The 72,089-nt window shown below is 45.6% G+C and overlaps 1 protein-coding gene across 2 annotated transcripts; it reads right to left on the bottom strand.

Moving 5' to 3' along the window:
- Window positions 1-12,907: 12,907 nt before the first annotated feature.
- On the bottom strand, window positions 12,908-62,363 carry PAQR5 (progestin and adipoQ receptor family member 5). 2 transcript variants are annotated; one of them, XM_068107960.2, is made up of 8 exons: window positions 62,226-62,357; window positions 42,664-42,791; window positions 31,847-31,974; window positions 19,751-19,956; window positions 19,358-19,484; window positions 16,020-16,116; window positions 15,550-15,694; window positions 12,908-13,588 (listed from the first exon to the last, which is right to left on the bottom strand). In XM_068107960.2, exons 2-8 carry the CDS (start codon window positions 42,712-42,714, stop codon window positions 13,323-13,325), a joined length of 1,020 nt encoding a protein of 339 aa, XP_067964061.2. In that variant the 5' UTR covers window positions 42,715-42,791; window positions 62,226-62,357; the 3' UTR covers window positions 12,908-13,322. The 2 variants fall into 2 exon arrangements, with proteins under 2 accessions (XP_067964061.2, XP_067964062.2); XM_068107961.2 differs by having other exon boundaries at window positions 12,916-13,588; window positions 62,264-62,363.
- Between the last annotated feature and the right edge of the window lie 9,726 nt (window positions 62,364-72,089).

The following is a 72,089-nucleotide window of genomic DNA, read 5'->3' as shown; positions in this document are numbered from 1 at the left end:
TAAGTGAAGAATGAAGATTTTCCCATGAGCCTGAATGAAATTTTTTTAATGTCACTGAATTTTGTGTAACAACATAAAAGTCGGTGAAAATGAGGCTCATTCCAAAAAACAATTGTACAAAATAGTTTTTGTAACAAAAAATCCTTGTGGGCCTTCGAGGCCCAATCACTGCATCCAAGGGTTAAATATCATATATATAATTTAATATATTTCCAATCAACTGAACTTACCTTAAATCAAGCACCATCCAACTATGACCAATGTTCATTGGTTTAGAATCCAAAGAGTATTCTTCGTATAATCCATATGCAGAGTCTCCAAAATAGGAAGATTCTCCAAGATAGACTCCACAGGCAGAGTCTTCAAAATAAAACCAACTTTCCAAGTCTCCAAGGTATCTTACTATAATTCACCAAATGTCCGTCTGTCCGTTCGAAGGTACCGCAAAAACGGCTCAACCGATCGAAACGATATTTTGGGTGGGTATTCCTGGGACCACTGGGAGTAAAATAGGCTATATTATTTTTCCTATTTTTCCAAGTTTTCCAATTTTCCCAAACACAATGGAATAATATTTACCGACAGTGGTGTGGCTTTTATTGAAATTCTACAAATACTGTTTAGATTTTGATGAGAATTACGAACCTGCCACAAATGCGGAAGTGGACAGATGACGGCAATGCGCGGGTTTGATAATATCCAAATACAACTGTCATTCAATTGTAATGTTAAATCGTTAAACGTTAATCGTGTTAATCGTTTTGTTAAGGTATCAATTGATGATTGGAATTGAGTGAATACAATTAAGATTTTGAATTCGTAATTGTATTCACCTATTCGTACGGAACTTCCCATCAGGATTTAAATATTTGTTTATGTCACGAATGTTGTTAAAAGTTTATTTTTAGCTGCGTCGCAGACTCGCAGACATAGACATAGAGTGCCCTCTGCTGTTGTTGTTGTTGTTGTTGTTCTTCTTCTTATTCTTCTTCTTCTTGTTCTTGCAGAGAAGACAAAACCTCAAAGCTCCACCCATTCTGGGAGAGGCTTCATATAAACAAATATCCACCATTTTATTAACTCGCATAGCTTTGAGGCCTGTTTTGTAGGCCCGTGGTGTCTTCCTCTCTCACACAGTTTTATTTCAAATCAAATTCGATATATCATTTCATTTTTCACAGTTGCTAACATAGTTTTAGACTCGGTTGAAAAAAAACGGGAAGAAAATCCGATGAAAGTTGCCCTTTATAGAACGAAATGAATTCTCAAAGGCCTGTAACTTCAAGTCCATTGAGATATATATTTTTTAAATCGCGGCATGGTCAGTCATACACCGCCCGAAATAAGAGACGGGAAAATGCCGAGATATATATATTTTGTTTAAATCGCGGCATGGTCAGTCATACACCGCCCGAAATAACAGACGGGAAAATGCCGAGATATATTAAAAATTCGTCCATTTGATGACAATCGTCACGATGAAATATTTAATTTATACGTCGTCACAATAATGTGGAGAGAGGAGCATAGCTTCGTTCACGTGTCGCTACACACGAGAAATTGCCGAGATATATTTTTTTACAATCACGGCATGGTCAGTCATACACCGCCTGAAATAACAGACGGGAAAATGCCGAGATATATTAAAAATTCGTCCATTTGATGACAATCGTCACGATGAAATATTTAATTTATACGTCGTCACAATAATGTGGAGAGAGGAGCATAGCTTCTTTCACGTGTCGCCACACACGGGAAATTGCCGAGATATATATTTTTAAAATCGCGGCATGGTCAGTCATACACCGCCTGAAATAACAGATGGAAAAATGCCGAGATATATTAAAAATTCGTCGCCACACACGGGAAATTGCCGAGATATATTTTCACTTTGCACAAAAATAACATCAAGTAATCGAATCAATAGGAATGTCCTGTGCCTATAACATCGACGTTATAGGCACAGCTGCATCTAGGCATTGTGTAACATCGACGCGGCTTTTGTTTTAATTAAAACTTTTTGTACTTGTTTTTATATTAATGTTATTTCATTTGTGATTGGAGTTATGCTGTTTGGAGTGAAAAAAGAGATATTGAGTTCAAGTGAATGATGGAATGCCGTGACGGTTTCTACTTTCTAAACGTGAATTCGCGGATCGCCATATGCAGATTCGCCATGGACTGGGTATGGAACAAAAGTACCCGTTTGTTTGCCAACGGGTACATTTTTCATGGAAGTCCTTCACGAACTTGCTGTCCATGTCTGATGTGTGACTGAAGGTGCTACAGGAATGTGGATTTTTATTGGTTTCATGCTTTAGCATTCACCGTTTCTGCATTGTCTGTTTGCTTCTGGCCTCCCACCCGTGCATAGCACAGGTACCTCACTAGTAACCACAATCCTGTTGAGTCTCCAAGATAGGTATCACATTGTGAGTTATCAAGATACAACCCACATTTCAAGTCCCCAAAATGAAACCAGTTTTCAAAGTCTCCAAGGTAAAACTCTTTTCCTGATTTTATGAAAATTTGTGAGTCTCCAAGGTAGGCTACACATTTATAACCATCGAGGTAGAACTCATAATATGTTTTCCCCAAATTTAGTGAGTCTCCAATGTCGGCTCTACATTTAGAACCATCGAGGCAGAACTCATGATATGTTTTCCCCAAATTTAGTGAGTCTCCAAGGTAGGTATTGAAACCATCTAGACAGAACTCTTTTTCCCCCCAAAAAATTTAGCGAGTCTCCAAGGTAGCTATTGAAACCATCTAGGCAGAACTCATAATATGTTTTCCCAAAATTTAGTGAGTCACCAAGGTAGGTTTGAAACCATCTAGGCAGAACTCATAATATGTTTTCCCAAAATTTAGTGAGTCACCAAGGTAGGTTTGAAACCATCTAGGGATTCTAGGCAGAACTCATAATATGTTTTCCCAAAAGTTAGTGAGTCTCCAAGATAAAACTTATCTGCTGGATCATCAAGGTAAAACTTGTTCTGTGGGTCTTCAAGATAGGTCTCACAGTGAGAACCATCAAGTAGAACTCTTTTTCAGGATTTTGTGGGTCTCAAAGGTATAACTCTCTGGCTGGGTCTTCAGGGTAGAACTCATTCTGTGGGTCTTGCTTGTTAAAAAGGTCTTCAAACAAATCAACAATTTCACCCCAAGTTTTGGTAAAAGCAGTATTTTCATTTTCTCTCTCAGATACAATTTCCTGTGAGAGAAAATAACAATGTATTCATTTAATACAATAAAATATTATATGTAATAAGTCAAACTCTCCAAATATGAATTGAAAATCTTACCTCCATATACAAGATGTTTGAATCCAGTTCATCAATTTGAAGGTTTAAATCCGCACAGGTAGTAGGTTTCCAAAGAACTCCAAAGTCATCCCAATCGAGATCAGCACAGCAATCCATTCTCAATAAAAGTAAAAAATATGTTTAAATTCAGTCTGTGTTCCAATCCTTTTATATAAGAATGGTGGGTGTGGTTTCCTTTGGAAATTCCCTGGGAAAATCCCCTGCATAATCCTGGGCAAGGCTTAACTGGAAATGATGTAATAGTGGGTGGGGCTTAGGAAAAAGTGGGCGGGGATTAGAAAAAAGTGGGTAGGCTTAGAAAAAAGTGGGCGGGGCTTAGGAAAAAAAGATATGTGGCTCAGGAGGTGCTCAAAGAAAATATGGGTGTTTGTGTTTTAGAATCAGCAAAGGGTTTGGGGGTCTATTGGGGATTTAACCTTTGTTAATGGCTTAGTTGATCAAATCGTTTTCAATTAGAAATTGAGATAAAGGAAAAAATAGAACCTGGGTAAGCTCTCTAGAACCTGGGTAAACCTGGGTAAAATATAACCTAAAAAAATAGAACCTGGGTGTAAGGGGTCTATTGAGGAATTTACCTTTGTTAATGACTTAGATGGGGAGGGAGAATTTCCCAGATGTTTTGGGGTTTTTGGGTGGGTGGTCCATAAGTTCCAACACACTTTCCCCATTCACTTACATGTAAAATTAGGTGTGTCTTAGAACCAACATTTTCCTATTATTGCCATTTCAATACGTTAGAGTTCAGACTCACACTTCAACAAAATGAAATTTCCAAAAATGTCTCAAGGCATGCACAGCAATAAAAAACCACCTTTAGAGGCCATTTTTCCCCACAAGCGGGGGTTGGCCTTTTTCGGGGACCGTGGTTGTTGTTTTTTTTGGTCCCCTTTTTGAAGCAATGTTTTACGGCCGGATGCCCTTCCTGCCGCCAACCCTTTTTGTCGCCTTTTTACGACAAACAGGGAATTACCAGTGAACTGGTACTCAATTTGCCGACCTCGGAGGGATGAACCAGGCTGAGTCAACCCCCCTGGTGTTAATTCAGCGATCGACCGGGATTCGAACCCAGGATCCTAGGATCCTAAGCTGGCACCCTAGCCGCTAGCCCAACACCATGCACAGCAATACCCAACAGCAATACCCACCACACAATACCCAACCTGTATTGCACAGGAAACCCCAGGTATTTACGGATGTGACGTCACTGGTTCGGCTACGGCATGCTCTGCTAATCAGAAAGAGAAAGACATTGGCGGACAATACGAAGCAGAACCGATGTAGTGTGAAAGGCAAAAGATGGTTTGAATGTGTGCTTAAACTACCACTTGAGGCATGGGAGCGGTATGTCAAAAACTCAAGTATCGAGTAACGAGAGAGCTCCTGTAGCTTACATGACACATATTACGTATTTATAAAATGGATGGCTTGATGATCCGTAATTGTGACCCGATATTAGCTTACATATATTGATTTTATCTTAATGATAGGATGCACAGCAGACATTAAAAGTGGAAGTTATTCAGTGTTTTTTTTTTCTTGGCACCTGTCAGTTGGCCATGCTTTGCTGTCATACAGCAATATTCCAAGACTACAGGCCTTGCACATCAGCTTGTTAGTCCTAATGGTCAGCTTGTTCTTTTTCCAAGCCATTTTGTTAGTTGGCCAAAAGTATCCGCCTTTCCAATGTGCATATTGAGTTCCTCATCAAGAGACAAGTTGCCTGTCACCATGGATCCAAGACAGCAGAATTTGCTTACTGTTTCCAGTGGAGTGTTGGGAAGTCTAATCATGGGAGGAGACGGGACATCTTGTTCCATAACAAGTTTTCTCATCATTTATAGTGAGAGAGAAAATGGTGCAAACATGGGATAGACGATCCAAGAGCCGCTGAAGCTGATCCTCTGTCTGGCCAGCTAGTGCAGCATCGTCGGCATAGAGGAATCCTCTGATCAGGGAAGGCATATGTCGCATGTTCGTCTTCGCTTTCAATCTGGATAGATTAAAGAGCTTTCCGTCTGACTGTGTATGGAGGTACACCCCTTCGATGTCTGCAGGGAAGACATACGTCAACAACACAGAGCAAAACTCAGAGTAGAGGGTAATACACAACCCTGTTTCACACTGTTATTTATCTCAAAACTGTCAAAAGTAGAGCTGTCAAACTGTATAATACCATGCATGTTATCATGCAAGGAATGAATGAGACCGAGTGATGTTATCATGGAAGGAATGAATGAGACAGAGTGATGTTATCATGGAAGGAACGAATGAGACCGAGTGGCTTTGGGGGACAGTAGATTTTCTGTAATATCTGATAGGGACCTGTCTTGCTCATGATGTCAAATGCTTTTGTGAGATCCACAACACACAAGATGGAGTGGTGTTTGCTGCTCCCTGCACTTCTCTTGTCTTATCATGACTACTGTGGATCTACCTGCTCTAAAGCCTTATCTCCCAATTATCAGCAAAGTCATGGAATCCATCATTGCTTCGGATATCAAATCCTTCCTCTTCTCCAATGGCTTGATCTCCGATCATCAATTTGGATTCAGACCAGGTCATTCTACTCTGGACATGTTGCTTCTGCTGTCTCAACAAAGGATGGAGGTCCTCAATGCCAAACAGGAAATCAGAGCTGTCTCCCTTGACATATCACGTGCCTTCGATACGGTCTGGCACCCAGCTCTGCTCACCAAACTCTCCTCCTACGGTATCCATGGAAATCTCCACGCTTGGCTTGCGGACTTCCTCTCTGGTCGTAGTCAATGTGTGGCGCTGAATGGATTTCTCTCATCTCCCCTTCCTGTTCTGGCTGGAGTTCCCCAAGGTAGTGTTCTGGACCCTGTGCTTTTTCTGGTCTTCATCAATGATCTCTCCAACTCTCTGGAAAATCCTCCATATCTATTTGCTGATGACTCCACTCTCTGCTGCTCCATTCCTCATCCATCAGATCGGCAGTCTGCAGCCTCCTCACTCTCTGCAGACCTGGACAAAATCACAGACTGGTCAAACAATTGGAACATGTCTTTGAATCCTGACCAATCTCACACTCTTACGATGTCTCTCTGAAAAGACCGACTGGAAAACCCTCCCATCTACTTTCTCAAAAATCCTCTCCAAGAAGTTCTGTCGCTCAAGATTTTTGGTCTCACTATCTGCCATGATCTTTCTTGGGAAAACCACATTTCCAAGCTGGCCTCCAAAGCCAGTCGCCGACTGGGCATCCTCCATCGTGCGAAGTCCTTCCTTGGCACACCTGAGCTCCTCACCACATACAAGGCTTTCATCCACAGCTCAATGGAATACTGTTCCCCCCTCTGGGCTGGTGCTCCTGCCTCACACCTAGCTCGGCTTCACGCTGTTGAAACCAAAGCTTTCATAATCATTGGAATCTCCTGCGATGAAGTTAACTCCGAGGGCCTTTCACTCACTAACTGCAGGCAGGTTGGTGGTCTTTCTGTCTTCTACCGACTCCTCTCCGGCCTTGCTCCCCCAGCTCTCTCTGTGCTCTGTCCCCCAAATATTCCTGCAGGTCGCACAAGGTCTGCCAGCAACCCTCCTATGGTTAAACTGCCAAAATCTAGGCTCTCTGCTCACCTTCACTCTTTCATTCCCCTTTTCTCCCGCCTCTGGAACAAACACCCCCACTCCCTTCAATCCCACTCCTCCCTCCAATTCTTTAAAACAGCTGTTCACCACCATCTCTTATCTTCCCCCATCCAAAACCTTGATCTTTTCTACCCCCGTTAATTCACCCCAGATCCACTTTTTTGAAATTCCAACTTCTTTCCTGGAAGTCCTTGCAGTGTCCATATGTTTTATACCTCTCCCATCTCCCCCCAATCCCTCTCCCTCCCACAGTTCTCTCGATGTCCCTCCTCTCAAATATTGTGTTTGAGTCCTTCCCCCTCTCTCCGCATCTTGTCTACCCCTCCCCTTATTTTGTGTTTTATGTGTCGGTTTGTGTCGGTTTGAGTTTTTGTGTGATTAATGTTAGCTCTTTCACGAGCCTCGATCTTGTATACAAAAAAAAAAAAAAAAGCCACAGTGTGCCTCCAAGTATACTCTGTCACCGAGTTAATGGAACCTCTTTAGGATAACTCTAGCAAAGGTCTTCCCAGAGATGCTAAGGATTGAGATGCTTTCGTAGTTGTTGCAATCTCTGATCACCTTTGTTACCTCCGCCACCAAAGGTAAATGGAGGTTATGTTTTCACCCCTGTCCGTTTGTGAACAAAATATCTCAAAAAGTTGCAAACGGATTCGGACGAAACTTGGTGGACCGGTTGGGTGTCTGACAAGTACTATTGAAATTCGATTTTGGTGAATATCTGAATATGGATTCGGATATGAGAATTATTTAATTTTTAAGTGATTCTTCACCATTAGGAGATAGGGCCAAAAATGATACATAGTAGGATATCTCAAAAAGCTGTCGACGGATTTGGTTGAAACTTGTTGGAAAGGTTGTGTGTGTGACAAGGAAGAATCGATTCGATTTTGGGGAAGATACGGATCCGGATCCAGCTGGTAGAATTTTTTAAGTGATTCTTCACCTTTGAGTGATATGGCCAACCAGGCGGAGGTTTGTTCTCTACTGAGTGCCGTTCTAGTTTTTGTGTAGTGTGATGATATTTGCAGCATGCATATCCTGTGGGACAGAGCCCTCTCTCTAGCAGCAGAGGAGAATGTCATAGAGGTATGATAGCAGGTAGAGTTTTCCATACTTGAGAAGTTCAGTTGAAATGCCATCCATGCTAGGTATCTTCCTACCCACAAGAGTCAATGGCCGTTCCAAGTTCAAATAATGAGGGTTCTGCATCAAGCTTATCCATGATGGGTAACTGCGGAAGAGCATCAAGGACGGCCTGAGAAATATCATCTCATGCAAATACGGCTCAGAATAGTTCTCTACCCAGTGGACCATTTGCTTGTTCCTGTAAGGGAGTACTTTGCCATCTTTGGATTTCAGAAGAACGACTTTGGTAATAGTAGGACAAAGAGCTCTCTTGATGCCATCATACTATTTTCCATGTTCATTCATTTCACTTCATTTTACATCCTCGGTGAGATTCACAAAAGGACGTGCAATATGTTTGTGAAGTGCAACATGCTGTTTTTTTGATTAAATTCGTCAGCGGAGCGACGGGTAGGCATGGATAGTTTTACATAAAACATATCGGCATAATTTAAATCCACATGCAATTCGGATGAAATAATGTTGCGCCCCTAAGCTATGGCGAACTATTTCCCTGTCAGATAATAAAAGGTGCGATATTGCAGGCAAAGCTTGACAAATGATTCTGAAGAAGCTGAGCTGCCGAGCGTTCTTCAACGAGTGTACTGGCAGCAAGTAGCATTCCAAATATGTGCATGGCCACTGCTCCTATTTTATATATTAGCAAATAACTCATCCTTATGAAAGGGTCAACTCTCCCGCTTTTATGATGCAGGCTTTCACCAGGTGACACCAAACTAAACATATTTACATACATACACACACACACTTTAAAAACACACATGGGCTATCAATTGTTTTATCAAGGAAAAGTATTTTATTTAGAATAAAAAAATATATATATATATACATATACAGTATATTATATACAGTCACGTGAAAAAGTAAGTACACCCCATGTCAAGTTTTGACTTTTTCAACATATTTCAACATACAGCTATTTGATCTTCATTTCAACAATATTGATAGATAAAGGTGATGTAATATAACAAATATCATGAAACATTTACATTTTGTAGTCCATTGTATAATTTAAATAAACATAAATGCAAATTTCGCATGTGGAAAAAGTAAGTACACCCCTACATTTCTCACTACTTCAAATACCTAAAATAAGAATCAGGTGCACCAGCTCAGGTGCAAATGATTAGAACATCGTTAGAGAGGATCTTTGAGGAACAAACATTGCAAATGATTAGAACATCGTTAGAGAGGATCTTGGAGGAACCTGTCTTATTTAAACCTCAGACATTTAGTTTGGTTTGCTCTTTGTTGTTGAAGTGTGCGGCGTCACCATGCCTAGATCAAAAGAGCTCTCTGAAACCTTCAGAAAGAAGGTTATAGAAGCCTACCAGTCTGGGAAGGGATTTAAAGAGATCTCCAAACAATTTGAAATCAATTATTCGACTGTCCGGAAGATCATCTACAAGTGGAGAAGATTCAAAACAGCTGCCAAATTGTTCAGGCCAGGCCACCCCCAGCAAGTTCAGCCCGAGAGCAGACCGCAAGATGCTGAAAGAAGTCTCTAAGAACCCCCAGAATGTCACCACGGGGCCTACAGGTAGCTCTTGCCACTGTTGATGTCAAAGTGCACGAGTCTACCATTAGAAAGAGGCTGTACAAATTTGATCTACATGGGAGGTGTGCCAGGAGGAAACCTTTGCTGTCCAGAAAGAACATCAGGGCAAGACTAAAGTTCGCCAATCAACACCTAGGCAAAGACCAGCACTTCTGGAACAATGTGCTCTGGACAGATGAGTCAAAGGTAGAGCTATTTGGCCACAGTACCAGAAGACATGTTTGGCGAAAACCAAAGACAGCATTTGACCACAAGAACCTGATACCAACTGTAAAGCATGGTGGTGGAAATATTATGGTTTGGGGCAGCTTTGCTGCATCAGGGCCTGGGCAGCTCACCATCATCGAATCCACTATGAATTCTTCATTGTACCAGAGGGTGCTTGAGGATAATGTGAGGCCATCTGTCGGAAAGTTGAAGCTCAACCGAAGGTGGACCTTGCAACTTGACAATGACCCTAAACGTACCAGTAAATCCACCAAGGAATGGCTGAAAAGAAAGAAATGGAGGGTTCTGGAATGGCCAACTCAAAGTCCAGATCTAAATCCCATCGAGATGTTGTGGGGGGATTTGAAACGAGCTGTGCATGCAAGAAACCCCGCAAACATCGCACAGCTGAAAGAATTCTGCATGGAGGAGTGGGCAAAAATTTCTCCCAGTCGATGTCAGAGACTGGTAGACAGTTATAAGAAACGCCTACTTGAGGTTGTTTCTGCCAAAGGGGGCAAAACCACCTATTAGAGCCATGGGTGTACTTACTTTTTCCACATGCAAAATTTGCATTTATGTTTATTTAAATTATACAATGGACTACAAAATGTAAATGTTTCATGATATTTGTTATATTATATCACCTTTATCTTTCAATATTGTTGAAATGAAGATCAAATATCTGTATGTTGAAATATGTTGAAAAAGTCAAAACTTTACATGTCATGTACTTACTTTTTCACGTGACTGTATATACATATATATACATGTATGTATATATATATATATATATATATATATATATATATATATATATATATATATATATATATATATATATATATATATATATATATTGTTACAGACGCGGTTTTAGATGTTATTTTACCGAGCGGTTTGGTATTACCGCGTCCGAACAGTTACTCCCCGATTAGAACCCGATTCCACCCGACGTTGACCAGATCGCACCGCAGATATTCAATCGGGAAACCTCTAAAGCGACCGAAAGAGAAGGAAAAGAGAAAAAGACAGAGTAGGGAGGAAGAACAGATTTATTATACACACACAAGCAAAAAGGAAGAGCGACCAAAATTATTTACAAGCAATGGATGGAAAAAGCAGTCACACAGTGCATCGTTAGCTTATTCTACTCAATTTACTTAATCCCAAGACAACGAGTAGGACAGGACGTTCACACTTACACAGTGGATATTGCAGGCAGGTAGGGCTTGAGGTGGATTGCTTGAGAGGGAGGCAAGGTCGGAGGCAGCAGCTCTCAATTCCTCACGGTTTTTGGTGGGGAAACCCTCCGTCGCGTATCCGCTGCTGTAGACGTCACGCGCTGGTTCGGCACACCTGCTCCTCTTCTTCTGGTGGAGCCGTCTCCCTCCTTTCAGCGCATCTCTCCAAAGCTGGTTTCCTTGCCGAGTACCTCTCCTCTTTGGCTTGGAGCGTTTCGCATCTCACCGCTCCTCTTGGTGCCGCCTCTTCGCTCATCTCCCAGGTCATCTCGTAAAGCAGTCCCTTACAGTCGCTTTTATAACTCGGGGCAGAATCAAGCCGCCGGCTGCGAGGGCACGCCTACCGGGTCGCTCACCGCGGTGCTGATTGGCCATGCGACCCTCTGGCTCACTCCTCCCCTCTATGACGAGGTGGAGACACGCCTTTCTTCTCCGAGATTAGCACATGGGCAATGGTGGCTTGCGGGATTGAACACAACTCGCACCCTTTTTAAAGGAACTTTGGAGAGCGGAGATGTTTGGGGAAATTGCAAGGGCCTATGCTTATTTTGTTTGATACAATGCAAAGTCAATCTAGTGGGAAACACATATTTAGCCTACATAGAATAAGGAAATACACTATTTAAAAAGATATATCGTGACCTGCGTGTAAGTTTCATGGAATTAACTAGGAGGACGGCTGCGACCATTATTTACATTAACAGGGTGTTACACATAACAAAACCATACTTTTTACATTCGTTACACTTCCTCCAAAATTGTTACACTTCTCAAAAAAAACCGTTACACTTCTCAAAACCGTTACAATATATATATATATATATATATATATATATGTATATATATATATATGATATATATATATATCATATATATATATATATATGTGTATTGTGTATGTATGTATATATATATATATATATATATATATATATATATATATATATATATATATATATATATATATATATATATATATATACAGTATATACATACTGGTATGCTGTTGCGTCCTTAGCGGGTTATGACAACCTACAGGTTGTGATCGGATGACAACACCTCAAGCCACTGAGTCAGTACTGGCCCAAATTCTAAACGCTTAGAGTTGCCGGGCCATTAATCAAGTAGTAGGGAAACATAACTCTTGGCACAATGGTGATAATAGAAAACTAACTTACAATTTACATTATTTAACCAAATTACCTTAAATCTACACATTACCAAACAAATACATAGAAGAGTCCCCTAAATTGTGTCAGCACAATGTCTGATTTGTGACAGCAGCGGGCAATGCATGTGAGCACATTGAAATGTTATATGGAGCATATGATGATCGACTTGATGTTTGAGTGAATAGTAAAGGCAGTTGCAACTTCAACTTCCAGTGAAGCAGTGTATGGTCAACTTGACGGTATAGTGTGATGTAAAGGACAACGCAGAAGTAAAAGTATATTTCATAATGTCATTTCATGAAGCCAGAGGATCGCACCCTTTGCTGTGGATAATTGCAGTATGATGAATGGCCTGACAGAGGTCACAAGCCTTGCAGAACAGCATGAGCCTAACAAAGGATGCCCAGGACAGCCGAGTCAATCCCACTCAGACTAGAAACCCAATGAACGCTAAGCCTCTGTGAAGTTCCTTGTTTTGAAAGGGGAAATCTTCCCAAGCGGAACGGTGAAGCGATCACACCAAAGTCTCTCTCCATGATCTGCTCCATCTCTGTCCATGTCATCTGTCCTTTCTTGCTTCACATTTCTCCGCTCTTTACTTAACATTGCAAATATGTCGGTTTGTGTTTGTCTTTTTTGTGTTTGTGTTTGTCGGTGTCGGTTTGTCTTTTTGTGTGATTAATGTTTGCTCTTTCACGAGCCTCGATCTTGTATACAAAAAAAAAAAAAAAAAAAAATATGGAAGGATTCTATGACAAAGAAACAATACTCGTGCATGTTGTAAATTCTAAGGCCCATAACAACAATAATTAGCCTACATCATCCACTCATTCAAAGCAGATCGTGCATGACAAAGAAATACAGAGACCAGACTGTTGGTCAACCCCTTCTCATTCTGAGATCATTTTGAACGTTCCTCGTTGTTCTGAAATTGCTTCTCTAACAATATTCGAGGACATGATAAAAGTTGGTTGTTTTAGTAATTTTGTAAATGTAATTGAATAAGACAATATATTCAAACTGACCTTGAAGGAACTTACGTTAGTTGTACTGACTTTTAACCTTGTTTAACTCTGTTTTTATAGCGATTAATCCCGCATGGGGACTGCAGAAATGTCAACAGGTGGAGTGAAAAGGCGGTAATAGCAATGAGGTTGAGAACAATTCCCATAACCAGTGCCCCCCAGGAGCTTGCCACGGAAGGAGAGATCCTGCCCAGTGTGGCTTTGTGACCTCGGCGCAACTGCATGTCCATCAGTATGGCTTCCAGCTGAGTGATGGTGGCCAACACAGAGCTCAAGTGGAAGAGCTGGTGGCTGTGGCCTGCAAAAAATCACAAGGTGGCCACCATAGAGGGATGATCAGTAATTGGGAAAGTGGGAAAAGGCAAGGAGAAAATGTTGATTTTGAGGTCAGGGTGTATGACAATAGTTTTGCAGAGTAAGTCTGGCTTTATGTTCTGCAAATACACAACGTATATGCATCGTTTTAAAGTTAATTAATGGTAACAAGCATTCTGAGTATTGCGCTGCAATACATGTCCCCTACCGGCAGTCTGTCATGCGGAAAACTGTTGGGGAAATTACCAAAGTTCAAAGTGCCATAACTTTGTCAAAAATGATCGAAACGTCGTGAAGTTCGAACTTGATCTGTAACTTATGAGGAAACCATGTACCAAGTTTGCAATAATTAGCATTAAGAGTTTTTTTTTAAAGTCCGGAAAACTGTTCTTTGCGTGACTGACATACAGACGGACAGACTGACAGACGGAGGGATGGAGTGCAAACCTATAGTCCCCTCCGGTGTACACCGGTAGGGGACGAATAAGTACCTGCAACTTAACAAAACCAAATAAATAAACAAACTTGGTGGAGGGTTTATGTTTTCACCCCTGTTTGTCTATCTATTTGTCTGTCTGTGAGCAGGATGTCCCAAAAAGTTATGGATGGATTCGGATGACACTTGATGGACAGGTTGAGTGTGTGCAAAGGACGATTTTAATATATTCTGGTGTACATATGGATGTGGATCCAGCACAACTATAATTTTTAAATTACTAAGTAATTCTTCACCATTGAGAGATTGGGCCAAAAAAGCTATACAGGTATATCATGATATTTCAAAACGTTATGGACGGATTTGGATGAAACCTGGTGGGCATATCGAGTGTGTGATAAGGAGGAATTCATTTGATTTTTGTAAAGATCTGGATCCGGATTCGAGATTTTTTAAAAAGTGATTCTTCACCATTGAGAGATCAGGCCAAAAACTATATGTAGCACAATATCTCAAAAATATATTGCCGGATTACGCCAAAACTTAGTGGATGAGTTGAGTAGGTGACAAGAACAAGCCGATTAGATTTTGGTTATGGTTCAGATACAGATCCGGTCTATCAGTGGACACAGAATGTAAACTGTTCAGCCTGGCGGAGGTATGCGCTCTACCGAGTGCTGTTTTCGTTTAATATGAATGTGTGTGTAATGTATCCGCTCTGATCAATACCCAAAATATCATTGACTCTTTCCAATCAAACTCTCTCATTCTTCCTTTGCCCCTCTTTGCTCATCCGATAATGTTCGTATCAAAACCCATATTTGTCTTGCTATTGCGAAGGAACGACCGCAACGCCACAAAATATGGCTGTTCGCACAGGTTTACAATTTATTATCTCACAAAAGGATTGAGCTGCCATCTCCCTGGCATCTGATATGGATTCCATCTGGGTATGCTTTCTCATAAACTGTCTCTGTCTCTCTCTCATCCCATCTCATATGCAGCTATCCTACACCTCCTCTGAGCCTTGGCACACTGAATTCCTTGACATGGCTGTCGCAGTCAAGCAACTTCCTTTCTTGGTATGCAAGAAGGCAGACCCAAATGATGGCAACTAAAGGTTCATCTGTAAGGCTTGCAACGAGTTTGTATCCATCCTTAGGAAAGCGAGAAAACATCTTATTACAAAACTTAAGGCTGAATTTTCTACCAAGACTCCTTGCTCAAATTAATGGTGGTGCGTGGGCAATCTATCTCTGGTGTTGGCTCTTTCTCCATCCCCTCACCTCAAATGGCAACTCCGCAAACTCTGCTTAAGATTCAAACTCTGCTTGAGATAAGGCATAACATTTTCTTTATTAAAATGATGTTAGAAACTTTCACTACAAGGAGGCTTATATTTTTTAAGTTCACAACTAAATACATAATGTATTTATCGCAACACTCCTCAGTGTACATTTATTAGAATAGCTCTAGAGGCATAGACCTTACGATGTGCGAAAACCCACCAACATAATCAAAGCGGCCCGGCGCGAGGCGCTCTGGTAGGCGCAAAGTGAAAAGAGTGACGGTGACAGCAGCCAGAAGCAGGTGCACACAGTGACTTGGAACTGTCTGGTTGTACGTGCAGCCTTTTCCTGAGCAGAGGAACATCTACCGAGTGCACACACAATAAACAAGCAAACAAAGTAAGTGCACTGTACAGTAAGTACACAAAGTAAGTAAATACACTGCAGTTTGGCGTACTACTCACTATGCTTGCAAAATGCAGGCCGGTGAATTTGAGCAGCCATCGCAATTGACTTACGTCCAAAACATTCAGTCGAAAGTGTAAACCAAGCTCCTTATATTTAACAATATAGACAATAATTCTGAATATTTGTGGCGAAAACACTTATTAAGGCATGTGAACACAGTTCAACATTAACCATTAACACATCCTCGTTGGACTGCAAATCAAGGTGTGCAGAATGTTTACCCGGTAGAGGAGAGGAATGCTGTCATAAAGATAGGGGTAGGTAAAAGCCAAAATCCGAACGGCTTTGCTGAGTTTGGGACTGCCTGGCTCGGTTAGCCTGAAGGAACACAAAATATATAGATAAGAAATAGCATTAAACAATGTAAAGTGTTGGTGGGATATATTCATCACAGTAGATCTGAGAACCAACACAGACTCACTCACAGACTCACAGAGCACGCTATAACTTCCCGTGTACCTTTCGTGGGATGCGAGGCTACCAACTCACCTAATACATTCCCACATCAATATACATCATGAAAACACATAATAGTTAACCTGTCCAATCACTGTCATAATTCATTCACAGGTGAACGAGCAGGATACCCTGTCACAAAGAGAAACCTCCTATACAAGGAGTAGAGATAAGACAATTATGGCCCATGTTGGACAGCAACATGCAGATGCACAAACAGACACAGGGAAAAGACGCTGAACGAATTACAGACACAGAATTATTTGTCTCAAACTTGGACATAATACACATTAAAGGTAAAAAAAATTATGGTTAAATTTGATTTTAAAATGTTAACCGTACCTAACTCTTTCAAACCGTGCCTAAGGCCCATTGGACGTGCTAGTAGAGCCTCAATACGAGAGGCGGATCAAGATCTTCCGGGGCTCTGGGCACAAATAATATTGGGGGTGCCCACATCCAATTAAAATATGAATATGTCGAAATTCATTAATAAATAGATCCTATTGATATTTTGATTTCGTTTTACTCATATCCAGGAAGCTCCTCATTCACCATCGAATCATCATACCTTTAAATGATCATTTTATTCCAAGATGCATGTTCGGAAATGTTGACTGACGGACTTTTTGCCTTAAATTTTGCAGCAATTTGGCTACAGATTTGTCGAGCTCATCCTACATAAATCATTTGAACTGTACGAGTTCATCAGGAAAAAAATCTGTTCCAAGACATTGGGATAAAGTGCCGTAAGTTCAGCCGCATGCTTGAGATTGTGAACGATGTCCATACTCCAAAGAGGTCGTTCAGCATGCTCTAAGCATCCGGTCGATGATTAAGACTTGCTGATACGTCATCCATTACAACATGAAACGTCTCGATGCGAAACTTTTCTCTTTCAGGAAAAACTCGGATAATTTGACACTTTTGAGAAACAGTCTTGCATGGATTTTTTAGCAGCATTTTCAACATTCTGGAATTGATCTTGCAGAAAAGCCACAAATGATTGAATTGATCTCAGTAACTGAACTGCTGTATTCAGATCAATGTCACTTTTCTATAACTTGAAGCTCGTCATTTCAAATCGTTGAAGAATGGTGTCCCAAAATTGTACCTTAAAATTCGTCTCCGAATGTTCCATCATGCTCTGAAGTGAAGTCGCTTTCAGTCGGGGGTTACGCGAATGGTTCATATCATTTGACAGGTTTTCCATGCCTTGCCGAATCGTATCGTAGTTCTGACAGCTTTTGTAGAATGTGCTCGACTGCTTCATCTTGTGACTGGCAGACTTTTCAGTGTAAAGAACGACTGGCTGCCATCATTATACAAAACCGGTGTTTCCAGCGACACGTGGATGCTGAGCAAAAAGCATATAGCGACTGGGGAAACCAGAAACAAAATGAACAGCTGTTGTTAACACCGTTAACTCTTACTAAATTTAACGAATGGACAGCACAAGGAACTAAGTGGGTTTCATCGATTTAGATGTGCCTGCAGACCATTGTATCATTCTGACATTTTGCTGGCATCGTCATTTGATCATCCACAGCAATTACAGATATCTAAACCCAAGGTGTTTGTCATTGCAAGTACCGGTAGACAGTCAACAAGGATTGCTCCTGTGCGATTCTCTCGTGGAACAAATCCAATAAATGATTCCATAATTTGCCCCTCTGAATTAACAAATCTGAATACTAAAGTCAGCTGATCAATGCGATAAATCTGGGTGTCGAGTCCAAAATCACCGAAATTATTTGGCATGATGCATTTCTGCAGCTATTGTGTTTCTAATTTTCTGCACAATTAAATCAATGAGTTATTCACAAATATTTGATGACAGATAGGAGGGATTACCTTTACCCTTTTGTCCCAATTTTGCCCAATGGTCTGCCAAAAGTGGAACAAACTAAGCAATCAGCTGCAAAGTCCCCAAATAGTTACCGCTATGTGGTGGCCCTAACAGCTCTTAATGGCAACAGAATGCCAGTCCTCACTCACTCACAAACTTGATGACAACTACAACACGCTTAAGGACATCTTTCCAACACTGACACTTTGAAACTGCTGAGCTAGATCTGCATCAACCTCGGCTGTTACCTCGGCATGCCATATCCATGCCAGGATGCAGTTTCGATGCTCCAGGCTTTTCTCATGTTCATACACATGACAGATTCACCGTTATGCAGCTGAGAAGACAGATCTTCAGACAGCATACGCGTCTTTTGTCCAATCACCCGAGTAGAAGAGGAACTTTTTAGGTTTTTGTTTTGACAAGCAGCTGAGCCAATAGCAATCCAAAAACTGAAACTCTCATCAATGCTATTTCAGAACGCAGGATTAGTGCTGAATTGATTGGCTTTGATCGTTTGTCTAGCTGACAATCGCTCTTCCCCAGCTCAGCCATATCCAGCAGTTCATGGTCTGCCCAAACATCATCGTTGTAGTAGTCTTTTTTGTGAATATCGTTTGTAAATAAAATTTGTAAATTAGTAAAAAAAAAATTTGCTACTTTGTAAATTTGTAAATTTGTAAATATTTGTAAATTTGTTTGTAATTTGTAAAGTTTGTAAATTTCCGAATTTGTCCGAATCCGAATTCCGAAGAATTTGTAAATAAATAAAAAATGTGTAATTTTGTAAATAAATAATTTTTTTGTAAAGTAAATAAATTGTACAAAATAAATTTGTTTGAATTTGTAAATTGTACAATTTTGTACGTTTTGTAACAAAATTTTGTCCAAAATTGTACGTTTGTAAATAAATTTGTAAATAAAATCGTCGTAAATATCGTCTCCATCAGTAACCATTTCTCATTTTTCTCTCCTTGAAGTACTGATTAATTGTTAGTATCTATCGTAGTGGTTTGTTTTTAATTATATGGTATTGTATATTAAAGTTGGACTGCTTGCGGCCCCACACACACACACACACACACACACACACACACACACACACACACACACACACACACACACACACACACACACACACACACACACACACACTTCAGTAATGGGCGAGGCTAATATAGAGCCAAGCTTGTATAACTTTTCTAACTTAGACACACAAGCACAATGTCCTTCCACCATGTTAAATGTGCCCACCTGGACCAGCAGGCCAGAGTGACTGAGATGAGGGAGTTGCAAACGCTGAAGGGTACGTAGACATGGTGCAGTGAAGAACTCACCCACTTATCTGGGAAAATGTATGCCGAATATGCAATTCCAGAACCTAGGGGAATGCGCAGTGAAATAATTAACCTACAAGCATTACATGTCCTGTGATTACAAAAGATGTTCAATAAACTGTTAAAGTGCATGGAACATTATATCTTAATACGAGTATGCTGTATTACTTGTTACAATGTTCATTCACAGACATAATCGTGACTACATAGACCATGGACTTCCACATCATTCCTTGCTGAATGAGCAAATTGAATGACTGACTCTACTTAACGCATCATCAGTGTCATATCAGAGGTAACATTCACTTACCAAGGCTGTAGAGGCTCAGCGCAGCATAGTCGATGAAGAAGCAGATGTGCCGTGTGAAAACGGACATTGTGCTGAAAGTGTGGGCAAAACTGGAGGCAAGAGGGTAACCACAGCAGGTTACCATGTAAGCCATGGCTGGCCAGGTATACGAGTCTCTCCAAACGTCATTAGTTTGTGTGAAGACAAACAACCGCCATAGGAAATACCTGTTGACATAGAAAAGTAATAAAGTAATAGATGAGCAACAATTATTTCACAACTGGCATGTGATTGAATTTCATCTATAAATTACCCTTAACCTCTGCCCTGAATGCTTCCCAACATCCACTACCCCAGCAGTCAATGATCATGTGCTTTGTTACCAATTTATTCCTTTTCCAAATGGATGAAGTTGGAAAACATTTCTAGTTGGGGGAAAAAAATCCATTTCGTTGTTACTTTGAAATTTTGTCGTATAATCTGATTGGACACTGATATTTGCTTATATGCACAATCGTTTTCTCACTGCAATTTGAGGATAATAAAAAATAAAATTCTGAGTGAACGCAACTATTTAAACAAGCATTCTGAGTATTGCGCTGAAATACATGTCCCCTACCGGCAGTCTGTCTTCCAGAAAACTGTTGGGGAAATTACCAAGGGTTATTTACCCACAGGTTCTGAATCGTTCCCAATCGCTAATTACCTCAGGACTGGCTCACCTGTGATTCGCACTCAGGACTTCGATTTATACACCTTGCAGACAGGTCAGCAGAAGCATTAGAAAATAAGTTGTTGATAAAGAACCTTTCGAGTCGCTAAATATCAGTAACTTATTATATTTTCCGGTTCACGATCAATGATCGATGTGTATATATATGTTGCTCGCCTGGGCTCCGCTCCTCACGAAAGCGCACGCTGTGTCGCGCTTTTGACGTTCGCGAGACGAGGCTGAGGGCACGCGGTGCGGCTTGAGGAGAACTCTAGAATAAACAAGCATTCTGAGTATTGCGCTGCAATACATGCCCCCTACCGGCAGTCTGTCGTCCGGAAAACTGTTGGGGAAATTACCAAGGGTTATTCACCCACAGGTTCTGAATCGTTCCCAATCGCTAATTACCTCAGGATGGGCTCACCTGTGATTCACACTCGGGACTTCGATTTATACACCTTGCAGCCAGGTCAGCAGAAGCACGAGAACATAAGTTGTTGATAAAGAACCTTTCGAGTCGCTAAATATCAGTAATTTATTACATTTTCCGGTTCACGATCAATGATCAATGTGTATATATATATATATGTTGCTCGCCTTGGCTCCGCCCCTCCGGAAAGCGCGCGCTGTGTCGCGCTTTTGACGTTCGCGAGACGAGGCTGAGGGCGCGCGGTGCGGCTTGAGGAGAACTCTGGAATAAACAAGAGATATCCATTTATTTTATTTTTTTCGTTTAATTAACGGTATCTGCCAAACCACGCGCCCTATCACAAATTCCGAAAGGACATTTTAATAGATTGACATGCTGAACAGATCTGTGAAGTTTCCCCTTGATTGGATCAAAAATGAGGGTGGAGCTCGGTTTTAAAGGTTCATGCTTAAAAACGTTATAACTCTGAAACCATGTGACGCATGATGTCGTGCTCCCTGAATTTTTTTGTTTGTCATGGGTATGCGATTCTGCCTGCAAAGTTTGGCCTCGATCTGTTCAGCCGTTGCAGAGAAAAAGGGGTTTTCGTGTTTTCACGAAAAACAATATGGCGGCCGAACCACGTGACCTGTGACGTCATAATTACCATTACAATATTCTACAGACTGAGTCCCTCATATGGTGAAAATTTGATCTCAATCGGTCCAATTATTGCAGAGAAAATCTTTTTTAAAGGAAATTAAAACTTAAAATGGCACTGAGTTAAGGATCATCAGAATGATCAGAATTCCCAAAGTTCAAAGTGCCATAACTTTGTCAAAAATGATCGAAACGTCGTGAAGTTCGAACTTGACCTGTAACTTATCATGAGGAAACCATGTACCAAGTTTGAAATCATTAGCATTAAGAGTTTAGAAAAAAAAAGTCTGGAAAACTGTTCTTTGCGTGACGGACTGACGGACTGATGGACTGACATACTGACGGATGGAGGGACGGCGTGCAAACCTATAGTCCCCTCCGGTGTACACCGGAAGGGGACTAACAAGAGATATCCATTTTAAAAATATTTTCGTTTAATTAAGGATACCTGCCAAACCACGTGCCCTATCGCAAATTCCAAAACGACATTTTAGTAGACTGACATGCTGAACAGATCTGTGAAGTTTCCCCTCGATTGCATCAAAAATGACGGAGGAGCTCGGTTTTAAAGGTTCATGCTTAAAAATGTCATAACTCTGAAACCATGTGACGCCTGACGTCATGCTCGCTGACTTTTTTGTTCGTCATGGGTATGCGATTCTGCCTGCAAAGTTTGGCCTCGATCTGTTCAGCCGTTGCAGAGAAAAAGTGGTTTTCGTGTTTTCATGAAAAATAATATGGCGGCTGAACCACGTGACCTGTGACGTCATAATTACCATTACAATATTCTACAGACCGAGTCCCTCCTATGGTGAAAATTTGATCTCAATCGATCCAAGTATTGCAGAGAAAATCTTTTTTAAAGGAAATTAAAACTTTAAATGGCACTGAGTTAAGGATAATCAAAATTATCAGAATTACCAAAGTTCAAAGTGCCATAACTTTGTCAAAAATGATCGAAACGTCGTGAAGTTCGAACTCAATCTGTACCTTATCATGAGGAAACCATGTGCCAAGTTTGAAATCATTAGCGTTAAGAGTTTAGAAAAAAAGTCTGGAAAACTGTTCTTTGCGTGACGGACTGACGGACAGACAGACGGACAGACTGACAGACTGACGGACGGAGTGACGGCGTGCAAACCTATAGTCCCCTCCGGTGTACACCGGTAGGGGACTAATAACACAATGATGCGATTGAACATAAGTGTGAAAAATGCGAACAGAAAATATCTGTCTTGTGGTATTAAATGGAACCCAACAAAGAAATGAGCACATACCTCCACCAGGCTGAACTATTTATGTTTTGTATCCCACTAATAGGCCGGATCTGAATCTGAGCTTGAACCAAAATCGAATTGGCTTGTCATTGTTGTCCAACTGAGTCATACACTAAGTTTTGTCCGAATCCGTCCACAATTTTTGAAATATCATGCGGTGTTAGTGCATCGTTTTTTGTCCCATCTCTCAATGATGAAAAAATCACTTAATTTTTTTTTTAATTATCATATCCGGATCAGGATCTGGTCTTGCACCAAAATCGAATTGATTCTTCCTTATCCTTATCACACACCCAACCTGTCCACCAAGTTTCATCCAAATCCGTTCATAACCTTTTGAGATATCCTTCTCACAGATAGACAGACAAACATGGGTGAAAACATAATCCCGTCCACCTTCGGTGGTGAGGTAAAAACGGGAAAAAATTGTTTTTTTCTACAAAACAATGTGGTAAATTATTGTCAGCAGCGAAAGACTCAGCAGTTGAAAAAGTGCAGAAAACACCACGTTTGTATATATGGCTGATGAATGCACCGATGCAAATAGGCATCAGGTATCAAGTCATCACGTAAGCTATTTTGATGTCTGTGGTAGGCCATGAGATGCATTTCTACACGTCCACATTATAGAAGACACATTTGCTGCTTCTGTGACAACCCACATCTTGGAAGAATCAAATGCTTCTAAATTAGATCCTAAACATTTGAAGAAGCTGAAAATTTCTCTGGAAGACACGATGGAGTACAAGTTTTGCTCAGATAAAAGTGCAATACTGTTGTGTCGTATACACTGCAGACGCCATCCACTCCAACTATCACTAATGTGAGCTGCGGAGTCTTCAAAGATCATTAAAGGAACGACACATTTAACGTCTTCATTATATTCTTTCTACAAAAATAGTCCAAAACGACAACTTCTTGGGAGAAAAATATAGAAGATGCTCTTGGACTGAAGTTAAAATTAGCCTAACCAGATAAAAACCCTGCTGGCTTTCTCATGAGTGATCTCTGACTGTAGTCTTTGTCTATTGTCCTGTAGTGTCCGGTTAATCAATAAAATGCCTGTTTTAGAAGCCATCAACATTTAAAAGCTAGAGGAAGAAGCAAGATTTGGAGCTTAATGCCACGGTTCAGGATTTGGAACTTAACGCAGCAGTTCTGACAGTTCCATTTTTATTATTCTACGACAGCCGGAACTCTTTAGAAAGAAATGTGACGGACACGGAAGGAGCACACAAAATTAAACATAGTAATACTCCCCGAAGCAATATAAAATATAAATAATTGTACATGGACAGAGTGCACAAAAAACACCAACTACTACAGCAATAACAACAACAACAACATCAACAAGAAGTTATAAAATGTCCTTTTCGTATGTTCCACTTCATTTTACATCTTCATTGAGACTCACAGATAGGCATGCATTATGTTTGTGAAATGCAGTGTGCCATGTTTTGATTAAACCCGTCAGCGAAGCGACAGGTAAGAACAGCTAGTTCTTCCTCATCTACAACGGATACTTCTGGATTCTACTCAACCTCTATGTAGTTTTTACAGATGCCTGTCTTAGTGCCTCACTCCAGTCAACTGTGGTGTTCTATCAGTAATGCAGCTGCACCATGTGATCAGGACAGAATAGACAATTTGAAAACAGGGTGGAATGTCATACAACGAACGACTGTAGATTTGACATGAATTTATATTTTATCACTCGTGTTTCGACCCGATATTCTTTGTGCTGTTTCCTGGAAGGACAGAAGTAGGATTCCAGCTCTTGCTAGTAGAGCATTCTTTTTCTTCATTGCATATAACTGTGTGGTGTTAAAGAAGTTACCATTCTCCCTGATCATGTAAATGAACTAATGAGCATGTCAAATTGAAGGACTGGAAGTACTGGATAAACAGAAAGACACAAAAGATGATCCGCACTGTATTTGACAGGTTCATAAACAAAGTCGTGCAAAATTACAAGACCAAGGAGGCTGTAGATGTAGCATTTCATCAAAGGCTTGATTAGCCAACATTAATTATCTTTGCCACCAAAGGTGAATGCAGGTTATGTTTTCACACCTGTCTGTTTGGTTGTCTGTCTCTGAACAAGATATCTCAAAAAGTTGTGGACGGACTCGGACGAAATTTGTGGATAGGTTGGCTATGTGACAAGGATGAAATGATTAGATTTTGTTGAAGATCCGGATGCTGATCTGGATCTGAATTTTTCTTAAAGTGATTCTTCACCATTGAGAGATGGGAGCAAAAACCGATATACATATTGTAATGAAATTGTATCTAAGTTGAACCCAGGGTGTTATGCTCTCTCCAACCACTGAGAGGCGTCTATAAGAACTCGGACGGCCATCGCTCCGAATCATTCCTGTGACATTTAATCATAGACACGTAGACTCGAATGGTGCGTATATGTAGATGATCTAGGCTTGCTTGCACTGATTGATAATTGCTGAACTTCTCCTTGATTATATAATCCTGATGTATTGCTTGATCGTATTTTACAGGATGTTGCCAGATATCGAATTGTCATTAAACCTACTATTAGGACAATGTTGTGGATTTGACTTTCATTACAATTAATGACAATTCGTCTCTTTGTCTGAACGAGAACAAGAGGCGAACGAGAGCGACATGAGGAGTCACAAAATGATCCAGGTGCCGATCTTCGCAGCAGACCCTCAAGCGGCGGACGCGGCTGCCGAATTGACACACTGGCTGAAAATCTTGGACAACCAATTCAAGGCTCAGGAAGCCGTCACCGATGAAAGAAAACTAGACGTACTGCAAACAAAGGTACACCACAACGTGTACCAGGCAATCGAACAATGTGTAACGTTCGATGCAGCCGTGGCAGAGCTGAAGCGTATTTACATTAAAAAAAACGAAGCGCGGTCTATTCCCGGCATTTGCTCGCAATACGATGACAACAGCCCACGGAGACTTTAGATCACTTTGCTCAAGACCTCCGACGTCTACTGAACGAGAGTGCCCCGGAGGTACGTACTCATGAACAAGTCTGTGATGATCTTGTTCGCGATTCTTTCATCGCCGGACTTAGGTCCCCAGTTGTCAGACAGAGACTTCTTGAAGAAGCCGATTTGACACTCGCCGAAGCACTACGGCTATCTCACGTTTATACCCAAGCACTGGAACAATCCGACGCGTATGAACATCCATACGTCACTGCGGGGACATCTCGACAAACCCGACCAGAGAGAGCTACCACCGAGGTCGTGGATGCAGCCTCGGCACCTCCACCGGAATCGGAGACCCCGGCCACTCCCGAGGATCCCGATCCGGGCTTGACGGCAGCCACAGCAGCTGGACCCAAGCCCGGAAGTAACGCTACGTGCTATTTCTGCGGGAATCGGAATCATCTCAGGTCTGTTTGCCCAGCTAAAAATGTGACATGTCATTTGTGCTCAAAGCCGGGTCATTTTGCAAAAGTTTGCCGATCGTCGCGCGGCAAACGAGCCCGCTCGATGATGAATGTGCTTATCGCCGAGCCAGCGGACCGAGCGGTGCGTGGGGTGCCTCGCCCGACTTTGATGGGGATCGCCCCTTCCCGTGGACCCCTAGCTGAGAGCTCAACCTTGGTGAGACTCGTCACGCCAACTAAACAAGTGGCGCAAACACGACAATATGCGGTGCGACCGTCCTTGGCCGGCATTCCTCCGACACCCTGCCAACTTCCTGGATCGGCCACCCGAACGGCTAATGTTGGCTTTGAAACTCAGCGCGTGACACGAGCGCCATCCGGAGGCTGCACGTATGATCTACAAGCTACTGCAACGGCACGAAAGCTGGGAACTTCACGCGTGGCACGTGCGCCCTCTGGAGGCGGCACGACTGGCCTACAAACGATTTCAATGGCACGAAAGACTTTAGCTGGCGTTGGATCCACACGCGAGGCACGAGCGCCTCGCCTTGACGACTCGATAACTACAGGTCCACCTGGCCTGGCTCATGCTATAATCCCACTTATGATCGAGGGAATTTTTGCTAATGCTTTGATCGACACAGGTTCCACGGATAGTTATGTTGATTTTCGACTTGTGCAAAAACATGGATGGCCAATTCTTGGGACAAGACGCCGAATCTTTATGGCCTCTCAGGGGGCTGTGGGCAAAGTCTCCGTGGGCTGCTCAGCACAAAAGGGGAATGTCGACTGAAGCTTGTGATTAAGGGATGGATGTTTCCAGATGTGCATCTCATGGTCTTACCAGCATTATGTGCAGAAGTTTTGCTAGGACATGATTTTCTCAGGCGACATGGACGCTTGGAAATGGAGTTTGGTGGCACTGATACTCTTGCTGTGTGTGCACTTGCAGGGATGGAAATTGAGCCGCTGTCGCTGTTCCCCAATATGACCACGGACTGTACACCTGTAGCGGTTAAATCGCGACGCTACTCACGAGCTGACGCGCAATTCATTGCAGAAGAAACGGCCCAGCTATTAAAGGAAGGTATCATAGAACCTAGTCGGTCGCCATGGCAGGCCCAAGTTCTGGTGGTACGAAGTGAAGCGCATCGCAAACGCATGGTAATCGACTATTCGCAGATGATTAATCGGTTTACACAGCTGGATGCCTACCCCATTCCGGGAATGGACTCCCTGGTTCGACAGGTGGCACAGTATTCGGTCTATAGCACTCTCGATCTACGTAGTGATAATCATCAAATCCCCATCTCCGAGGCTGATCGCATCTATACAGCATTTGAATCGTGTCATAGGTTATACCAGTTCACCCGGCTACCTTTTGGGGTCACGAACGGGGTCACTTGTTTTCAGAGGGCTATGGACGACCTCATCGCTAAGGAGAACTTGACCGATGTCTTTGTATATCTGGACAATCTCACGGTTTGCGGGTATGACCAGGAACATCATGATGCTAATCTGAAGCGCTTCCTCGAGGTCGCGCAGAGGTATCGCTTAACTATAAATGAGGCTAAATGTCGTTACTCTGCTTGCACGATAGATATTTTGGGGTACACCGTGACCCATGGCTCTGTCGCTCTGGATAAGGAGCGTCTGCGACCCTTGCTCGACATGGCCCCGCCCTGCGATCGTGTTTCGTTGAAGTGTGGTCTTGGGCTGTTCGCTCATTATTCTAAGTGGGTTCAAAATTTCTCCACGAAGCTCCGCCCACTTGTGGACTGTGAAGCATTCACCATGAGCCTTGCCGCCAAGGCCGCTTTCCATTGCCTTAAGTCCGACACCCCTGGCGCCACTGTGGCGACGATTGACGAAAATAAATCTTTTGTATTGGAAAGTGATGCATCGGATCATGCAATAGCTGCAACTCTCTCCCAAGGGGGGCGCCCTGTGGCCTTCTTTTCGTGAACTCTCTCCTCCGCTGAGCGGAGACATTCGTCTGTCGAAAAGGAGGTGTATGCCATCGTCGAGTCGATTCGGCGTTGGCGTCCCTATTTGCTCGGACGATGCTTCCAAATTATCACAGACCAACAGATCGTTGCATTTATGTATGACACCCAGCATGCTCAACGCATTAAGAATGAGAAAATCACTCGCTGGTGGATCGAACTCGCCAATTTCTGCTACACAATCACATATCGCCCTGGGAGGGATAACCTGGTTGCCGACGCCTTATCGCGTCCGGCTACGTGTGCGGGCCTCATCTCTTTGGAGGACCTGCGCGCTTTGCACAACACTTTGTGCCATCCCGGGGTGACAAGTTTCACTCATTTTGTGCGCAGTCGTAACTTGCCCTACTCGGTTGAAGATATTCATCAGATCTGTCGTGCTTGTTCTGTATGTGCTGAACTCAAACCGCGTTTTTACAACCCTCCTATGGGAACACTGGTCCGAGCCACTAGGCCGTGGGAGAGATTGGCGATGGACTTCAAAGAGCCACTGCCGGCATCACCGGCATCGAGTAACTCTCGTTACCTGCTCACTATTGTTGATGAGTTCTCGAGATTCCCTTTTGCTTTCACGTGCATAGATATGACAGCCGCCACGGTTATCCGGTGCCTGCAGAACTTGTTTTCTATGTTTGGGAATCCGGCCTACGTGCATACCGATCGGGGTGCGGTGTTCCTGTCCCAGGAGGTGAGGAACTTCTTACTCCAGCATAATGTCGCTTCTAGCTATACCACTCCATACCTACCGTAGGCAAATGGACAGGTCGAATGCTTCAATGGTATTATATGGAGAGCCGTTACGCTAAGCCTTAAGTCCCTCGGCCGAGGCCTAGATAAATGGGCTTGGTCATACCTGCGGCACTGAACTCGATCAGGACTTTACTGGGTACGGCTACCAACCAAACTCCCCATGAATGGATGTTTCATCACCCGAGGAGTTCGGGTAGTATCCGATCTTTACCTGGTTGGCTTGCAGAGCCGGGACCGGCTTATCTCAAACGTGCAGATCGCATGAGTAAGTATGACCCACTGGTGGATAAGGTGCAAGTACTCCAAACTAATCCCGAGCATGCTCGTGTGTTGATGTCTGACGGACGCAAGTCAACTGTCTCCGTTCGCCACCTGGCCCCTTGCGGGGAAATCGACGAACCAATTTACGAGTCTATGGACTCTCCCATTGCTCTGCCTATGGAGCATCTGCCGGCCATCTCGCCGCCAAATACACCCCAACCTGTAGGCTCTGTGGTGCCACCTTCGTCACCTGACTTAGGCGGCTACTCCGACGCAGGGGACTCCGGACTTGGGGATGTAGTACCCGGACCCGTGCTGGAAGGGATATTCGTCGCCCCGATCGCTACGGATGGACCGACTGACATGGACAGACAATCGTTGCCCCTACTATTGCTGCTGCGTGCTTGATTCCTGCCTTAGCAGAAGTGTAGTTTTAACGGTGGGGAGAATGTAATGAAATTGTATCTAAGTTGAACCCAGGTGTTATGCTCTCTCCAACCACTGAGAGGCGTCTATAAGAACTCGGACGGCCATCGCTCCGAATCATTCCTGTGACATTTAATCGTAGACACGTAGACTCGAATGGTGCGTATATGTAGATGATCTAGGCTTGCTTGCACTGATTGATAATTGCTGAACTTCTCCTTGATTATATAATCCTGATATATTGCTTGATCGTATTTTACAGGATGTTGCCAGAGATCGAATTGTCATTAAACCTACTATTAGGACAATGTTGTGGATTTGACTTTCATTGCACATATCATATGTATAGTATATATATATACACTACATGGCCAAAAGTATGTGGACATGCAAAAATCAGACCTGTATGTAACCATCGAACATTTCATTCCAAAATCATAGGCATTAATATGGAGTTGGTCCACCCATTGTTGCTATAACAGCCTCCACTCTTCTGGGAAGGCTTTCCACTAGATGTTGGAACATTTCTGCGGGGATTTGCTTCCATTCAGCCACAACAGCATTCGTGAGGTCGGGCACTGATGTTGGGCGATTAGGCCTGGCTCGCAGTCGGCGTTCCAATTCATCCTAAAGTTGTTCGATGGGGTATGTATGTCATTGTATGCTGTATCATTAAGATTTCCCTTCACTGGAACCAAGGAGTCTAGCACCAGCCATGACAAACAGCCCCAGACCATTATCCCTCCTCCACCAAACTTTACAGTTGGCACGATGCATTCGGGCAGATAGCGTTCTCTTGGCATCCACCAAACCGAGATGGTGAAGCGTGATTCATCACTCCAGAGAACGCGTTTCCACTGCTCCAGAGACCAATGGCGGCGAGCTTTGCACCACTCCAGCCAGCGCTTGGCATTGCGCATGGTGATCTTAGGCTTGCGTGCGGCTGCTCGGCCATGGAAACCCATTTCCTGAAGTTCCCGACGAACATTATTGTGCTGAAGTTGCTTCCAGAGGCAGATTGGAACTTGGTAGTGAGTGTTGCAATCGAGCACAGATGATTTTTACACGCTATACGCTTCAGCATTCGGCGGTCCTGTTCTGTGAGCTTGTGTAGCCTACCACTTCGCAGCTGAGCTGTTGTTGCTCATAGAAGTCTCCACTTCACAATAACAGCACTTACAGTTGACCGGGGCAGATCTAGCAGGGCAGAAATTTGACGAACTGACTTGTTGGAAAGATTGCTTCCCATGACGGTGCCACGATGAAAGTTACTGAGCTCTTCAGTACGGCCCATTCTACTGCCAATGTTTGTCTATGGAGATTGCATGGCTGTGTGCTTGATTATATATACCTGTCAGCAATGGGTGTGGCTGAAACAGCGGAATCCACTAATTAGAAAGGGTGTCTGCATACTTTTGGCCATGTAGTGTATATATGGATATATATAAACAGCCACGTGAAAAAGTAAGTACACCCCATGTAAAGTTTTGACTTTTTCAACATATTTCAACATACAGCTATTTGATCTTCGTTTCAACAATATTGATAGATAAAGGTGATATAATATAACAAATATCATGAAACATTTACATTTTGTATTCCATTATATAATTTAAATAAACATAAATGCAAATTTCGCATGTGGAAAAAGTAAGTACACCCTTGGCTCTAATAGGTGGTATTGCCCACTTTGGCAGAAACAACCTCAAGTAGGCGTTTCTTATAACTGTCTACCAGTCTCTGACATCGAATGGGAGAAATTTTTGCCCACTCCTCCATGCAGAATTCTTTCAGCTGTGCGATGTTTGAGGGGTTTCTTGCATGCACAGCTCGTTTCAAATCCCCCCACAACATCTCGATGGGATTTAGATCCGGGCTTTGACTTGGCCATTCCAGAACCCTCCATTTCTTCCTTTTCAGCCATTCCTTGGTGGATTTACTGGTATGTTTAGGGTCATTGTCATGTTGCAAGGTCCACCTTCGGTTGAGCTTCAACTTTCCCGACAGATGGCCTCACATTATCCTCAAGCATTATCCTCAATTCTCTCAATAATAGGGTTGTCTTCTTGGTGTTCCCATCTCAGTTCTCGTCCCATGATGATGTGACAACAGGTTTAATCTCTCCATGCTCCAGGGCTGTCCATACATGGTGCAAACAACAAAGATCAGCATATGTCTCAGACTGTTAATATTATCATTTTTAAAAGCTTCAGGTAAACGTGTACCATGCTGCGAGAAAATGAGTCCAGATGTTGAGCGTCTCATTGTTGAGCTGGAAAAGGCTGAGGATGCAGTCCGTTATTGAACTCCTTGGAGACCTGTAGCCAGATATAATGCTCTCCTCCCAAAAGTCCTGCAACAGGAGAATGTATGTATTGTCCTGCAACAAAAGCTGCTCAGATTACGATTTGCTTGATTGTGCAATTGTAATGAACTATTGGGCACAAACTACAAACCTATATACGAGGTATGTATCCAATAAAAATATTATTCCTCCCAGAAACCGGGTGACCTAACCTGAGGTTCGACTAAGTAGATGAGAGCAGGAGTTTGCAATTTGTTCAGGGTGTTGATAAGTCACTTACTCTTCATGAAGGACACCGTAGGATCTTTAACATCCATCAAGTAATGCTACCAGATGGGACGTCCAATTTAACATCCATCAGAGGGATGGTGCACATGTCGCCCTGCCTGTGAGACACCAGGATGACAGTTTCTAGGTGGCTCCAGATTCGAACCCAGGCTATACAGCACAGAGGCATACAACTAGATTATCCTACCAGCCTCAATCAAATTGGATAAGGATTCCAAAATGTGTAATTTATATCCTAACAATGCTGGAAATAACATTTTCATCAATTGTTATGTAGAACTACCAGAGTTACCCGGCGTTGCCAGAAAAATAAATAGTCAGTCACGTGTGTGTAGCGGGCTTTTTATAGTCAGAGGAAGCCACGCCCCTTGGGCACGCCCATAGTCTAAATCTGAAGCGCCCCATGTTTTAAGTCGTGAAAAGTTACCCCCCATGGACTCCCTCTTCCCTCTCTAAGTCACTTCCTTAGGCTGTCCATGAGGCACAACCGAACAAACAGACGTTCACAAATAGGGTTATAGATTTGATAGAAGATAGAAGAGAGAAGAAGAAGATAGAAGAGGAAGATAGAAAGGATAAAAGAAAGAAGAAGAAGATAGAAGAAGTAGATAGAAGAAGATAGAAAAAGAAGATAGAAGAAGGAGATAGAAGAGGAAGATAGAAGATAGAAGAAGAAGATAGAAGAAGAAGATAGAAGAGGAAAATAGAAGATAGAAGAAGAAGATAGAAGAGGAAGATAGAAGAGGAAGATAGAAAGGATAAAAGAAGGAAGAAGGAGATAGAACAACCATTCTGAGTATTGCGCTGCAATACATGTCCCCCACCGGCAGTCTGTCGTCCGGAAAACTGTTGGGGAAATTACCAAAGTTCAAAGTGCCATAACTTTGTCAAAAATGATCGAAACGTCGTGAAGTTCGAACTTTATCTGTAACTTATCATGAGGAAACCATGCACCAAGCTTGAAATCATTAGCATTTAGAGTTTAGAAAAAAAAAGTCCAGAAAACTGTTCTTTGCGTGATGGACTGACAGACTGACAGACGGACAGACTAGTGGGGGTGGCAAGTGGACACCTGTAGGATTTTCATGATGAGAAGGTGCCACCTATTTTAATTCATTATCTAGGTACCAAAGTACATGAAAATGCATGTTATCATTTTTGGAAGTGTGGCAGATGGCAGCCATCTTGGATTTCAAAATGGCCGATGTTTTGCCACTATTCTTCGCTTGCCAAATTTGCCAAAATGCCAAATTCTCAATTTTGAAAGCAAAATGATAGGTTTTCATTGTTGTTAACACTTCAAAATGAATATAAGTAATATTTTGTTCAAATTACATACGATATCACCCATCCTGAAATTCAAAATGGCCGCCAAAAAGTTACAAATTGCATTAAAATTTAAGGGCCATGGTCGGATCAACAGCTTCATCCTAACATTGACCCCAAGATTTAACCGGACGTGGTATAAATTTTGATATGAGAAGAAAGCTGCTATTCTTCTCATTGACCCTGTGAAATTGTAGGGCTGCAAGATGTTTAGTTTGGATTTTGTACGCCAAAACTTGCTTACTATTGGTCAACCAATTAGTTGAACCACAGTATTCTATGGGGCTTGAAAATGCACATTTTTAACTCTCTTGTCAAAACGATTGAAATACCAGCATGAAACTTCACAGGTGGGTTAGAGGGTCAAAGCCATTCAATCAATGTGAAAACTGCATGTGATGAAATCGGACCATCCCCCTTTAAATATTGTGGTAACACGTGTTATCTAAAAACGATACCTAACGGTATTTTTCTCAAACTTTTTTTGCACAGTTAGACACTCACCTAAGCAACTGGTACTCAGATACACACCTTAGCTCGTATATAAAACGATAAACACAGTCACTCACTTCTATGGACATGTATAAATATCCATTTCAGAGGATAACAAATTTATGAGGTGCAGTATCATGTGCTCGCAGTACCAGCACACACCCCACATACCCCAGACACAATAGCCACACCCACATATACTATACACACCTTGCAACTGCATGTCCAACAAATGCAGTCTTAACCATGAAGAATGGAACTACATGAACTTGTTGCAAGTTTGCTACTTTCATAGCCGAATTAAACATCATCATCATCATCATCACTGTTCTCTTCATTGTCAGAAGCAACTTCGGGGTTAGAAGGAGCATAGTCGCACAGTTCTTCCCCTTCACAGCATGTACAAAATTCTGTGCAAAACAGTCCATTCTTTTTACACTTGCATTGGTGACTGGAACACCGGGTCCGACCACATCCGCATTTCACGAACTGTGTGACGGCATCTGGAGCTGGAGGCAAATGTGTCATCACTGGTATGAAAATTCCATCGACCAAATTCCAGCCATAGTTCTCTGGAGATGGTATTTCAGGGAATGCAACAATGTCATTATACCATATCATGGCTTGATAATGTGCTCTGGCAATGGCATGTGTGAGTGCAGCTTAAGTTGGGGGGAAGATTCTCTGCTTGGGCTTGTTTCCGCTTAAAGAGCCACCATCTTGCATCTGCATAGTTTGTTATTTTTGTTGTTCTAGGAAGATAGAGCTGACATACATAAGCTTCAAGAGCAGCACTTGTTGCTTCTGAGACAGTGCTTGTCGCACCAAGTTGGGACAATGCTACAACGATGTCATGATTGTCAACCAAATGATCTAAAACCTTCCAGCATGTTATCTTGCCTTTGCCTGCAAACTTTCCGGTAATATCTGCCCCGGACAATGCATGGAATCCAGGAAGTGCTGCTGTTTTAGATGGCCCCAAAGTTTTATATATTGGTCCAAGTTTGATTACTCTCTGGTTGTTTCCTGTACCAGTTACCATACTAGTGTCTGCTGCAAGATTTGGATAGCGCCTAATAGCCAGAACCAAGACATCCATATCAGGAGAATAGATTCTCAATAAGGTAGCACCGTTGTTGGTGGCATCAACAGCATGTAGCATGAGCTTGGTATCTGCTACTTCTTGGGAACTACTTAATAAGTCAACGCTCCGATGTGAACTTTCTGCTCTGTCACGCCATGCAACTACAACACGCTTTCAGACAAGAATCTGGCAAGGTCAGCTTTCTTATCATTCATAGCTATGAACAGGTCCCATACCACAGGGAGTGGCACATGTGGACTGTCAATCATCCTTCGTATGGGTGTTTTCTTCCAAACACGCTTCTTTCATGTGAATGCCTTGATAGAGCCATGTGATATCATATCACATGGCTCTATCACATGGACATGTAAGCACAATTAAAAACAAGTACTGTAACTTAAACTTACCTTAGTAACAATATATGCTGTGATCACTTTGCATGACAATACAGCAGAAACTTCTGTCCAATGCCATGTGCTTATGGATGTAGTAGAGGCAGCAGGTAACGCAGATGCTGCCCTCTATAGCTAATTATTTGTTACGGATACTCAAAAGGGCCAATTTATTTAATATATTATTGTCTGTTAGAAGTAGCATCCCAGTTTCTTAGAAATAAGAAAAAAATACTCCATTTCAATGGATTTAGAAGAATATTTAAATAAATAAACAGCTAATTTCAAATGGTGGCCATTTTGAAATTCAAAATGACCTTATAATTATTTTAAATATGCATACAATAAATCATAATGTCTCTCCTATTCATGTTCACTCACATTATGGGATAACATTTTGATATTATTTTTAAAATATGAGCAATAATTGTATTCATTGAAGAAAAAAGCATGATCATGCAGCCATTTTGGAATTCAAAATGGCCGCCATTTGACAGCTCCAAAATTGGCAACATCAATTTTCCTGTTCCTAGACATATTTAGAACATATCCAAATAGGTGGCAACTTCTCATCATGAAAGTCCTGTGGGCCCATTGTCTAGGACCACTTGCCCACCCCCCCCCCCCCCCCACTAGACTGACAGACTGACAGACGGAGGGACGGAGTGCGAACCTATAGTCCCCTCCGATGTACACCGGTAGGGGGACTAATAAGTAGATAGAAGAAGAAGATAAAAGATAGAAGATAGAAGAAGATAGAAGAAGAAGATAGAAGAAGAAGATAGAAGAAGAAGATAGAAGACAAAGTTAGAAGATAGAAGACAAAGCTAGAAGACAGCCTATTTCCATTCTTACCCAGTACGCGTGAAGTGAAAAGCAGGGTTAAGCAATTGGGCGCTTGCGTACGTATGTATGTGTCTGCATTTTGTTAAGAGTGTACATCGAAAACCGTTGAACAGAGGAAATTGAAACTTTACCACATGTTACATGACCATTTGCGCATATTACTTGGACTTGGACTACTCATCCAAGTAATATGCTCGATATCAAATGGGCATTTAACATGTGGTAAAGTTTCAATTTCCTCTGTTCAACGGTTTTCGATGTACACTCAATGTAATGAAATCGTCATCCAAATTACGACACTGATGTTATTCGCCTCATGGCCGCTACGCGACCCTTTCTCGGTTCCTATATATATATCAGCGCGGACAGGCGATGTAGATCCATCACCACGATGTAACCCTAGCGATGTACCTTTAGAGCTTCTCTGGGCTTCCCATAGAAAGGTAACGTGTCTGCAATATGTATCAAAGCTTTTATAGTCATACAGCCTGTCCGCACCTGTATTCACCTGTATGTATTATTAATACCATGTTTATTGGTTTCTCTCTAGATGATGTTGAGAACGAATTACGATTAAACCTACTTTGGGTTGCTGTTGTATCTTGATTTTCACAACACTTAATCGTAATTCCTCTCCTGACATCGCTCCTGCACTGCTCGCCTCGGAGAAGAATGCCCAGCGGAGGACCCGTCGAGCTAGCTCCAGCAACGGAGCTCCGACTACTCTCGCTGCCGGCCTGCCTCGAAAGACGGGACGTCGCAAGCCTTTTCGCGGGACCGCGTCGTCAAAAAGCGACCTGCTCTCATGAGACCCGAACGCCAGAGCAGGCGTGACGGACTCCGGCTCGATGCCTGGAGCACGATGCTACTGGGCAACGTCCTGCGGCTGAAACCCCGTCGGAACGACGGACCCGCTTGGAGCCGCCGGCCTACCTGTCCGATCGCAGCTCGGAAGCGCTAACGGCTCCGTCCGAGGGATTCATCCTAGATATGCGTGCCTCGGCCCGAGTTGAGATTCCCACGCGAGTGATCACGTCTCCCATGTCGGCCATGCCTCCACACGGCCGGCACACTCCGACCACTCGCTACTCGGTGGAACCATCACCGCCGCGCGAATCGCGCACCGCTCGTCGGACTCACGCCGTCACGACCGGCTCACTCCGACCACTCGCTACTCGGTGGCCCATCTCCTCCGCACGAATCGCGCACTGCTCGTCGGAATCACGCCGTCACGACCGGCTCACTCCGACCACTCGCTACTCAGTGGCCCATCTCCTCCGCGCGAAGCGCGCACTGCTCGTCGGAATCACGCCGTCACGACCGGCTCACTCCGACCACTCGATACTCGGTGGAACCACCTCCTCCACGCGAATCGTCGTGCACTGCACCCATCGCGTGCCAATACTCTGGGAGGCCCGCAATCCCATCCTGCTTCCGAGCACCTCCTCGCCGCGAATCCGAACGTTGCTACGCGTGGATCAAAAGAAGCCACACGTGGCGACGTGTGGCACGTTCCAAAACCCATCGCGGCCCTCTCTGCGGCCCAACACCGGCGATTCCTATCGCCGATCGACGGAACCCCTCTTACGCGCGAGTCACGCGCCGCACCGTCGCTGGATGGAATCACTACAATGCACGACGCGCCAGTTGCGCGCGCCGCATCTTCGCTGGATGAACCCCTTTGCATGCGGTTCCTCTCGCGGGCCCTACTCTGTGAGGCCGGCGATTCTGATCGCGGCCGTCGCAGTCCCACCTGCATGTGGCTACTTCCCGAGGCCGACGAACTCCGCTGCCCGGAATCGCCTCAATGGAGGCTCGCTTGGCACCATGCGAGGACTCGTCGCAGCACGGATGAACTTCTATGGACCGCTGCCCGGAATCGCCTCAATGGAGGCTCGCTTGGCACCATGCGAGGACTCGTCGCAGCACGGATGAATTTCTACGGACCGCTGCCCGGAATCGCCTCAATGGAGGCTCGCTTGGCACCATGCGAGGACTCGTCGCAGCACAGATGAATTTCTAAGGACGTCGAGCGGGACCTTCATAGCCTTTCACGGCACTCGGGTTCTGCTTATGATGGTTGTTCGTATACCTGGCTACCATGTGTAGTTCTTCGTTCGTTCTTCTTCGTTCGTCTTCGTCCTTTGTTTTTTTACTTGATTTCGTGTTCCCGCTCTCAAACGGCGTTCTCGTTAAACACCTGCGACCATTGTAATCATGCTGTGCATGGAATGTATGTTGACCGAATGCTATGCTATCGTTCCTTTTTACACACCCCGCGTTTCACCCAATTAATTTAATTTGATATGCTGTTGGATTGAGTTAATGTGATGTAGAGCAGGCTTGACGGACCGAAAGGCCCCTCTTCATCCTTCATGCTCAATGCACCTCAAATGAGATGCTACTTCAGGGCGTTATATGTATTCGCTCCTTCGTCGTGCGGTCTATCGCTGCCAAGCGTGCTCGCCCCTCGACTCGGCGGGCTCACCCGCACCGGATCAACAGGCCGAGCTCAACTTTCGGTTTCCCTCGTACGCGGTGCGCCCTAGATGTTACTGTTACTTTCACCGTCGGCCGGGTTCGTATGCCGATCTCGAGCTCGCTCGAATGCTGCTGCACGCGAGACGTTAGATTTCGGTGTGCTACTGTACTCCGTCTGGGGGATACCGCTCAGCTAGAACTCGCCGTTAAACCCGCCCGACCTAATTGATGACGTCATCGACTATATCACGCGTTCGCTTTACAGCGTCATTAACGTAATGGCGTGCTTCCCGCGATCTCATCGGGGATTCGTTTACCTTTCAATGTACCTTGATAACTACGTACAATTTGACCTTTACGTAACGACGTGACCTCAGGGTCGAGCGCCAGCACCGTTTAGGGAGTACACGGTGACACCGTACTGCCTGCTAGCCCTTGACTCTGGGCTCGTTGTTATCGGACAGAGCTCTTGCCTCGTCGTACATTTCGAGACTGCGAGACGCCTCGTCTGATTTCATTTCCCTCTGCCCCAGTCTGACTGTGACTCAGCCTGACCCAGACTGTGAAGGTCGTCTGTCTTCGGTATGCAGCGCGCTGCAGCCACCTCCTTAACAGATGTTTGTTTAGTCTACCACGATATGCTTGCGGTTTGTGGATAGTATGTCCAAGGGATATGACCATGTTGCTAATCTGCCGCGCTTCTTTGAGGTCGCGCTGGTCTCACTTTACTATGTAGCTAATCTGTCGCGCTTCCTTGAGGTCGCGCTGGTCTCACTTTACTATGTAGTTAATCTGTCGCGCTTCCTTGAGGTCGCGCTGGTCTCACTTTACTATGTAGCTAATCTGTCGCGCTTCCTTGAGGTCGCGCTGGCCTCACTTAACTATGCACGAGGATACGTGCACATACTCCCTACGCACGATGGATAGTTTTCTGGCCCCTGCGACCTTTTCTCGACATGGCCCCTCCCTGTGATCGGGCCACCTCGACTCTTGTGGGGACCCGGGAGGTTCTTGTTGCTCGCCCGGGTGGCGACTCCCTCCTCGCCCCTTGTGGTTTAGTTATGCGATGAGCCAATTGATTATGAAAATATTTTGTGATAATCTTTTATTGATTTTAAATATACAATTAATCAATCAATTAGTGTACACCTCTCCCTCCCAATGCAGCCTCAATGAGCTGCACTGCGGTATTGCGTCCGTGGATGGACGATCCAACTGCGGTCCGGCTGGATCCGTGCCATGCCACGTTGGCGTTAACTGGGTGGATCGGTCGGACATCCGGGATGGCCAATCCATCCGGGCCATCTCTGTGCCATTGCGTCCATGGATGGTCGATCCATCCGCGGTCAGGCTGGATCCGTGCCATGCAACGATGGCGTTAACTGGATGGATCGGTCGGACATCCGGGATGGCCAATCCATCCGGGCCATCTGGCGTGACAATCATGGCAATCAATCATAACGATCCGGGACGACGCTGGGACAAACATGGTTTGTCCAGCCGGGACTCTCTCGGTCTGCCGATCTTCTCCGATCCTCCGCGCGCGGTGCCGATGGACAAGCTTGCCATATGCATCCCGGCGGTCCTGCGCGCTTCGCTGGAGAGGCGCGTTTCGACCGTTTGTGCGTCGTCGTAATCGGCCATGCCGGTCGTCCAGGCAGCCTTCAGAGGCCGCTCGTGTCTCGTGCGATCGCTGCCAACGGTAGATTCGCGTGCCGCTACATGCGCTTGTACTGCGTATGTACCCTTGGGAGCCAGGGCGGGTACAGACCTACTGTAATGGTCTTCTTACTTACTGTTATGGTTTACTGAATTACACGTCTGCCACACCGACACATCTGCCTGTAATGGTCTTCTTACTTACTGTTATGGTTTACTGAATTACACATCTGCCACACCGACATCTGCCTGTAATGCGTTGCTTTGCGTCGTATGGACAGTCGCTCTTCGTCATGGCACACCTTATGTAATGAGTTGCGAATCTCAAAGGTACACCTTATCCATCTAGCTACTGTGCCGTTTCTCACTGTTCAACGAGGTACACTTATCTACTCAGACTACCCCACAGGAAGACTACTACTACCCACGGGCTCAACGTCTTCTCCCTGGGATGACCACTGCTTGCTCGGTCCGATATCTTCTTGACTGGGACTTCCTCCTCGATATATCTATAGCTAGAGATTGATTGCTAACCAGGCTAACAGGCTGAAATGCAGTAACCCTGCCATCGGGATTGATGGCCCCTTGGACGTTCGACCGGCAGTGACATCTTTCCAATGTATTTCGTTCTTTGCATTCCTATGTATTCCTCTGTATGTGTCTGCTGTTCTTCACCGCCGAGTTTGGATCTAAGCGCGGGGAGAATGTAATGAAATCGTCATCCAAATTACGACACTGATGTTATTCGCCTCATGGCCGCTACGCGACCCTTTCTCGGTTCCTATATATATATCAGCGCGGACAGGCGATGTAGATCCATCACCACGATGTAACCCTAGCGATGTACCTTTAGAGCTTCTCTGGGCTTCCCATAGAAAGGTAACGTGTCTGCAATATGTATCAAAGCTTTTATAGTCATACAGCCTGTCCGCACCTGTATTCACCTGTATGTATTATTAATACCATGTTTATTGGTTTCTCTCTAGATGATGTTGAGAACGAATTACGATTAAACCTACTTTGGGTTGCTGTTGTATCTTGATTTTCACAACACTCAATATGTGCTATATCAAATTGAAACTTTACCACATGTTCCATGACCATTTGATATAGCGCATATTACTTGGATGACGCCCGATCCCATCAGAACGTACATGCTGAATTAAACAAAGCTAATACCCAGAGATTTAAAAAAACAAAACAGAAAAGTTGGCTTGCACCAAGTTCCTTCTCAAGATTGCGTGGGGTACATATTCTATGATCATATCATATGATAATGGGGTACATATCATCTAGTTAAACTAGGAAGTACAAATGGTAGTTTAATATGTGGTATAAAACCGAGTTTGCTTGTTTCTTTGCTTGCTGGATGCCTCTACTGACCAGGAGTATGTTTTTAAAGTACTTAATACAACATGATTACATATATTAGCATGTGAGTACATCTATTAAGTACACACTATTAGATAGTGAGTACGTCCTTTAATTATGTACAATTTGAACAGGAGATGTCCATCTAGTATGTACTATTAGAATGTGAGTAAGTCTATTAAGTACATACTACAATGTGAACATGTCTATTAATTACCTACACAATATAAGTACATCTATTATTTAGTAAAATATAGTTCTTGCTGTGAAAGTGCTCTTGCCATGAGTGTGGCAAACCACTTTAGATCCAAAAAATAGAGCTGTATCGAATTTACTCAATTATTTAGCTTGAGCCATTCACATTCTATAGTTTATCAACTTTAAATTTGCATTCTCTACCTATTGCCAGAGGTTGGGTAAACAGCTCATCATTCTACAAAAGTATGATGCATACTATAAATTAATAAGAGATAATTTGTTGACCTATAGATAAATAAATGGAACCTCGTTGGCCAGAAATATTTGTAGGTGGTCGTTATAGATCCAACAGTGTCTTTCACGTAGGACAGGAGAGTTATCATATGAAATCTGTAACAAATAGCAAATTCCTGCCACGTCCAGTTGAACGTCAGGCCTGCGACCCCAAAAACTTGGGCCAAAAACTTTCCCCCACCAACCCCACAAAACAGTGGGAATGACTATACAGCCATTAAAATAAATAGAGAGAGATAAGACTATGGAACAAAAACTCCAGCACTTCCCATTTGTATTCATAAGGATCACCCTTTCTCGACTAACCTTTGGAACTTCGTGGATTTCCATCAAGCGAGGAAGTTTCAGGCTTAGCATTGTTGCCGCGAAAGCTGCATTTGAACCTCGTGGTAGCTGTCAGCTGGCTGTGCTCCATACCTAGCTGTGCTCCATACCTTTGAAGTAAGCACAGACACGTTTGTTTTGAGGTTAGCAAGCTCCATATTGTTGGAATTGCCATAACGAAGCATGATCCAAAATTTTCCAACAAGACACGTTCTGGCATCTTAACAGAGAGAAAAAGAAAAAAAAACTTCAATGCACGTAACGAGTAATGAACTTGCTGAGAAAAAGTTGCATTCTTCTCATGGTTATTGTCTATCCCTCATTGTTTATATGCAGATACTTCAAGGTTTCCAATCTCACGGAGCTTTACAAATTGTTGTACCTCCTTTTTACATACCCATTCAAACCTCCATTTTGAAAATGTTTCAGAAAATGTTTCCTGAAGTCCTGATCCCTGCCAACAAATTTAACCAATTCAAACAAAGTTTGTGCTCCAACTCGTCTCGCCTTCGTTTTCCTACTCTCGGCTCGAGAATAGGAGCAAGACTGCATCACTAAATCCTTATTAGAATATAAAAGAAACTCAAAACATATTTTACATATTTGCAATGCATGTGCCCAAAATGACATTCAATTCAAGCGTTCACTAGTTCATTCATTCTCTCCACTGTGATGCCACTAGAGGGTGCCCCTTTCCTGCAGATGTGCAACGTTTTTGAAGTTGCTATTTGGTTTGAAACGTAGTAGCAACGTTTTGAAACGTTGCAAGAACAGTTACATGTTTGCCGAGTTGTCCCACTGTCTATTGTGACACTACGAGAGAATTAGTTAATTACCAACTATAACTAGAATTAACAGCTCATTGACCCACTATCCACTGAGATCCTACGAGAGGGTGCTCCTTGGCTCACTGAACACTGTGATGCCATTAGATGTGCTCCTTGGCTCAATAAACACTGTGATGCCATTAGATGCGCTCCTTGGCTCACTGCACACAGTGATGCCATTAGATGTGCTCCTTGGCTCACTGCACACTGTGATGCCATTAGATGTGCTCCTTGGCTCACTGCACACTGTGATGCTACTAGATGTGCTCCTTGGCTCAATAAACACTGTGATGCCATTAGATGTGCTCCTTGGCTCACTGCACACTGTGATGCGACTAGATGTGCTCCTTGGCTCACTGAACACTGTGATGCCATTAGATGTGCTCCTTGGCTCACTGCACACTGTGATGCTACTAGATGTGCTCCTTGGCTCACTGAACACTGTGATGCCACTTGATGTGCTCCTTGGCCCAAGAAACACTGTGATGCTACTAGACGTGCTCCTTGGCTCACTGAACACTGTGATGCCACTAAATGCGCTCCTTGGCTCACTGAACACTGTGATGCCACTAGATGTGCTCCTTGGCTCACTGAACACTGTGATGCCACTAGATGTACTCCTTGACTCACTTAAAACGGTGATGCCACTAGATGTACTCCTTGACTCACTTAAAACGGTGATGCCACTAGATGTGCTGTTTGGCTCGCTGAACACTGTGATGCCACTATATGTGCTCCTTCGCTCAATAAACATTGTGATGCCATTAGATGTGCTCCTTGCACGACTGTGCACTGTGATGCCACTAGATGTGCCCCTTGTATGACTGTCCATTGTGATACCGCTAGATGTGCTTGGTGTCACACTGTTGATTGTGATGCTCCTAGATGTGATCCTTACATGACTGTTCATTGTGATGCCCCTAGATGTGCTCCTTGTATCACTGTCCATTGTGATGCCCCGAGTTATGCTCCTCGACACACTGAGTACTGTGATGCCTTTGCAGGTTGCTCCTTGTGTCACTGTGGCTTGGAATACTTGGATGAAAAAAGAATTCACCTCGTGTTGGCTTAATAATTAAGGTGGCTGGCATAAAGTCTTAGGGTCCAGCTTTTGTGCCGCTGTCGTCCGTTAACGTAACACCAGGTCGGTTGACTCAGCCTGTCATCCTTCTGAGATCAGCAAAATGAGTACCAGCTTACTAGGAAGAACGAGCCATTCAAGTATCCTATGCCAGACTGGCGACCCCTCCAGGATTGTGCCCAATAGCCAATGGAAAAACGGCCTCGTCATACATATGCACCTGAAGACTCGAAGTGGTTCTTCTTCGTGCCTGGGTCTTCTTCCTCTTCTGCTTCTACTTTTTCTTCTTCTTATCCTGTATGGCCTGTGTTGCGTTAATCAGGCATGCCTTATGATGATAATAGTTGTTTGGTTGTTATACAAATTGTAATGCCGAATAGATATTTCAAACTTGCTTCAATACCTATCCTAACGCCTACTCTGATGTGATGTATTGACATTTTCAACAATCACCAAACCCAAGACTTACACAGCCATCCTATGAAGTTATTAGTTGCCTGACCAAGTGGGCACTGGACCTCCTCTGTCATACTACTAAACTACAACACATTTACAGTTACGATTGAAGAGAAAACAGCCATCATTTTGTGGCCCATATTGTAATTCAGGCTAGGTACCATGTCATATAAGCTAGAATGATATATGACACTGCACAATCTCCTCAAATGACAGTTCACGTGGTCAAAAACAATGTTTCGGCATGCTCAAAGTGCCTTGTCTTGGAACAGGCCGCAAAGGTTTCTGCACGATACATCTAATACACTTCATAAAAACAAAATATATGACTGGCTACTGAATCAATGGCTTATGAAAAATAATGCGAAATATATATATATATTTTTTAAGGTAGATTCAACGTACCCATTAAACATTATACTATTCAAACAAGTACAAAAAGTTTTAATTAAAACAAAAGCCGCGTCGATGTTACACAATGCCTAGATGCAGCTGTGCCTATAACGTCGATGTTATAGGCACAGGACATTCCTATTGATTCGATTACTTGATGTTATTTTTGTGCAAAGTGAAAATATATCTCGGCAATTTCCCGTGTGTGGCGACGAATTTTTAATATATCTCGGCATTTTCCCGTCTGTTATTTCAGGCGGTATATGACTGACCATGCCGCGATTTAAAAAATATATCTCGGCAATTTCCCGTGTGTGGCGACACGTGAACGAAGCTATGCTCCTCTCTCCACATTATTGTGACGACGTATAAATTAAATATTTCATCGTGACGATTGTCATCAAATGGACGAATTTTTAATATATCTCGGCATTTTCCCGTCTGTTATTTTGGGCGGTGTATGACTGACCATGCCGCGATTTAAACAAAATATATATATCTCGGCATTTTCCCGTCTCTTATTTCGGGCGGTGTATGACTGACCATGCCGCAATTTAAAAAATATATATCTCAATGGACTTGAAGTTACAGGCCTTTGAGAATTCATTTCGTTCTATAAAGGGTAACTTTCATCGGATTTTCTTCCCGTTTTTTTTCAACCGAGTCTAAAACTATGTTGGCGACTGTGAAAAATGAAATGATATATCGAATTTGATTTGAGATAAAACTGTGTGAGAGAAGAAGACACCACGGGCCTACAAAACAGGCCTCAAAGCTATGCGAGTTAATAAAATGATGGATATTTGTTTATATTGAAGGAACTGCGCTCCAACGCGAGTCGAAAGAATTGACGCGACCAAAGACGGAATTCGTCCGAGTTGCTTTATTGAAACAAAACAGCTCAGGTATTCTGACAAGCCCGTTTATCGGGCAGCAATATATATACACATTTATGTCGGGAAGTTTGCCCGGCAAAAGCTATACAGGGCATGCCCGGGTGTCAAGGGCGAGCCTTGGAAATGTGAGTCTGGACCTGCCCGGGCGTGTTTGGCTGCGGCCTGGCAAGTCGAGGCTGGGCGTGCCCGGGCGCTCTGGGCGAGCCCTGGAAAGGCGATAGCGGGCATGCCCGGACGCTCTGGGCGAGCCCTGGAAAGGCGATAGCGGGCATGCCCGGACGCTCTGGGCGAGCCCTGAAAAGGCGATAGCGGGCATGCCCGGACGCTCTGGGCGAGACCTGGAAAGGCGAGAGCGGGCATGCCCGGGAAAGACGAGACCGGGCGTGCCCGGGAGGTTCGGGCGTGCCCGGGAACAGTGAGTCCGGGCATGCCCGGGAGAGGCGCGTCTGGCCGTGTTCTGGCCGGTGCAAGGCGATTGTGTGCATCCAGCGGTAACCGCTGCACACGCCCCTCCAGAATCGACCTGCACCGGCAGGGTCAATTTAAGGGGGGTCCGGATGACCCGGCCGAAGCGACCCCTGGAGGGTCGTGGGGAGGGGACCGACGTGGTGGTGGGTGGTCGAGCGGGGGGAACTGTGGACGGGGGGCGGCCTCGCCGCGGAGGAAGGGCCAACCGTGGTGGTCGGTCGACGTCCATGTGCGCCGGTTTGAGGCGGTCCACAGAAATCCGGTCCGGCCGGCTGCCGAAGTCGACGATGAAAGACTTGTCGCCCCGTCGCAGGACCCGGAAGGGCCCGTCGTACGGCAGCCGGAGTAGCCCCCGATGCACGTCATGACGCACAAAGACGTACTCCACTGTGCGAAGCGCCGGGGGGACGTAGGACTGGGGGCCACCATGGCGGGACGTCGGCACGGGGGCAAATCGTCGGGCGGCCTCCTGGAGGTCCGAGCGCTGGCGAGCGGCGGACCAGGGACTGGTAGCGTCGGGCACGAATTCGCCCGGGACGCGGAGCGGCTGGCCGTAGACGAGCTCGGCGGCGGACGCCTGGAGGTCTTCCTTGGGGGCCGTGCGAAGGCCCAAAAGGACCCACGGCAGCCGGTCGGCCCAACCGTCGTCCTGAAGGCCGGCCATGAGTGCGGCCTTCATGGAGCGGTGAAACTGCTCGCACAACCCGTTGGCTTGGGGGTGGTAGGCCGTGGTGCGGTGCAGCGTGACCCCCAACGAACGGGCGACCGCGCCTCAAAGCTCAGACGTGAACTGTGGGCCGCGGTCGGACGAGATGTCCGCTGGTGCGCCGAAGCGCGTGACCCAGGTGGCGATGAACGCCTGCGCCACGTCGGCGGTGGTGGTGGAGGCGAGGGGCACAGCCTCCGGCCACCTGGTGGTCCTGTCCACCATGGTGAGCAGGTGGGTGAACCCCCGCGAGGGGGGCAGGGGACCCACCAGGTCCACGTGGGCGTGGTCGAAACGCCGTTCAGGCATGGCGAAAGGTGCCAGCGGGGCCTGGATGTGGTGGTGGACCTTGACCCGCTGGCAGGCCGTGCAGGCGTTGGCCCAGTCGCGGATGTTTCGTCGAAGGCCGTGCCAGACGAAACGCGCCGACACCAGCTTCTGAGAAGCTTTCCGGCCCGGGTGAGAAAGGCCGTGGATGGAGGCGAAGATGCGGCGCTGCCAGGAAACGGGCATGATGGGGCGAGGCTGGCCCAGGGAGATGTCGCAGAGCAGGACGGTGCCCGCGAAGGGAATGTCGGCCAGGCGGAGGCCCGTGTCCGCCGCACGGAGTGCCTGCACCGAGGCGTCGGTGGTCTGGTCGGCCGCCATGAGCGCGAAGTCCACGCCGAGGTGGACCGCGTTCGCGCTGGCCCGAGAAAGACAGTCGGCCACGGCGTTGTCTTTGCCGGCGACGTGCCGGATGTCCGTGGTGAACTCCGACACGGCGGAGAGGTGGCGCTGCTGGCGGGCCGACCACGGCTCCGTGACCTTAGCCATTGCGTAGACCAACGGCTTGTGGTCGACGAAAGCCGTGAACGGGCGGCCCTCCAGGAGGTGTCGGAAATGGCGAACGGCCAGGAATAGCCCTAGCAGCTCGCGGTCGAACGTGCTGTAGTTTAACTCGTTCGGCCGGAGTTGCCGGCTGAAAAAAGCGAGTGGCTGCCAAACCCCGTCCACCCATTGCTCATGGACGGCGCCCACCGCGTAGTTGGAGGCGTCCGTAGTGAGAGCAATGGGCGCGTTGAGCACCGGGTGAGCCAGCAGCGTTGCGTCGGCGAGGGCCCGTTTGGCGCTGGCGAAGGCCGCGTCCATGGCCGCGGACCAAACAATGTCATGCTTGGCCGGCTTGCCCCGGAGGGCCTCATAAAGGGGCCGCATGAGCTGAGCAGCGCGGGGCACGAATCGGTGATAAAAATTCACCATGCCGAGGAACTCTTGGAGGGCCTTGATGGAACGGGGACGCGGGAACGTGGTGATGGCCTCGACCTTGGTCGGCCGCGGCACGGCCCCGGTCTTGGTGATGCGGTGGCCCAAAAAGTCAACGGTCGTCGCGCCGAAGTGGCATTTGACCGGGTTGACAATTAAGCCGTGCTCGCTGAGGCGACCAAACAGTGTTCGGAGGTGGAGGAGGTGCTCGGCGCGGGACGTGCTGGCGACGAGGATATCGTCCAGATAGACGAAAAGAAACGACAGGTCGCGCAACACGCCGTCCATCAAGCGCTGGAACGCCTGGGCCACGTTCTTGAGGCCAAACGGCATCCGCAAAAATTCGAACAGGCCGAACGGCGTGATGACAGCCGTCTTCGGGACGTCGGCCGCCCGGACAGGTACCTGGTGGTAGCCCCGTATCAGGTCAATTTTCGAAAAGATGACCCGTCCCGCCAAACGGGCGGAAAAGTCCTGAATATGCGGGATCGTGTCCCTGTCGGGGGTGGTAGCGTCGTTGAGACGGCGGTAGTCGCCACACGGGCGCCATCCACCCCCCGGCTTGGGCACGATGTGCAGTGGCGAGGCCCACGCGCTATCGGAGCGCCGCACGATGCCGAGGTGCTCCAACGCGTCGAACTCGGCCTTCGCCACGGCGAGCTTGGCCGGGTCGAGGTGGCAGGCCCTGGCGTAGACCGGCGGGCCCGCAGTGGGTATGTGGTGCTCAATCCCGTGCCGCACCGCGACGGCCGAAAACGTCGGCCGCGTGAGGGCCGGGAATTCCGCGAGCAGGCGAGCGAACTCGTTCGCTGCCGGGAGGGCGCACGCCAGTTCGGTCGGCGCGGAGCTGCTCATCGTGCACGCCAGGGAGCTGAAGGTTTCGGCGTTGACAAGGCGACGACGTTTGACATCGACCAACAGCCCGTGCGCGCAGAGGAAGTCGGCGCCCAGCAAAGCCATGGGGACGCAGGCGGTCACAAAAGTCCATTGAAAACGCTGGCTGCTGAAGCAGAGGGTGACGACGCGTGGGCCGAAAGTGCGTATGGCCGAGCCATTAGCAGCGACCAAAGAGGGGCCGCAAACGGCGTCCTGCCTGTCCTCCTCGGAGGCAGGTATGACGCTCAGTTGGGCGCCGGTGTCACACAGGAAACGCCGCCCAGACGCTTTGTCCCGAATAAACAGCAAGTTGCCCGAGTGGCCGGCGCTCATGGCTGGGAATGAACGCCGGCCCGGCCGTTTCCCGACCTGCCGAAAGTGCACGGGGGCCGGCACGTCCGAGCCTTGTGTCCGAACCTGGCGTGGTAATAACACCACGCCCGGTCAGGTGGAGGCCCTGGCCGTCGTGTCGGAAGCGGGCGGTGCGGCGTGGCGGCCGCCAGTTGCACCAGCAGTTCGGCCTCCAACTGCGCAGGGCGCTCGGGCGTCGTGGGCTTCGCCTCGGACGGCGGCGGGCTCCAGGTAACCGCGCCGATGTGCTGGCCCGCCGAGGAGATCTTATCGGCTTCCCTGGCGAGGGCGCGGGAATCCGTGTTCAACGTGCCAGCCAGGGCGAGGCGTACCGGGTGAGGCAGCTGGTGAAGGAACAGCTCGCGGAACAGAAAATCCGGAGAGTGCTCACCGAGCAACGAGAGCATATAGTCCATGCGCTCTGACGGGCGTGTGTCGCCGAGCTCGGGCAGAGCGAGCAGGCGCCGTGCGCGTGCTGCCGGTGAGAGGGCGAAAGCGTCGAGGAGGCGTGTCTTCAGCGCGTCGTATTTGTCAGCAGCCGGCGGGTGCTCGAGGAGGCTCAAGGCGCGGGCCGCGGTGGCGGAACCGAGCGCCGCCACAACATGGTGGAAGCGGGTGTCGTCCGCGGTGATGCCTCGCAGAGCGAACTGAGAGTCCGCCTGAGCGAACCAAACAGCCGCATGAGCCTCCCAGAAGGTAGGCAGTTTAAGCGTCACTGCCGTATCCATGTCGGTAGGTCACCAATGAAGGAACTGCGCTCCAACGCGAGTCGAAAGAATTGACGCGACCAAAGACGGAATTCGTCCGAGTTGCTTTATTGAAACAAAACAGCTCAGGTATTCCGACAAGCCCGTTTATCGGGCAGCAATATATATACACATTTATGTCGGGAAGTTTGCCCGGCAAAAGCTATACCGGGCATGCCCGGGTGTCAAGGGCAAGCCTTGGAAAGGCGAGTCTGGACCTGCCCGGGCGTGTTTGGCTGCGGCCTGGCAAGTCGAGGCTGGGCGTGCCCGGGCGCTCTGGGCGAGCCCTGGAAAGGCGATAGCGGGCATGCCCGGACGCTCTGGGCGGGCCCTGGAAAGGCGATAGCGGGCATGCCCGGACGCTCTGGGCGAGCCCTGAGAAGGCGATAGCGGGCATGCCCGGACGCTCTGGGCGAGCCCTGGAAAGGCGAGAGCGGGCATGCCCGGGAAAGACGAGACCGGGCGTGCCCAGGAGGTTCGGGCGTGCCCGGGAACAGTGAGTCCGGGCATGCCCGGGAGAGGCGCGTCTGGCCGTGTTCTGGCCGGTGCAAGGCGATTGTGTGCATCCAGCGGTAACCGCTACAATATGAAGGTTCTCCCAGAATGGGTGGAGCTATGGTTCCCAGAATGGGTGGAGCTTTGAGGTTTTGTCTTCTCTGCAAGAACAAGAAGAAGAACAAGAAGAACAACAACAACTACAGCAGAGGGCACTCTATGAGCAGCGTCTGCGACGCGGCTAAAAAATGCTTGGCTAACCCCCGCTCTAGCAGGGAAAATGGCCTTAAAATGCCTGTTGTTGTTTGTTGTATTCTAAAAACTAGCGTGACTCGGCGTGCTTCGCACGCCTCACCACACGTCGTTTCAGATGGGTAGGCATCTTTGACCATTTCGGTGTCTTTTGGGTCTTCAGGGCCATTTGGGTCTTCAGGGTCTTTTGGATTCTCTGGGCCTTTAAGGGTATTTTGGGTCTTTGGGGGTGTTTTGGGTCTTCAGGGTCTTTTGGGTCTTTGGTGTCTTCAGAGGCTTTTGGGTCTTAAGTGTCTTTTGGGTCTTCGGGGTGTTTTGGGTCTTCAGGGTGTTTTGGGTCTTTGGGGTGTTTTGGGTCTTCAGGGTGTTTTGGGTCTTCGGGGTCTTCGGGGTGTGTTGGGTCTTCGGGATGTTTTGGGTCTTCGGGGTGTTTTGGGTCTTCGGGGTGTTTTTGGTCTTCGGGGTGTTTTGGGTCTTCGGGGTGTTTTGGGTCTTCGGGGTGTTTTGGGTCTTCGGGGTGTTTTGGGTCTTTGGGGTGTTTTGGGTCTTCGGGGTGTTTTGGGTCTTCGGGGTGTTTTGGGTCTTCGGGGTGTTTTGGGTCTTCGGGGTGTTTTGGGTCTTCGGGGTGTTTTGGGTCTTCGGGGTGTTTTGGGTCTTCGGGGTCTTTGGGGTGTTTTGGGTCTTCGAGGTGTTTTGAGTCTTCGGGGTGTTTTGGGTATTCGGGGTGTTTTGGGTCTTCGGGGTGTTTTTGGTCTTCGGGGTGTTTTGGGTCTTTGGGGTGTTTTGGGTCTTCGGGGTGTTTTGGGTCTTCGGGGTCTTTGGGGTGTTTTGGGTCTTCGGGGTGTTTTGGGTTTTCGGGGTGTTTTGGGTATTCGGGGTGTTTTGGGTCTCCGGGGTGTTTTGGTTCTTCGGGGTGTTTTGGGTCTCCGGGATGTTTTGGTTCTTCGGGGTGTTTTGGGTCTTCGGGATGTTTTGGGTCTTCGGGGTCTTCGGGGTGTTTTGGGTCTTCGGGGTCTTTGGGGTGTTTTGGGTCTTCGGGGTGTTTTGGGTTTTCGGGGTGTTTTGGGTCTTCGGGGTGTTTTGGGTCTTCGGGGTGTTTTTGGTCTCCGGGGTCTTCGGGGTGTTTTGGGTCTCCGGGGTCTTCAGGGTGTTTTGGGTCTTCGGGGTGTTTTGGGTCTTTGGGGTCTTCCGGGTGTTTTGTGTCTTCGGGGTCTTTTGGATTTTTGGGTATTCGGGGTCTTTTGGGTTTTTGGGTATTCGGGGTCTTTTTGAGCCTCAGGGCCTTGATGGTTATTTTGGGTCTTTGGGGTGTTTTGGGTCTTTGGGGTCTTCAGGGGTCTTGGTGGTCTGAAGGGTCTTCAGGGATTTAAAGTGTCGTGAAAGGTCTGAGGGGTCTCAGCAGTCTTAACGCAATTATGTGGGTTAAATAAGAGGGTGGTAATTTTATTTGAAGAAGAAGAAGACGTTTTCGTCGCACATAAACATACATAACCATATACGTTTGCTCTATTATAATAAGATGCTCAAATAAAAATAACACAGGATTATCATTTAAATACTGTAGCAGAATTTCATATAAAATATAATTTCATTGAAAAAAATTAAATCAACATTATAAATGTTTGTATTCGTTCTCTGATTAATCACTAGTCATTAATTCTTAATGAATGATTTTGATAAGTGGCGAATGGAGATTTGAACAATGTCTCATGCTGCTTTACATACGAGATTTGCTTGAGAATTAAATTATCATTATGGATTGTATAATGTCTGATGGTCATTCGCTAGCTGTAAATATATAATAATAATAAAACAGTGTGTGTGTGTGTGTGTGTGTGTGTGTGTGTGTGTGTGTGTGTGTGTGTGTGTGTGTGTGTGTGTGTGTGTGTGTGTGTGTGTGTGTGTGTGTGTGTGTCTCCTCCATAACTGCAAAACCATGAAACCTAGTGGCCCGAAGCTTTGCATGCATACTCATGGAATTCCAAAGGAGTGCTTAAAAGAAAACTGTGTGATTACATAAATTAAAACGCATCTTCTGAAGGTAATCAAGTTGCTTATTTAATTAAAACAAAAACAGACTATATTCTTTGTCAGCCCGCTATCCCTTGCCAGGGTCTTAAAGTTTTCTTTTTTGGCCTGCTCAAAGTGCTTTGCCTTGAAATAGGCCACAATGGTTTCTGCACGAATAAGTGCTCAACATTTTTTTTCACGTTCCTCCCTTAACATCATCAAATGTCTGATCTTCATACCTACAAATAACACTATACATCACTTTTATAGGTGCTATAGTTTTCAAATTAGGAGTTTGGAATGATTTCATGATTTCTTTATACGATGTGATTTTCCCTGACGGACTCTCACAGAATAATTAAATTATAAAATCAAAATCTACCTAATGATTTGAGGATCCCGGAGATAGTGGACTAAATAACCTGCGAAATCTGAAGTGAAATCTGTAAATTTTAAGAATTTAAGAAGTGTATAAGCTTATTTATTTAAGGAAGGCTGTCATCCTTCTTGCTCTGTCATCTGAATTAATACCTGCATACTCTAATGTGACCGGCGATACTTGCAGGAAACCCAAAGATTTAACCCGTCTGTTTCTAAAATTCCCTCTATATGATGGACCCAGATAGTGTCTATTTCAAAGTATTAAGTCAGTGGGGATTGGCGTAGTGGATCTGTCGAACATTTTTAGCCATTTGAACCAGAAGCATTCCTGATGCTGCAAGGCTGGCTGTTCTGAGATTTTTTAAAATTAAATATTATTAGAAATCCATATATTATTAGGGATTAGCTAAAGGTTCCTTCGCTCACCGCAATTATGTCTGGGCTCATGGCATATATCGAGCCTTGCGGATCTGAAAATGCCATAAAACCTATAAAGAAGAAGAAGAAGATCCCAGTTGATCGTTTTGTTGACGTTCTTGCTGGAATGCTTAAGCCACTTGACAAGCACTCTACAAGCTTCCAATGTGATACCGCAGCTCGGTTCTCCCTGGGAGCATCCCCGGGGTTAGGAAGGCAAAATAAATTTGAGGATTGAAATGAGTAAAGCAACAGAACAAGTAAACTACGACTTCAAGAGAGAATTTAAAAATGTTTTCCGTGGCTACAAAGCAATGAATCCCCACACCATTGCAGGATGGCCGAGAGGTATGCACATTCGCCATCTAGCCTGGGTTTGAATTCCGACTCAGCTATAAAATATCATCCCGGTGTTTCACAGGCAGTGTGCTTCATCAATTTGTGTGCTGTCCCATGGATGGACATTAAACTGGGCATCACATCTGCTGGATTTTCCCCTCCTCCCCTCCTCATTCCACCCTTTACCCCCAGGCCTTCTTCACCTCCATGGTAAACCACCTGAAATCAGTTGATCTCGACCAATGTGTGTGCATTGGTGGTGACTTTAATTGCACCTTTGACCCTTCGAAGGACAGAAACTCTGCAGAACCCCACCCCGAGTCCCATGCGGACCTATCCCGTTTCTTTAAGACGGCCGGTCTACTGGATGTTTGGCGATTGCATCACCCCAACATAGTCCAGTTTACCTGGTGTCGATGTGCCAATGGCCGGGTGTCTTCGGCAAGACTCGAACGCTGGTACATTAATGTGCCCTTTAGGAACGTCGCGGCCTCTTCAGGTTGTTTTCCGTCATTGTTTTCAGACCACCATATGGTAACCTTAGATCTTTCTTTTCCTCGACCCACATGCAGAAATAGTTACTGGAAGTTTAACGTTAAACTTTTAGAAGATAGTTTATTTACAGACTCCTTTCGTGATTTCTGGGCTGAAATGAGCACTGTACCAATGTAAAACATATCACGATGGCTTGCTTGGAAGCAGACATCTTAAGGTTAGAGAGCAAGTTGGCCAATGAGAGCAACCCAGTGAACTATCGGTTGCTACTCGAGAAGAAGGCCCAATTAAGGGATTTGATCCATGAAAAAGCAGCGGGCACACTAGTTAGGCTAAGAATACAGAATATAAAGGTTTCAGATACCCCAACTAAGGCTTTCTTTCACCTAGAAACTGTAGAGAAACCAGCATGACTTATATCTTCGGTTTTGGACCCAGGGGGGAACATCCTAACAAATGTGAGTGATATAAGATTAAATGTAATCGATTTCTTTTCTGAACTTTTCAAGGCCAAAACAGTTTCTCACGAAATGATGAATGTTTTGACCTCACATCTTCCTTCCGTGGCTGAGGCCCAACGTCTGGAACTGGATGCTCCAATTACCCTTCCAGTGCACTTGCTGAGATGGAGTCGGGAAAAGCCCCTGGCATCGATGGCCTACCGGCCGAATTTCTTTCGGCATTCTGGGACATTTTGGGCCCAGAGCTGCTCAATGTTCTGGATGCATCTCTTTTATCCAGAGAATTACCGCTCAGTTTTAGAAGAGCAGTACTCTGCCTGCTACCCAAGACTGGCGATCTCCGACACCTGTCAAACTGGCGTCCGATCTCTTTGTTGTGCACGGATTACAAACTGTTTTCCAAGGTCCTTGCGAACCGGTTGAAGACAGTTATTGGGGACCTGGTGTCACCTGATCAAAGTTGCGGCATCACTGGCAGATCCATCTATGACAACATATTCCTAGTCAGAGATTTGTTAACTGGTAAATGTGTCAAAGAGGATTTTGGATTAGTGTTTCTTGACCTTGCAAAGGCCTTTGATAGCATTGATCATGAGTTTTTGTGTCATGTGTTACAAGCTTGCGGGCTCGGCACTAATTTTAGAGCCTACATAGCTTTGTTATATGCAAACATCTCCAGCTTGATCAAAGTTAACAACGAATTTTGCCCACCCATAAAGGTTCAGAGAGGGGTAAGGCAAGGTTGTCCACTTTCAGGTCTATTATTTGCCCTCGCCTTGGAGCCCCTCTTAATCGCCCTCAGAAAGGATATCCCTGGACTTGTCCTTTCTCCAGGACACCCACCTTTGACCCTGTCAGCTTATGCCGATGACCTTTGTGTCATTATAAAAGAAAATGCGACAGTGACGCCATGGCAAAGTGTTTGTCGGACTTCAACCTTGCCTCATCATTAAGGTGTAATTGGGGGAAAAGCAAGGCTCTGTGGATCCCCTTTCTAAAAAATGACTTACCTATGCCACAGTTATTACCACCACCTCCCCTTCCTGCAGAGCTAGTGTGGGCAAACGATGGCATCAAGTATTTGGGCGTCTTCCTCGGTCCTCCTCAGTATGCCCAGAACAATTGGGACAGGATCATTGACCAGGTAGATGGGCGTTTGAGCCAATGGAAAAGAGCTCTACCCCACCTTTCCTATAAGGGTCGCGTGCTAGTTGTCAACAACCTCGTCACTACCCTTTTGTGGCACCGGTTCATCTGCCTGCAACCACCGGAGGTTTTGCTCCAAGCTATCCAGAGGAAACTGGTGGATTTTTTTGGGGGAGGCTACCACTGGCTTCGACCCAGCGCCATATGTTGTCCCTCGGCCGAGGGTGGTCATGGCCTAGTCGATGTGAAATGCCGCCTGTTGGCCTTCCGGCTCCGCTCCATCCAACGCTTGCTTTATGCAGAACATCTACCAGGAAAGCCCTTAGCCTGCTCCATTCTTCAACGAGCTGGGAGGCTCGGATACGGACAGGAACTTTTCCTGACCAACCTTCAACACGTCGATACATCTCTGCTCCCAGTCTTTTATCAGAGCCTCTTGAATGCCTGGCAGGGCGTTTCGATAAGTCGCCAAACAGACTCGTATGGCACTAACATGTATGCACACGAGCCTTTATTTTTCAACCCACTTTTCCCCGATATCCCGAGGAGTCGCGACTTCTGCCAGCATTTTATAGTGGCCAACATCCTGAAAGTGTGTCATCTCCGGCACGACTCTGGACAGGGATGGAAGCCTGCGAACGAGCTGGCGGACCTAACAGGTGTTCGGTCCAGGAGACAAATCGGGAACATACTAAGAGCGGTGATCCGAAGGGGCCACCAGCTAGGCCTACATTGGACGCAGGACGCAGAGGTTGAGCCCACAGTCCCAAAATTAGGTGTCGCTTTACCCCAAACGAGCTGCCCCCCATGAGCGCAGGGTCACCCCCCTTCCATGCTATGAGCAGCAAGAGTATTTATAGGTCTTGTGTGAAACTTCTTCTTGGGGACCCACCTCTAGCTGGGGTTACCCGGTGGAAAGGACTCTTGCCTCCCGGTCCCCCCTCTGAGCCTTTATGGGATACAATGTATGCTGGACTTATTTCTAAAAGAACAGGTGACCTTCAGTGGCGTTTGGCCCACTGGATTGTTCCTTCCAATGCTGTCATTCGTTTTTTTCCCACATTTCCGGCTGTTGCCCCTTTTGTCCGGTGAGGGAAGATTTGTTTCATGCTTTCATTAATTGTGAAAGACTTTCTCCTTTGTTTCATTGGTTAAATTTTATTTCCCATAGATTGCGGGTTACCTTTTCTTTGAAAGCTTACATCTTTGGCTTTCCTCACAAAAAGGGAACCACATCTATTGTATTCGGGTTCCTAACCGCTACCGCTAAACTGGCCGTATACCTGTCGCCGAAGGCGAAGCTGGGCGGCAGACCCATGCAGGAATGCAGTATTATGGTGTTTTTTTATTTTGTTGGTGTCAGCAAGGCTCAAGCTTGAATTTGGCTGTGTCCAAACTGCAAACGACTTTGCAAATTTTGTTGCGACCTGGTGTGTTGGAGGGATTTGTGAGGTCCAAGATAACAAATTGTTAATTTCTGTATAATACAGTGCGGGTGTTTCTTATACACTGTTCCATGCTTCTCCTTGCCGGCGTTTTTCTCTCACCCTGGTCTTGACCTACTCTTTCTTTCTTAAGTCTCTCCTCAGGGTTGCAGATGTGATTGTAAATTTGTACATATAAAATTATGCCTAGTTTAGAAATTATGCCTAGATTTTCTCCTCGTGTTTTTTTTGGTATTTGCACCTTTTCTGTCGCTTGGTTTGCAGTGCACCGATTGTTTTTTCCTTCCGGGATTGCTATGATTTTACTGATTTTCCTGGATGAATTGCTTTTGGTGGTACTCTTGTTTTATACTTTTATAATAAAAAGAGTTTAAAAGTCAAGTCTGTCTCTGTCTCTGTCTCTGTCTCTGTCTCTGTCTCTGTCTCTGTCTCTCTCTCTCTCTCTCTCTCTCTCTCTCTCTCTCTCTCTCTCTCTCTCTCTCTCTCTCTGTGTCCCTGCTCCTGCCTCTCCCCTCCCTTCTCTCTTCCTCCAGACCCAAACTGAATCCTCCCCTCTCTTTCCTCTCCCACTCTTTCCTCTCCCTCTCTTCTCTCCTCCCCGCTCCCCATCTCTCTCCCCCACCACTTTTTCTCTGCCCCCACCTCTCTGGGAGGGAGGTTGGAGTCCTGAGGGAGGGGTGTGAAGGGAAAGGATGTGGTGGGAGTCCGGAGGGGATGGGTGGAAAGTGGACAGAGAGGGTGGGTGGGAAGAGGAGGGATGGGAATTGGTGGGGTGGGAGGGGGCGCAGGGGACGTGGTTGGAAGAGGGAAGGGTATGAGTGGGAGGAGGGACTCTGTATTGCCCGGAAATACTGGATACCTTTGCTTGTTCAGAATAAAGTAAAATGTGCCAATTGTGTTTTTATTTATTTATTTTTACCGGGTCGAAGCTCGAAGGCATACATCATACATCACACACACAGACAGATACTGTACATGAGACAACACCAGATTTGACTTTCACACAAACACAGCTGCTGAGTTTGGGGTAAGTGACGTCACTTCACAGAGTACTCTGGGTACCAGCGACGTCAACTTTATGAATAGACTTCACTTTATGAAGTCGCTTTTCTCTGCGCATTCAAGCCCGGAAATTGAAGAGGATTGCCCCTCCTCCTCGTGGATGCTATTCTATGGGTTTTTTTTCCATTGTCTATCCTTTAAATTCTGAGCATCATACAAGTAATGGTAGAAGACAGATTTTTTGACTCGCGGAAGTACCTGTGTGTGTGTCTGAAGAATTTTAGCAGGTTTGGTATGGAACCATTTAACAATAGATTATTTCTAAGATGAATAGGTTGAGAGATACCTCAGAAGTGAGTGTGAATACCTCCATGACGCAATCCTGCAAACCCTCTCCCTGCCATCCATTAACAAGTGGATAGATCTACTTTGGATAACTCATCAATTTTAGAGAAGAAGTGGAAATGTATGAATAATGCACCAATGTCCCATTGAGAATATATTCTGTGTGTTTAGTTTTACCAAAGTCACAAAACACACTTATCAATTATAGCCAACTACTTGTTTCACTGCTCCAAATGCTCCGAACTTGACAAGTCGGATGGGGAAAGCATTCCAGCCAAGTTTTTCATGACATTGCTGACCATGCCTCACATTCCACTCAAGGTGACAGGCATGTGTTCTGGATTGGTGGCGATAACTCGTTTTTTAAATGCTTCTTCTTCTTCTTCCTCTTGGGTCGCATTTTCGTCTAAACTGAGATGGCATTGATCTTTAGCCTTTACTCCTCTCGATGAAGCATTGCTGTGTGCAGTTCCTCTGTCTTCAGGCCTGTATCACTCTTCAACATGCTGATGTAGTTGAGAGATGGTCTGCCCCACTTCGGCCTTCCATGTTAAGGTGTCCAATGTATGAAATTAGAAACAGGTTCGTTTATGCGCCAGTAGCAGTGCCAGCAAACCTGAAACATCTTCTTCCAAGTTAACCAACAGAGAACTATAGAGGTCTTTGTTAGTCCTATGTTCAGACAATGGACATTTAAAGCCAAACGGAGGAGTTGAGGATCGTCTCCATAAAGTCCCTTTTCATGGGTCGCAGTTGATGGTCCATTCTTCACTTCCATAAAACAGGACGGACTCAACTGTCGCCATAAACAGTCATTCCTTGATACGATAAGACAGTTCCATATTCGACTTCCATATTCTTGAAAGTTTGTCGCAAACTCTCCCTGGGGCACCTTTCCTTTGTTTGATATCCTCAGCATCTTACTATAATTCACCAAATGTCTGTCTGTCTATCTGTCTGTTCCTGGGTACCGCAAAAACGGCTGAACCGATCGCAACGAAATTTTGGGTGGGTAATCCTGGGACCCCCTGGAGTAAAATAGGCTATATTGTTTTTCCAAATTTTTCCCAATTTTCCAATTTTCCAATTTTCCAGTTTTTCCAAAAACGATGGAATAATATTTACCGATATGAACAGTGATGTGGTTTTTATTGAAATTCTACAAATACTGTTTAGATTTTGATGATTTGCGTGTGATATGATTTAACGGATGTTTATATGAATCGTTTAAAATAAAAAAGCCTTCAATTTCTGATATTTTGCCTTTTCATTTGGGCTCCCAATTGAAGCCCCGCCCGTAAGGCCGGTACCTTTGCTAGTATATATATATATAGTTGTTGCTAGTTGTGCTAACCCAGGAACCAAGATAGTCGAAGTCACTGTAGTCATTCATTTACAGTTTGTATCAGTTTGAATCACTTAAATAATGATTGTTTACACCTAGTTGAAGTTTCAACAAATACCAAACATACCTTATTCTCAGCACTATGGTACAATGACATTACCTCTTGATTTCTCATAAGCCTTCCATCCGAACTCATGAGAAACCTTTTGTGATGAAGGATTTATGCTGTGTACGTTTTTCGTTCATGTTGTGTACGTGTTTCTCTGGCACTACTAGTGGGAAACAATTTGAACAAGCGATGCACTGTCCGCCATCTAAACTGCAGGTCATTGTTCTTCCTGGAGTGGTGGAAAAGTTGGAAAAGCAGACTTGATGGGAAACCTCACATTCCACCATCAACTCCACCCTAAACCAAGTTATCGATGACGTGATTAACAAGATGACTGTAACTACCCCGGGAAAGGTAACTATCGTTTGTTTATCCAATCCGGGGAATGGTGTGTCATGAGTGGTGGGGTAAGAGGGAGGGTGTATTACTTGGTGGGTGTAAGCAACATTTCTCTCTGGAGCTCAGTCGTGTACTTTGAACAATCAATTGAAAGTCAGTAAAACAGAGTAGAAGAAAACTTTCCAGAAGGCTTCATTATCATTCAGGAGCCGTGGCGGGGAGTCTGCGCACGCAAGAACTTCCATGGAAATAACCAAATAGGTTATATCAAACCGAGATTACGTTTGGCAAAAACCATTCCAGGTTTTTACAAATTATATTCATTCATTCATTAATCACTCTCCGGATTCCATAAAAACAAGTTCTTTGATTCACTGAGTGGTGATGCTGGTTTGTATGCACCCCGTGACTTCTGGTTGCATCATTTCCTGTCGCTGATGCAATGCTCCCCCCAACCCTCCCCGCAAACCCCCCCAACCCCAATTCCCCCACCCCAACCCCCCCAACCCCCACCCCCAACCTCAACCCCCCCCCCCATTGCCAGTCAGCTGGTACTAATTTTTCCAACCTCGGAATTATGACAGCCAGAGTCAACCCACGTGGTGTTAATTCAACGGCTGGCATGGACTTGAACTCAAGACCCTAAGATCTCGAGCCAGCTACCTTAACCGATAAGTCACCACCTGCCTTACAATTCACCTGAGTATCAAAGGGAAGAAAAATCGTTTTACTCCAAACACCATTACTTTAAGATTTCAACTGATTCAAACACTTTAAGATTGCAAAATAAACAGAAGCATAGAGTTCTACAAGACTCGCGAAGCTCATAGAAGTTAGCGCATTGCTCTGTCTCAGACTCTATACGGAGACAATTTTGGCTAAAACGGAGGACAGGTAAAGAAGAGTTGTTTATGTTACCGTGAAGTGAATGTCCGCTCCAGTCCAGCACGACTCACCAGCTGGTATCCCGCAAGGAGATCGAGCAAGTTCCCTGAGAAACTTCACTTATCAATGCCAACGTGCATTGCCAGCCAATGGACAGGGACCCTGCAGTGTGACATAAGCGTTAGGGTGTGTGAGCCCATGAATGCATCATCCCGGACTATAAAAGGCTCAAGACCAGAAAGACAGGTCCGGAGATGCAACAATATGGTTCTGTGGGTGCAACAATATGGCTCTGGGTGGCTTCAAATTCTTTTTGGATACATGATAGAGGCTTGTGGAAGAGATGGAATAAAATGGAAAGGTGGAAACACCAACAGAAGAGTTGAAGTAAGAGAGAGAACAAGGGGAGGGGGAAGTAGCTTACACATATGGATGGAAAAAAGCTGCAAACAAGTTGAATGGAGCACAGCAAGAAGTAGAGGGGGGAATGAGGAGAAAAGAGAAAATAACTAACCGACCAACAACTCACGAAAAGAGGTGAAGAAGAGGTGGTGGGGGATTTTATCATGGTTGGGGATGGGGGATGACCGGATGACCTGAGGGAGTGGTGAACAGCTGTTTCAACAGATTGGAGAAGTTGGTTGCACGAGCTAGAGAAAAGAGGAACAAATGAGTGATGACCGCCCGGTAGACTACGGATTTTTATGTTAAGAAAATAGGCCTTTTATGTTTTGAAAAGCGGATTTTTTTTTTTTTATGTGAAAAAATCCCGAAATATTTTTTTCCCCCGTTTTATTCATTTTTTATTATTACCAAGTTTTTCAGAAATCAGTCAAAAAAAGAACAAAAAATGGTAAGCTTTTTCCTGCACAACATTAAGCACTCTGGGCTAGCAAACAGGTAAAAAATGACGTTCAGGTACCTTTATTGCAACCGCATTGTTTGATAAGTAGAGGACTAGAAGAAATTGACAAGACCCTTTTAGGAACGGTTAAAGTAGGTGTTTGAAATCATTATATTGGTAATGTTCTCCTTGGTGAGGCGGTGTCGGCGGTCGGTGAGGACGTTTCTGTAGACGGAGAAGGACCTTTCCACGTCGACGCTGACGATGGGGCAGTACCACAAGAGGGGGATGTCAGCAAGCTTGACTCCAGCCGGCACACCAACCTCAGATCCGTGCTGATCTCCATCCAGGATCAAAGCCACTGTCCTCAGCACACCAATGTCGGGATTGCGCTGCAGCACCGCCTTGAACTTGGTGAGCAGGATCTCCTTACGGCAGCCTCGGATCTTTTCGAGCTCCTCCTTGGCCTGATCATGGAGCTGGAAGGCCTTGGCCAGCTCCATGCCGGCCTCCTCCAGCTGCTTAAGGATCTTCGGGATGAACGACACGTGGGCATTTAAGAAGAACAAACTGAGCTTGATGTCCGCCTTTCCGAACAGGTCCTTGGCACTCCGGATTGCCATCGCGTCATCATCGTTCAGCTGGTCCACAATGTCCTTGACGGCCTCGAAGTGCTCGGCGTAAAACACCGCGGCGTCGATCCACGTCCCCCACCGAGTCAGAATGGGCTCCGGGGGGAGAGAAAGATTGGGCTGCTGCTCCTTCCAAAAGACAACACGCGACGGGGCTTTGACGAACACCTTCTTCGTCGTGGCAATCAGGTCGTTGACGTCCTTCAACATTTCTCGGACTGTCTCGCAGACACGGTGGAGCGCGTGGGCAACGCAAGTCACATGCAGCAAGTCCGGGAAGAGTTCCTTCAGGGCATGGCCGGCCTTGATCATATAGGCCGCGGCGTCGCTGACGAGGACCTTGAGGCACTCCGGCTTGAAATCAGGCCAAAGATAGTGCAGCGTGTCATTGACTGCACACACGATCTCCCCGGAGTTGGTCTTCTCCAGAAACATGCACTGGACGAGGTGGGGACGAAAGTACCCCTCCTTGGACAAGCGTCCCGCGATGATGTTGGCCACATATCGACCTGCCGAATCAGTCGTCTCGTCGACGGACAGCCAGATGGGCTGCTGTCCGAGGTCGGCACGGATCCCCACCAAGGCCTCGTCGTAGCACTTGTCGAGGTAGTGCTTTCGAATCCAGCTTTCATCGGGGATCTGGAGAGTGATGTGCTTCTCCAGGAACGACCGGAGGGCAGGGTTTTCCAATTTCGACCATGGGATGCCAGCGGCCAGCATGGCCTGGCACAGCTCCTGAGCCACGACGTCGCACTTGTGCCTCTTTCCGCCACCAAAGTCCTCCATGGTGGCTTGCGTGACCGTCTTCTTCTTCAAGGCCAAGTTGCTCTTGTGGCGGTCTCCTCGGACATGTTGGGCGAGCTCAGACTTCTGCTTCGCCCGGAAAGTCTTTTCACAAGCTCGACAGAAAGCCGTGTCACTCGACACGTACTTGAAGGTGGCCCCATCGCCGCCAGCGTTGAATTCCTTCAGCCACTTGTCACGAAGAGCAGCACTCATCTTGATAGACTTGTTCACACTTTGTGTACACTCTCTCACTGTAGTACACCGCCTCACTGCTGTACACGCTGGGGACGCAACGCAAGCAAGTGGACGCAACGTTTTGTTTTTGAGATTGATCGCAGTTAAAAATTTCGATCGCAGTTAAAAATTTCGAAAAATTCCCTAATTTTTTTTAGCGTTGCCAGACATTTTCGACCAAAAAGGGCATTTTATTTTATTTTTCCCGAAAAAGGGCGAAATATTTTTTTCCTCCGAAAATAGCAAAATAATTTTTTGGCGTGCAAAAAAGCCGTTTTATGTGAAAAAATATTTTTTATTTTTTCACATAAAAATCTGATATATAATTTGAGCAGGAAACCTGGATTTTTGGAACAGATTTAAAAAAAATTTTTTTTTTGTGGGTTGTGCAAAAATTTGGGAAAAAAAAAATTATGGAATTTTTTTTCCGAGCAATAAAAACAAAAACAGGGTTACTGGCAGACCACGTGTGCGCCCTGCAGAAACCTGGGAGGCACAGAGCCAAGAGAGGGCAGAGGGTGCGTAGTATCGCAGAACGGTCATCCTCATCCTGACAAAGCAGCGCTTACTTGGAAGGAATGGTGCAAGAACAAAAAGGAGGTGGTAGAATACAGAGGCCACCACAACCAGTCTGTACTGGGGGACGCAGGTGGGGACTTTTGGTTGGGGTGAGAGGTGGTAGAAGTGGTGACAGATAAGGAATGCCAACCCCTCCCCCCCCCCCCCCCCCCCCCAAAAAAAATGTGTAATTTATTTGTCCAATCTCAGCGTTGTCAATTAATTCAAAACAAATGCAAACAAAGATAGATTGTCCATGCCACTTATAGACGGTGGGCCAAAATCTCAGAGGCTTCCAAATTATTTTTTGCATCTACTCATCAAATTTGCATATGGCCATTCAAAATGTAGAATCAATACTGGTTGTTTAATGCTGAATTTCGACATGGGAGGCATAAACTTTACATCATTCTAGGAGGAGGAATACAAGAATTCAATGTGCCACTTGATTGTGATGCACATTAATTAATTATGACGTCATCAGATTTGAATATAAAAAAATATCCGCCAGTCAATCTTGAACATTTTGGAGTGAGGCGAACAAAGGGAATACAAACAAATTATAATTTGACAATGCAGAATACAAAAGTGGAATGTTCCCGGTAATTACGATGCATATTAATAATTACTTATGACATAATCAGATTTGCATCAAATTTGTCATCTACCGTATAAAACACTGTGTGTGTGTGTGTGTGTGTGTGTGTGTGTGTGTGTGTGTGTGTGTGTGTGTGTGTGTGTGTGTGTGTGTGTGTGTGTGTGTGTGTGTGTGTGTGTGTGTGTGTGTGTGTGTGTGTGTGTGTGTGTGTGTGTGTGTGTGTGTGTGTGTGTGTGTGTGTGTGTGTGTGTGTGTGTGTCCCTTCATAAGGCTAGGTTTTAAAAAAGGCATTGAGCAGTGCTTTCGGGGAGATTTGAGTGGGGGGGGGGGGGGGGGGAAGGGAGGTTAAGGGGCAATCTTTGAACACGACTGTGTGTCCACCGGTTAAAAGACCCAAAATACCACAAACACTCAAAATACCCAAAATACCCTGCAGACTGTTAAAGACACAAAAGATAATGAAGACCTAGAAGACCCCAAGGACACAGAAGACCCCAAGGACTCCGAAGACCCAAAATACCCCGAAGACCCAAAATACCCCAAAGACGCAAAGGACCCCAAAGACCCAAAATACTGAAAAGTCACTGAAGACCAAATGTACCACAAAGACCCAGAAGACCCAAAAGACCCAGAAGACCCAGAGGATCCAAAAGACCCAAACAACCCCAAGGACCCAAATGACAAAAACGACCCAAAATACCCCAAGGACTCAGACGACCCCCCAAGGACTCTGAAGATCCAAAATACCCAGAAATTCAAAAGACCAAAAAGACCCAATGAACCCCAAACACCCAAAATACACCCAAAGACCCAAAATACACCGAAGACCAAAAAGACTGAATAGACCCTGAAGACGCAATGGACCCCAAAGACCCTGAATGCCCAAAAGACCCCGAGGATCCAAAAGACCCCGATAATCCAAAAGACTCAAACAACCCCAAGGACCCAAATGATAAAGACGACCCAAAATACCCCAATGACTCAGAAGACCCCAAGGACTCTGAAGACCCAAAATACGCTGAAGACCCAAAATACCCCAAATACCCAAAATACCCCAAAGACCCAAAATACCCCAAAGACCCAAAAGGACCCCAAATACCCAAAAAACTGAAAAGACTCTGAAGACCCAATGAACCCCAAAGACCCAAAAGATCCTGAAGGCCCAAAAGACCCCAAGGATCCAAAAGACCCAAACAACCCCAAGGACCCAAATGACAAAGAGGACCCAAAATACCCCCAATGACTCAGAAGACCCCCAAGGACTCTTAATATCCAAAATAACCTGAAGACCGAAAAGACCAAAAAGACCCAATGGACCCCAATCACCCAAAATACCCCAAAGACCCAAAATATGCTGAAGACCCAAAACACCCAAATACCCAAAAGACCCTGACACCTCAAGGACCCAGAAGACCCTGAAGGCCAAATATACCCTAAACACACAAAATACCCTGTAGACTGTTAAAGACACAAAAGACGATGAAGACCCAGAAGTCCCCAAAGGCCCCAAAAAAAGAAAGGTCATTGAAAACCCAATTGACCCCAAACACCCAAAATACCCCAAAGACCCAGAAAACACAAAAGACTGAAAAGACCCCAAAGACCCAAAATACACCAAATACCATTAAAGACCCAAAATACCACAAAGATGCAAAAGACCCCCAAATGCCCTTAAATACCCAAAAGACCACGAACACCCAAAAGACTGTGAAGACACAAAAAACCCCAAAGACCCTTAAATATCCAGAAGACCCAAAATACCCAAAAGATCGAAAAGACCCCCAAAGACCCTTAAATATCCAGAAGACCCAAAATACCCCAAAGACCGCAAGACCCTTAAAGACGCAAAAGACTAAAAATACCCCAAATATCCAAAATACCCAGAAGACCCTTAAATACACCAAGGACCCAAAATATCTCAAAGACCCTTAAAGACCCAGAAGACCGAAAGACCCCAAAGTCCCAAAAGACACAAAAACCCAAAATACCCCAAAGACCCTTAACGATCCCACAGAACCAAACAATCCAAAACACCAAAAAGACCCTGAGGACCCAGTGGAACCCAAAGACCCAAATTACCCCAAATACCCAAAATACCTAGATGACTGAAAAGACCCAAGGACCCCAAAGAGGCAGAGGACCCAAAGGACTCAAAAGACCTAAAAGACCCTGAAGACCCAAATGAACCAGAAGATCCCAAGGATGCAAAAGAGCTTGAGCACCCAAAAGACCCAAAATTAACCAGAGGACCCAAAATACCCTTTGGACTCTGAAGACCCAAAAGAAGAGTAATTATGTCTCTTACATTGGAATTGTAGACGGTGGCTTGCAAACCGCGCCTCAAGATCGGTGTACGGAAGCGGTTTTTTATTTATTATTATTACAATAAATACTCGGCATAGGGAGGTGAAATTCGCTGAACGTGACGTGAAAAGTGCACAGAGTAAAATGAGTGTTCATTTACGTCTGTAGGATATCTAATAAATAAAGAAGATTATAGGCACACCTGACACTGTGGCCCAGGCTTCAGACTTTGGCACGCTCATGCGGGTGCACCGTCAAATGAACTGTTCCAACCCGTCATTTTTGACGGGCTTTATACGAGTGATACCATTTTTTTCGTCCATGAAATTGAACAGTTATGGCAGCAAATACACAGACATAACGTGTAATTGGAACATGAGAAATACAAAGATAACATTCGGCGATTCAAATGTGATGCATAATAATTAGTGTTAGTGTGCATCATCATTCTGCCTTTTCAACAGCCATGTCTCGAATAAGTGTTACATATTTATGTGAATGTATGTGAATTACCATTCAGGTCTTTGCTTATCCATGTGGAGTAGCTAAGGGTTGTTGTGGTTGGAGGGTCAGGAGCCCTTCTGAAAAAGTGTCCGGAAACGGAAGTGACCGGAAACGGAAGAGAAAAAGACACGAGGAAGAAAAGCGACGAGGATTTTTTCTTCCTCGCCCCGCTCCGACGAAAGGTGGGATCGACCTGGCGCCGCGTGGAAAAGCGGCGTTCCGAAGCCCGTCTGGCGAGAGGAGTTACCGGGACGTGTACCTACCCGGTGGAGACGTCAAGTTGACGTGGGGCCGTGCATCGACCCCCGCGTCTGGCACCGTTCGCGGCACCGTCTAAAAAGACGCGTACGGGTCGCACGTTGGGGCCTAACACGCGTTGCAAGCGGCGTGGGGCTTTTGGGCTTGCTTTACCGTACCCGCTTCGCGTGGCCACGAGGGGCTGCAGCCGGGGTGCCTGATACGATACCTGCCCGGTGGAAACACGTCCACCCGGGGTTCGTTCAACCGCCCGAGTGCGGCGACGCCGACCATCATCTTGGTCAGGAGGGGCCCAGAGACATTGTGAGGGGCAGAGACCAAAAGGGGGTCGTGAGTACCAAAAGGGGACACACATATATAAGATGGCCATCTTAATCATATAGGGAATTGATTGTGGATTGGGAATTGTTGATGGTTGTTTGTTGTTGATTGCTCGGGGAATATATCCGTGATTGTATCCTTGAAATTGTATGATATCCTTACCCTGGAAATATATCATTGAACATCAGTTTCTCTTGGGTGGAATTCACAGGGATTGCGTTGCGAAAGCGCATATATAATACTACTTTCTGGCGAAGGTCCTCTCACGGTCCGGGGGTCACCGAGACCAGGTAGTCACCGAGGGGACCACGTAACATAAGACACAAAAATGTATCACAAAGTTAATAATGTCAGAAAATGAGTCGAATCATTCCTCATCGTTGGATTTGTCTCCAGGATCAGTCATCATCACCCGTCATGTGTTCTTGACTATTGCGGCAATCGCTGCACCCGCAAAGGTCAGTGCAAGGGAGGCCAGCTCTGATGTAGGAACAGTTTGTGCGCTGGCATTCATTCTGGTAGCATTTAGAGTACATGTCCTGGAGGACACACCGAGGGTCCCGAGAGTCACACATCACATTCTGAAGGACACCCCGAGGGTCCCGAGAGTCACACATCAGATTCTGGAGGACACTCCGAGGGTCCCCAGAGTCACACATCACATTCTGGAGGACACTCCGAGGGTCCCGAGAGTCACACATCACATTCTGGAGTACTCTCCGAGGGTCTGCAGAGTCACACATCACATTCCGGAGTACACTCTGAGGGTCCGGAGAGTCACACATCACATTCTGGGGTACAATCGGAGGGTCCGGAGAGTCACACATCACATTCTGGAGTACAATCTGAGGTTCCGGCGAGTCGCACATCACGTTCTGGAGTACACTCTGAGGGTCCGCAGAGTCACACATCACATTCTGGAGCATCACACACGAAATAATGCATTGCCCCCCCAACCCCAATCCCACCACCCCAACCCCCCCCCCCCCCAAACCCCGACCTCCCCAACCCCAATACCAATCAATGGAGTTCACATATTAAATACATCAACTCCGCAATAAGGCGGGAGAATTATATCCGACCGCCTCCTCTCTTGCGTGTTCACGCAGAAGCACCATCGTCTCTAGTTGTTTTGATGGGTTTAAAAAAAATAAACGTCCCCTTTTCAATTTCATCCATCATGCCCCCACCCCCTCGCCCCTGGTTCCCGACCAACCTCCCCGGATGTTTTGGTTGGCCCTGGCACGTTGTGAACGAACGATCCGATGAACGGAACGTTGTGGTCAGGTTTCATGAAAATTGTGGATGTAGTTTTGGAGAAGAGAGCAAATACCTATCTTCAGGGGTTAAACCCCCCACACACCCCCATAAACCTTGAAATTGTTTTTTACCCTCGCCAGAGGAGAGGGTATTGCATTTGAGTCCGTTTGTTTGTCTGTCTGTCTGTCTGTTTGTCCGCACATAATAAACATGATTTTCTCTGCAACCGTTGGTACGATTGAAAGGAAATTTTCAGCATGGGTGCAACTAACTCCACCTGTATAACTTTTTCATAATTATGACGTCATAGGTCACGTGGTTCGGCCGCCATCTTGGAAAAACCGAAAAATTTTGCACCTCCATATCTCCAAAAGCCCTGAATAGAAAAAATGGAGACATGGCTTATTGTAAAGAACTCTCCATGGGAAATAAAATACGTTAATGATGATGTCATAGGTTGCTCCATTATGATGTCATAATTCGACAAGTACAAAACTTTATCCAATCAAGATGAAATTTATTGAGCGCCATGTCGGCATATCCTGGTGGAGAAAAAAAATAATGATGACGTCATCGGTTACGTGGTTCGGCCGCCATCTTGGAAAAACCGAAATAATTTGCACCCCGATATCTCCGAAAGGGCTGAATAGAAAAAATTGAGACATGGCTCATTGGAAAGAACTCTCCAGGCGGAATAAAATATGTTAATGATGATGTCATAGGTGCCTCCTAGGTTAATGATGATGTATAACGCATAACGATGACGCATAACGTTCATTGTGACGATGTTCTCATTGTGATGATCTTACTATAATTCACCAAATGAATTTGAACAAATGAACAAATTGAACAATTTGACTTGAACAAATGTTGAACAAATTCAACAACAAATGAAAATGAACCAAACTCCAATAACCACTGACTTCACTGATTTACTCACCTGCTTTAACCTCACTCAACATGTCGACTTTCCTACCCATATCCGTGGTCACATTTTGGACCTTGTCTGCTCCACTGGATTAAATTTGCACCATCTCTCTGGCTCCGACCTCACCCTCTCTGACCACTTAGTCATCACTCTGACCATCAACATCCCCGCGCCAACACCAAGGCATTCTCGCACTATCAACTTCCGTAAGCTAAACGCTCTTTCACCTACCTCATTCTCATCCACCCTCTCTGAAAAAATGTCCACTTCTCCCTCCATTGACCTCCACACCCCTTCCGACCTCACTGACTACTACAACCACACTCTCTCCTCCTGCCTTGACCAGCTTGCGCCTGTAAAAACCAAAACAGTTTCTTTCACCCACTCTGCTCCCTGGTTTACCCCTGAACTCCGCCTGATGAAAACTCGTGCTCGCCAACTTGAAAGACTCCACAATAAAACGGGTCTCACAGTTCACTCCCAAGCCTACAAGGACCACCTACAACACTACAAAGATGCCCTCTCCCGCGCCCGCTCCGCCTACTACTCTCAAATTATCCACTCTGGCTCCGGAAACCCAAAAGCACTCTTCTCGACAATAAACAAACTCCTCCGCCCCCTGAACACCACCACCCAGTCATTCACAGTAGACAACTGCATCTCCTTCCTC

Source organism: Myxine glutinosa, chromosome 2, assembly GCF_964187855.1.
Source record: "Myxine glutinosa chromosome 2, kmMyxGlut1.1, whole genome shotgun sequence".
Lineage (NCBI taxonomy): Eukaryota > Metazoa > Chordata > Myxini > Myxiniformes > Myxinidae > Myxine > Myxine glutinosa.
This window is presented reverse-complemented; position numbering and strand designations above follow the sequence as displayed.

Excerpts from the sequence above, each read along its gene's own strand:
- PAQR5 (XM_068107961.2), bottom strand. The coding sequence starts at position 42,714 with ATGCTAAGCCTGAAACTTCCTCGCTTGATGGAAATCCACGAAGTTCCA. Across the intron at positions 19,957-31,846 it reads ACTCATTTTCTCGCAGCATG|GTATTTCCTATGGCGGTTGT; the intron begins GTACACGTTTAC and ends CTATGTCAACAG. Across the intron at positions 13,589-15,549 it reads GGGCCGCTTTGATTATGTTG|GCCACAGCCACCAGCTCTTC; the intron begins GTGGGTTTTCGC and ends GATTTTTTGCAG.